The sequence below is a fragment of the Amphiura filiformis genome, chromosome 17 (assembly GCF_039555335.1).
Source record: "Amphiura filiformis chromosome 17, Afil_fr2py, whole genome shotgun sequence".
Classification (NCBI taxonomy): Eukaryota; Metazoa; Echinodermata; class Ophiuroidea; order Amphilepidida; family Amphiuridae; genus Amphiura; species Amphiura filiformis.
Window position 1 is genome coordinate 49,623,186 of NC_092644.1, and position 72,089 is coordinate 49,695,274.

The 72,089-nt window shown below is 37.7% G+C and overlaps 3 protein-coding genes across 3 annotated transcripts; all 3 read right to left on the reverse strand.

The window, feature by feature from the left end:
* Window positions 1-865: 865 nt before the first annotated feature.
* Window positions 866-7,813, reverse strand: LOC140137918 (uncharacterized). Its single transcript, XM_072159723.1, has 3 exons — window positions 6,037-7,813; window positions 5,517-5,692; window positions 866-4,885 (listed from the first exon to the last, which is right to left on the reverse strand). The coding sequence occupies exons 1-3, from the start codon at window positions 7,695-7,697 to the stop codon at window positions 2,775-2,777; spliced, it is 3,948 nt and encodes a 1,315-aa protein (XP_072015824.1). The 5' UTR covers window positions 7,698-7,813; the 3' UTR covers window positions 866-2,774.
* An 8,464-nt stretch (window positions 7,814-16,277) lies between these two features.
* Window positions 16,278-16,649, reverse strand: LOC140137261 (uncharacterized). The gene has a single exon (XM_072158908.1). The coding sequence runs from the start codon at window positions 16,647-16,649 to the stop codon at window positions 16,278-16,280; it is 372 nt and encodes a 123-aa protein (XP_072015009.1).
* Window positions 16,650-18,641: 1,992 nt separating this feature from the next.
* Window positions 18,642-19,637, reverse strand: LOC140137263 (craniofacial development protein 2-like). The gene has a single exon (XM_072158909.1). The coding sequence runs from the start codon at window positions 19,635-19,637 to the stop codon at window positions 18,642-18,644; it is 996 nt and encodes a 331-aa protein (XP_072015010.1).
* Window positions 19,638-72,089: the final 52,452 nt, after the last annotated feature.

Here is a 72,089-nt window from a genome sequence, read left to right on the forward strand (position 1 = left end):
ATTCTTCATCGCCGCTTCATCTCATGTTAAGAACCAGATGCCTGCTGTCACACTCCAAATTGGAAATGAGGCCATTGAACCATCTGAAACAGTCCGAAATCTTGGTGTTATCTTCGATAACTGCATGACTATGCGTAACCAAATTTGTTCACTCACACGCAGTGTTTCATTCCACCTTCGCAATATCTCTCGCATTAGACGATTCTTGGACTTTGATACTAGTAATGACATTATCCGCTCACTTATCTTATCCAGGCTTGATTATGGCAATGTTCTCCTCATGGGTGCCAACACTACTGATATCGCTCGCCTTCAGACCCTCCAAAACTGGGCTGCTAAAATCATCTTTTGTGCGAAGAAAACTGACCATGTATCGCCGCTTTTACATCAGCTCCATTGGTTGTCTGTAGAGGATAGAATAACATTCAAAGCCATGCTGTATGTTTTTAAATGCCTTGCCGGCATTGGACCAGAATACCTGTCATCATGTCTGGAACTTAAGAATCCTCGCGAGGGCCTTAGATCCGCCTCAGATCGCACTCGTTTGAATGTGCCGATCATACGCAGTTGGACTTTTAAATCCGCTGCCGACAAGGCATTTACCTACAATGCACCTCTGATCTGGAACAATTTACCGTCATCTGTGCGAAGTGCTGAAACAGTCTCTGCCTTTAAAAATGGCCTCAAAACCCACCTGTTTCCGCAAACATAATTTTGCTTGCTTCATTTTTCTTTTGTTTTTCAATTGTTTCTTGTATATATTTTGCATATGTTTTGGTTTTTCACGCTGTGATCTTTTGAAATGGCGTGTAACAAAAGCTCTCATGTATGTATGTATGTAAATTTTAAACTACATTCCATCACCCGTTTTACACCTTAATACATAATAATCGGATTAACTACACGCGGTATCTATGCATTGATGTACTTGCGAACAAAAGGACTATGTATGAATAGATGCGATGGGATTACCTGCGGAATTATCTCTATTATATATATTATTCTATTAACCCTCCTCGTCCTTGTATCTTCTCTATGTGTTAGGCGGCTTTTAATTGAACACTCAAAACACCAGGTTGGTGCTAGCGGCTACCCAAAGATGTCCGACCAAATCCTGACCATGACTTGGCTCGTTGGATTCGTCTATAATAAATAATTTGTATGCTTTGATAAATATCAGGAAAAACATTTTTTCTTTTGTGTGCACACGTGAGATTTATTTCATGCTGAAACTACTACAATTAAGACATACGAAGCTATCTAAGGAGGCAGAAAGAAGAAAAACAAAAACGTACTGACCGGAGTCAGGAAAGGGGAGGGGGTGACAAGTTTTTCCTGACTCGTAAAACCAGGACCAAATTGACCATAAATTATAATAAAAGTTGCAGCCTTGCCATCTAACCAGGTCAGTGGCCTGACAGTGTTTTAATTCAAGATATTTTTACTAAATGTCAAACTAAAATAAATACACTAACTCCAAGGCGCGTGCGATTGTCTTAACCAACGAATTATAATTAGAAACAGGTTTATAAAACTATATGCAGTCGATTCATATTACAAAGTTCTGCCCAATCCGTTAATCAATGTTTCCATTATATAATAGTAAAATGCTATGCTAAGTCCACGTCTCATGCAAATGTCAAAAACACTTTGCTTTTGATAAAGATCCTGCTAGGATCAAAAGCCCGGCCCCTAAACACTTGTGTAAAAAATACAGCTCCATGGAAACCAAGTTGAACCACACATATTATGATTATGATTTATGTATATTGCTTTGAACACCAGCCAAATAGGCGCGAAATGCCTAGCCCTTTATAATACGATGTGAAGGCCTTGTAGCATTCTCATGTGTATCCCCGGGGATACATCTACACTATTCAATTTTATGTTATGTGATGACGTATGCATTATGTCATATATCAAAAATATCATGTAAAAGGGAAATATCAGGCTCAATAGTCGAGATAATGTTCTGACCGCGATAATAATAACGTATTGTATATAACATCAATAATCATTCACATAAAAGAGGAAATATTGAAATATAATAAAATAAAACAAACAGTTGTGGGGAATTTTATCATTTCCCCTTTTAGTTAAAATACATTCTCTGAACTAATGTCTAAAATGATACATTTGTAACTCGCTTTATTCTAGTAAGGCTTCAATTTCTTTCTAGAATACGTGTCAAATGAAAAGATAAAATCTGTACTAATTAATATGATATAAATAATTTTCATTTTCTAGAAACATTGACTTTGGTCAATGACATATTCGTGACCCCTTCTGAAGAAAATGACAGCCCCTAACCGTAATCCAATACACATACGATTGACATCAAAGTGAGATACACGTGACTTGCTTATCTGGACTAATTAATTGAGTGTATGTACGTATAATATCGAAAATATGCTTGAGCAATTGGTAGGCATTAAGCCTCTGCAGAATGTTTGGTTCAGTGTTACATAATCACACAGGCAACCACCAAACTGCCATTCTCGCTGCAAGTTAGTTCATTGCTATTCTCCAGATGAATTATTGTGAGGGTCAATTTATCTTTTACCTTCAATTGCGTTTGAAAAACATGTAATGAGCTATTACCGAGGTTTGAGAGCCAGAAAGCCTCAACTCACAACCACCAGCTCCCACAAAAGAAGATACAGTCCATTAATCATGACAAAACTCAATAGAAAACAAAAGACATCGTGGAGGAAATATTGATTTTTGAAGGCCAAAGCAAGGAGCCAACTTTATGCTCATTTTGTGAGAGCTGGTCATAGTGAGTTATGGCTTTCTGGTTCTGAACCCTCATTATAATAGGTATCACCATCGTCATTGTCATCATATGGTAAGGCATCGTGAGGATCATCGTCATCCAACCGTAAGACCAATCGTAAGACATTGTTGCTGCCTTCAATTTGTTTAGCAGAAAGCAACAGATTTGTATCCTCCGTGTCTTTAAAGGTCACCTTCTGGTTGCCATTTGAGACCTCTAACCATTGGTTTGTCTTGGAATTCTCATTGCTGACGCGTAAAGGTTCAAGAGATTCTGTCGGTCGTATGTAAGGAAGACTTTGTACGTTTCTTGGTTGAGGCCGATATTGATGATAGCCTATTTGACATGAGTGAAACGGGTCACTAGATTGACGGAGGAAAACTGATGAAGGATGATTTCTCTCTGGATTTCTTTGCTGGTTCAGATTATGCACACTATTATTCGGTTGTTTCGTGATGGCATTCAAGATACCTGAAGTCTGATAAGTGTTGCTGTTGCATGTTCCAGAACGCGGCTCTCTTCTAAGATTGTGAGATTGGTGGACTATTGCTTGAGACTGGTTTCCACGGTAATTCAAGCTAGAGGCCCCGTTGTTTGGTGGTTGCTTAGTGACAATATTACCTGAACCAGTGAAAGATTGGAAAGCCTTGTCATATACGTTATCAGAAGGTCGGGCCACTGGCTGCAGAGACAGAGAATGGTACTGCGTCAGATAATTTGGAACCGCGTCTCTTGGCAAATTATTGTTAAGGGGTTTCTTTGTTATCTTTCTGACAGCGACAGGTACAAAGGCAGATTGTGGAGACACGTGCAGCGTTCGTGGACGATGAAGCTTTCGCTGACTTGGTTCCGTTTGATGAAGAGTCGATGACTTGATTTCGGCCAAAGGTTGTTGAACTTGGTTTGTAGGATTAATCTCACTTCTCATTTCAATACAAGTGGCAAAGTCCTTATCACTGCAGACTGTGGCTGAGGAAGAGCACACTGATATATAATCATCGTTGTTATCGTCAACGTTGTTGTATCCATACAAATCCTCCTCTTCATCGTTAACCATCTCCGACGCAGACCCTCGTCTATCCAATTTACGACCCTCATCATTTGTTTGCATTTCATCATGTGAGATATTGCCATGAGGTCGTGATGTTTGCACAGGTGTATCTTCAGGGCCATAAAGATCATCATCCGAGTTGATACCGTCATCATCAGCACCACCGGTTCCTTGGTCGGACTCACGGCATATTAGTGTAGACTTCAGAGTTCCTTGATCAACTGTAATTGCATCTGTAAGCTCCGATTGAGACTGGACATCTGATTTTGATACGTTCTCTTTGACATCATCAACGGTTTCGACCATGGTTCCTCTTACACCTTTGCTTTCTTGTAAGTATCCCAAATCAATATCCTTGATATCGTCTGCTTTCATGTCTTTCACAAGTGTCACAGGATCTGATACCAAGCTCTGCTGAATATCTCTTGATTTCTCCTGATCGCCAGTCTTCAAGTTCACCTCTGTAAACAATTTTGCCGTCTTGTCTAGATCGTCTCCAGTGTTTCCTTTGTTTTCTACTAGTTGCTTTTCAAGCACATCTCGTGCTTCTGCATATTGCCTCAAGTGGATTAAGATGTTTGCGAGACGATTGATTAATCGTATAGTTGTCAGATGTGTGTTTCCATTGATCTCACGTCTAAGAGCTACAGCTTTGTGATACCAGGAGAGTGCTTCCTCAAGCTGTCCCATTCGCTGGTAAACAAATGACATGCTTGTGTAGAGGGTTGCTGCGTCTGAAGTATCAAGACCAAACTGCTCTTGTAAGATCAATGCTTCTTCTAAGAGCTCTATGGCTTCTGTGTGATTACCTGAAACTAAACTACAATTAATGGCCACATTGTTGAGGGAATTCACCAGTTCTTTACTATTACCATGATATTGTCTTTTAATGGCGAGTCCCTTGCGTGAGCTCTCTAGAGCCTTCTCCTTGTCACCTAATCGCTGATGGCATAAACTGATGTTGTTGTATGTGTTACCTATGCTTGGGTGGTGTTCCCATAGGCCAAGACGAAGGTTCAGACTTTGTTGAAGGTATTGCAGTGCTTCTTGAGGATCGTCTGTAATAAGAATAAGAATAAAATAACGCTAACACTAATAATAATAATAATAGTAGTAGTAGTAGTAGTAGTAGTAGTAGTAGTAGTAATAATAATAATAATAATAATAATAATAATAATAATAGTTTTTCTTTGAATTATGCTGTGTTGTAAATAATCTTGTTTGATTTTATTTTGTCTTGCTCTTTGGGCTTTTAAATTTTGTAGTATACGAGCGTATCTTGTAGCTAAGATTTGTTCTGTTTGTAAAGCGCTCTATAAGTGTATATATTATTATTATTATTTATTATTAATACTAAGAATAACAATAATAATAACCAACAATAACAATAATAACATAAGAATCAAGATTCTTGATTCTTTATGAAACTAGTGGTCAGACTGAAGCTGACATATGGATTATAGGGTAACCGCATGCATCGAGCGAGGTTCCTGTTTTTGTGACTTCCTGTTTCCTTTGTATAATTTGGCTAAATATGAGGTTAATTTGGTCAGAAATCCTCATACAGGTGTCAATATGGGGGATAATTGTACCTACCCCCCGAGATCTACGCATGTGGGCGGTAGCACAAAAGACATTATGCCCCGGCAGCTAAGCCACTGAAATTTGTTCAATCTATAGGAAACTTACTCAAGTGAAGAAGCACAAGTCCAAGACTCGATGAAGTGGCAGCTAACCTCTGCTCAAGACATTTTTCTTCTTCTTCAAGCAAAGAATATCCCAATGAAAACAATGACGACTTGCGAAAGGTGTTGCTGGAGTAGTTCAAAAGATCTTGGAACATGGCAATCGCTTGAAAAAGGTATCTGAAAATTCAAAGAAATAAAGCGACGAAATGATGAATTCCTGTTCGTGTTGAACTACGTTGGCATGCGTCTCTTTAAGTTCAGACGTTAACTTATTATATAATAACATAGTTTGAAAACACTCCCCTTCAAATTGAGCGACGCCATATCTAATTCCGCTGTACAGGCTGCACAGGCTTGAGTAAAAGTCATGTTAATGTATGAGGAAAAATGATAATATTCTGCAATTTCTATTTTATTATTTTGTTTTACAGTACGCTCCTATCTTGTTAGACGACTTGAGAATCTGCACTCTACTCGTGGATACACTTTTGCTGTTTAGACCAGAATAAAATCTGACTTACTGTTTTCCGCAGATACCCAGACCTCTTGAAAATAAGTTCCATCCTGTCGCCGTCAACAACCAAGCCAATTCCTTACATTTGCCTCTTGGCTCCAGCAACACCAACGCTCGTCGAAACTGTCGATATGCTTCATCCAGATGCTCCTTGCTCTGCCCAAGTAACTGCCCATAGACGATCAGCATCCGAGCCTCCGCTATTTCGTCACCGATATCCTTGGCCAGCTGGATGCAGTGGTAATAGAACTGAAGTGCCTCGTTGCGTTGTAAGATGTAAGTGATGACAAATTCCGCTCGGAAGGCTGCTTTCAAAAACATTGCGTTGTCATTGACGTGAGAATACGATGCATCCAAGAGGAGAGATTGGAGGGATTCTAACTCTCCAAGTACTAATGGCAAGTATAAAAACCCAGAGGTTTCAAGAGACAGAAGGATTGCATTTTGACAAAACGCAAAGAACAGATCAAAGTGAAAGCTAGAGCTGAGATATTTGAATAAGGAAGTAAAAAACAGGTGTTCTATCAATATCCAGGTGAATACGTGGCTTGGAGGTTCTGCTATGACACCTATGCTGCCCAATTCATCGGAATCATAATTTTCTGACGATACTATACATCTGTCTCTTGCAATCGTTTCCAATGTAGTTGAAGGATTTGTTTTGAGAGTGCGCAAAGAGATACAGTGTCCAAATGATCCATTTACACATAGAGTGCCATTCTGAAAATATTCTTCTTCAAGCCAAACTTCATGGTCCATTGGCAGAGGTGGAATCCTGAAGTTACCAGAGGAAGAAGATGCTCCCTGGTGGTCGGTATAGTTTTCTGATGCGTCTGTACTTGCTGTGAAAATTGAAAGGCTTTTTACTGAAGTATTTCGTACTATATATTGAGATACAGGTGGCTCATCCACCACAATACCAACAATGGGCAGGGTAGTTTGTGATTCTTCGGATAGTGTATGAATTAGAAATCGACGCCGTCTTCTCATGTCAGAGATGGCAGGGTGTTCTTCACTTCTGTTTTCTGTCAACCATATATCTGTGACAGTTTCTCTTGAATTTGGATCTGATGTCAAGTTGCGTGAAATGTGCGAAAATATTTGAGACTGGTGATGTAAATCAAAGGGAGCGGTTGGCAAGAAATCATTAGGACATTGAGATATTTCATGTTCTGCACATGAAAGTGGTTCCTGAAACCTCGCGAAAGCGCCAGATGCAGTAAGATACAGTGCTTGATTAGATGATGAAGATTTTAAATGTACCTCATCAACATGTGTTTGAAGTGCCCGCCATGGGAATGAGCTCGAAAATGCAATGCTCTTTGGCCTTATCATTACCATAGTTATATGGTGTAACTGGTGATAGTCCACAGCATTGATGATCTTCGACAAAACAACATTAGTGACCTTGGACGAGATCATAAGTAATGGTGTCATGTCATTTGAGAGAATTATACAGGTTGAAGCCGGGAGAATATTTAGAATGTGGCTCATCAGAGAATCGGAAAGATTTGAGAGAACAGGATAAGAGCTACTGACACAATCTTCAACGTAATCTGGAATCATTTCAGAGCATGTGTCTACAACGACAACCATGTATATCAACCGTGGCATGTTCAATACAATCCTGTGACCTCGGACACATATTTCATTATGTCGATACTCCATGTTTTGCAGCCGCTTGATGTCTTTCGAAGTTTTGTCCTTTTGGCCCTCATGATCTATGTTAATGCTGATCTTCTTTTTGGAGTGTTTGTCGTCGTTTATGTCTGATGTATTTGCAGATGACATCTTGTTTCTGAAAGTAGAAATAAACTATGGTTTTACCGAGTAACAGGAAACATTTTAGGTATGTTCATAAATACTTTGGTGGAGGATGGGGTCAGACTGGGGCAAAGATTTTTAACCCAAAAGGACGTGTCACATTGTTTATGTTAATTTTCATTTCTTCACCCAAGTTTTTAAGCTATTTTCACTTGATAATGATGAGCTGTGAAATTTGACTTGTTTTTATTCATATTATTCGCTTCAAGCCAGACAAAACCCAATAGTGACTCAGGAGCCGTTAACTTAAAGAGAACCTAACTAATTACCATTTTCAAGGTCCATGTCACGCAGTTTGCTCTTTCACAAATTTGACTTCGAGTTTGGGGCAAACTAATCACAAAACTAGTTTTTGTGATTGTTGTTGTTATTGTTGTTGTTTTTCTTCTATAGCCAGTTTCGATTCAGCTAGACCATTGTTGCGGAAATGAAAGGAGTAATACCTAACCCATATTGTGTGAATGAAATAACGGTTAAGCAAATATTTCTTTATATTCATGCATTGAGCGGTGTTTCTATCAAAACATGAACCAAAAGATTCAAAATGAGACAATATTTTGATGAGTGCATTAATTCTTCCGATAATATACAATTTTAGTTACTAAATGGTCTTACCAAAGAGAGAACATTGCCATAAGTTTTACGTTTCGAGGAAAAATGCCAGCTCATTATGACAACACTAATATATACTCGTACTGCAGCTATTGCGATTTAGTATGCACTTTGCATTATTTATAATTGGATTTCTTCATCAAATGATGTGAAACTTTCGGTATGAAGTCATTATAAATATCACAAGTAGGACTGTAATTGTTAGTATTGTGAAACAACAAACATGTGTTTTCCGCGGATGGTTTTACAGCATTGCACCGTTGCAAAGAATAGGGTAAATACAAACAGTATTTTGTTTACATATCCGTAACTAGCCATGACAACATTAGCATAGAATAATCAGTAGGCATACTAGTACATTATCATAATTAGAGTGACCTTTGATTTAAGATAGTTAATGATTTAATAGAGATATTTATGGTCTAATTATTCTCTAAAAGTTCCCTTGATGTTTTCGTTCTCTTTTTTCTCATAGTCAAACAGTGTCCTTCCGGCCAACCCCGCAACCCAAAAAGATTTTCACTAGAAAAGTAGACTGATAGTGATAATTCATGTAAGAAGTGAGAATATTTTATTATTAAAAGGCCTAATTTTACAAACATTTAATAATAATAATAATAATAATAATAATAATAATAATAATAATAATAATAATAATAATAATAATAATAATAATAATAATAATAATAATAATAATAATAATAATAATAATAATAATAATAATAATAATAATAATAATACGTTCATGTAAACATAAGCAATCAAACAATCAAAAACAGGTATGCATGCACATTGCACAATAGGCATACACAAGTTATACTTTTTCGTCCAAGGTGCAGATTAGCGTTTTTGTTAGCAGAATTTCAGTAATTATAAAACATAAATGAGAAATACTTACATTTATGACGAACAGATTTATTAACATACAACATGTTTGCAGGCAAATGCACATATAAGAAACACATGACCATTCGGCTGATTCATCACGCTATATAAATTGATGTGGGAATTCCCCACATCAATGCATGGAAAGTCCCTTCTTTTTATTTATCTAGAATGCTCAATGACCTATAGCATTTCCAAATAAGGTTAGAAATGCGGAGTTTGTTCTCGAGTTTGTTTAAAGAATTTTCTTATTGAATTTAAGTTAAATACAAAAAAAACTGCATATGAAATGATATTGTCCTTCTTCCTGCACAATAATGCCCAACCCCATGTTTCGGTCTTGAAATGTCATTTACCTGTAGAGTAAACAAAGATATCATGTATGCAAAGTTTGGTAATGGCAGTAAAGTGGTTGATTTCTCTGAAACATGATAGGCTAAAAAACCCACATTTGTTTCCTGTAGTTGGCATGAAAACCTAAATATTTGTTATATTATTAGAGTCAGGATGTATGGTAACATTTAAAATATAAATGCTATAATACCACCCATTCACTGGGCTTCAAAAAATATTTGTTCTTTTTATGATACTGTGTAAATCTTATGTGCAATATTATAATTTTGTTTGTAATTTTGTGCCAGTGATCAAATGTAATAAATAAATAAAAATAACAGCATAATATTAGAGACTTTTTCCGAGTAGTAAACTAATACAATTTTAAAATAAATTGTATTACAGTCTACTCGGTCATGATGTGTTAACACTTCTAGAGTACCCATTTGCACTCAGTACGCCACTGACCAAACATGTATTGTTATGCATAGTCGCGAAAAGACGATCGATACATGTTGAAATTAGCACAAATCTGAGATTCACATTTTTGCTATGAAATTCATTTTCTCGGTCAAATATTAAGCAATATTTTTTTCTTCAGTAATGTCAGTTTTGATTTTTACCCGTGGGCTTTTTTCGGATTTTTTATTTAAAAAATTTTTTTTTTTGCGTTTCAAACTAATATAGTTCGTTAAAGAAAGATATTTTCCACCTCTGTAAGGCACATCGTGTGTGTCTATATATTATAGTTTTGTCAGAATAGCCGTTTTGATTCCACCTTTTTTCACCTGCGACTGCAAAAATGTCCAACCATTTCTTCGTTTCTAATATAACCAGCAGAAATAATCGATATTTCTATTGTGGCTTGCAATCAATTATCATCACAAAATCTAAAACAGTAAAATAAAATCTTTCAAAATGAGTTTTTCTGGAGAATTTTATTCTGAAATCTTCAAAATGGAAGTTTGTGCAGATAAATTGTCCACCTTTGGGCGGACAATTGTCTACCTCAACACATCATAGAGGAATTTTATCGATTATGTTATTTTGAAAAGCAAAAACGTTGACCCAAAAAAACCTCACGGGGCAGGTTGAAGCCATTGAAAATCTAAAATCTTACACTAGAAGCCTAAATTTTACTCCTAGGTTTAACATCAGGGTTTGACAAAAAATATAAAGTACCAAGCATTATAGTTTTCTTCTGACATTTACCGAAAAAATGGAAATTATTGCTTTTTATTTGACCGAGAAAACTAATTATTAAGTGAAAGGGGCGGCACGTAAACGAATCTGTAGTTCATATCTGCAACCATCAGATATCTGCAGTGTGTTAAATCTGCAGTGAGTCCCGTCCATATTTACAGTTTCATGTATCTAAGCATGCGATTTGATGGCAGCTCTCGTGCCTCAAATTTGCTCGTTTCAAGCGCCTAATTAAAGCCATAATGTGTGATTTGCTTCACAGCGACGCCCTCAATTTGACTCGGATTTCTACTCTTTGCATAATCATAATGCCCAGTGGTATACTAAAATACCACGTAAAAGACTAAGCCTGAAGTGCTTTAATAACAGTAAAATTTAACTTTTTGTATTAAAACCGGGTCGACCGGTTTTATTCAGAGTTCAACGATCGACTGCTTGCTAACATGTACCATGGATGTCAGCTTGCGATGCTCCGTGCAGTTACATGTAATACGATCGGCGAGCGTAGTACACGCATTGTAGGCGTTGGAATGAAATCGGAATTTTCTTCGTTATACATGATACCTCATTTGTTTTGGCTAGAAATTAAAAGGGGATAATGTGATCAGTGAAAACAAACATTTAAATAACAATCTATTCTTTATTCAAATCACACATTATTGCTTTAAGTGACTGAGAGGGCCTTGTTTAACAACAGCCATTCTTATTCAATGGGTGCGTCTTGTAAAGAATTCACGTAATTTGATTGGTTTTCTGGTGTATAATATCTCACAATAGTTGATAGTGATATTAGTCAGGGCGCGCGCCGCCACGCAACGGCGGCACGCTTGTTGCTCCTCAATGATCGCGATTCGGCGGCTTAGATGTTCGTGATGGTTTCGTTCATTTAAAACAACGGGGATGTCTTCACAAAAGTAACTTTATTTTTTTCTGAAAACAGGCAGTTTTTCTCGCAAAAATTACATTAAAACTGAATAAGAATGAGAATAACAGATAGGATATCGTAGTGGATACCGGCTGCGCCGGCATCCACTACTCAAAATATTGGCCAGCCCATCCATTATGACACGATATTTGATAGGCAAAAGACAAAATCCTATCTTTTATTCTCTAATTAACTGACTAGCGTTCTTTGTGTTTAGAACCGCGTGGTTAGTGAAATCAAAGAGGTAAACCATTAACCTAGTAAACACATCCAGTCAAAACCTTCACTTTTACTCAGTATTAAAAATCTTGTATTACTGCCAACATCATTCATGCTTCCCTGACTCCTCTGTATTTTTAAAAACTATTATTGGCATACATGTTTCTAATTTAAAATGGCAGACATTCGTGCTTGTCATTAAAGTTACTTACCTAACATGAATTGCCTATTCTAACATTACCACTTCAAACATAATTGAGATCACGTTGTTGACCACTTCAGATTTTTCATTTATTGGCCCCATTTCGTGGAAATTCGTGATCCACTTCATCATCCCCCAGATTTATTCCAAAATGTTGGTTTTTATATAGCGCCTTTTTACCAGATCTCGGAGAATTCAAAGCGCTGTAATTTCGCTGCCATGATGAATCATCACAATCAGATCGATCTATAGAAATGTGCTTTAATAATAATAATAATACGAATAACTAAGCACTGTGCAGCCGAACCCGACGCAAACCTATCCGCACTTAGATTGTAACATCCACCAATTATCTGTGCAGCTTCCCAAATTCCATTGTCTTCCATTTACAACCAAACAACTAGTATATTATGCCTAATCTTCCAGCAGTTTTCCATGAAATCCCGACTCTCATTTTTCAAATTTTAATTTCGTTCTGTTAACAACATGTAATTAGCTTCCGGGTTCTGCATCCAAGCAAATTTTCATTCCTCCCGGGTTGATAACCAATAAAAAAGGTTTTAATTAATGACGTGTTCTACATTACTACATTATGTTTTTATTTCCTTTCGGCATCATCAATTTCGATCAATCTTCTTTTCTATTTTCTATTCCACTTTAATGCGTCCGAAAGGTTAAAGTTAGGGTTTGGGACACCTTGGTCCTTGGTCTTCCCCCCTGCCTTAATGGCTATGCCAAAAAGTCATGTGCACTTGGTTTATCCCGATTCCATGCTCGCTCTCGCAGGTTTTCTCCGGGATCTCCGGTTTCCTCCTGTATCGCAAAAATCGGTGATTAGTTGTTTGGTTATCAAAAACTTCCTTCACCCAATGGAATTTGGGGAGCTACACAGATAATTGGTGGATGTTACAATCTAAATGCGGATAGGTGTGTGCCGTTCGGCTGCAACATAGTTGATGCGATCTGATTGTGATGATTCACCATTGCAGCGAAATTACAGCGCTTTGAGTCCTCTAAGATCTGCAGAAAGGCGCTTTATAAATCCAAAATTTATTTTATTTATTTATTATTTGCCCCCCTTGAAGTGCTAAAAGTCATCCCCCCCTTTAACGTGCAAAATAGCCCCCCCCCCCTTTACACATGGAAGATTTTTTGGAACCAAAATTTATAACCTTATATTGTCTTATCATAATTATAATGCGTGAAATTCCTGAAGGAGTGTAGCGCAGAACGTTCATGACCACTCAGCCTGTGTCTGTCATCCCTATTCACAAGAGTGATTCGAAGTCTAATCCATCTATATACCGCCCCATCTCTCTGCTCTGCATCATCAGCAAGGTCATGGAGGCTGTTGTACAGAGTAGTCCAACGCTCTGGACAGAGGCAACGAAGTGCGCCTGATTCCCCTGGACATCAAAGGAGCATTTGATAAGGTCTGGTGTAATGGCCTTTGCTCAAAACTCATGACAAAAGTAAATTTAGTATCCGGCGGCAAGCTGTTCACCTGGATTAGAAGCTACCTGACAGATCATTACATCAAAGTTATCTTATCTGGCCTGTCATCAAGTACTTCATCAATACATCCGTTCCCCATGGTTCAATATTTGGCCCACTTTTATTCTCATTCATTGATGACCTGGGTGATGAGTTTGAAACCCATCTCTACCTCTAAACAAATGATTCCACCTTGTTTTCACATCTAGTGACCTTCGAGGTATTGAAATGTAAGGCAATGACAATGTCAAGAAAGATGAATCCAACCAAGCTATATCTTCTGTTTGGTATCACCAGACTGGTTCAGAGGGAGGAGCTGGAGATCCTGGGAATCACAGTCGACAGCAAGCTGACCTGGACAAAGCATATTTCTAACGTCTCATCCAGAGCAGGACAGAAGCTGGGTGCTCTGAGGATAGTTGCAAATAAACTTGATGTCAGAGGCAGAGCAACGGGCTCAAGTTCACATTGTGATGGAAAACGCCTCACTGTCTTGGATGAGTGCCAGCGCCACCGCTCTAGGATAACTGGACTATATCCAGAGCAAAGCACTTCGAGTCAAAGGCTTCGAATCATATGTTTGAGCGAAGAGGAAGCAAGTACAGAGCTGAACATCACATCTCACCATCAAAGACGTTAAGTGGCTGCAACAACGGTCCCATACAAAATACACACTAACTTGTGTCCACCAGATCTGAAGGCACTGCTGCCAAAGCCATTATTAGTCAGAAGAGCTACTCACTCCAGCTTGTCCATGCCTTGTCATGCTCTCACAGTGCCAGTTTCTAGAACCATATATACTGGCAGGGTCTTCATCCACACTGCAGTTCATGTTTGTAATATCCTACCAGATGGAGTAGTCGAAGACAACAGCGCACCATCCTTCAAGAGCAGAGTCAATAAGCATCTTATTTCACTCGTCTGATGCTTTACTTCACCCCTTCACTCTTGTTGTTCCTAAGCTGCTGTGAACCACTGATTGGCAAATATGGTTGCACTATGCATTGATGCCTATAGTTCTTGACCTATGTCACTCCTCGTGTTCACGCTAGCACTTTGTAAAAACAAAATACATATTTAGCATGCCTAAGACTTGATAAATCCATCTGTGAAGTCAAAGAAAATATTTGGAAATTGCTTTGGAAAAACCTAAAAAAATGAATGATTTTTTTTATTTGGCCCTGAATAAAACAACTTTCACCTTTAACATCCACACACGTTTTTAATAAAGCATTAATGGCTAATGCATAGGTAAATAAAAACGCTAATTGACTACCCGATTTTATTATTGGAATAGGAAATTAAGGTGTGCATAATACTCACGTCATCCATGTGGCCTTTTCAAGCAGCTATAATCACTAATATTATTACCCGTGACATTGATTCTTTTGAATTAGGTGCTTTGGGCACACGTTTAAGTACTTATTTTGTATGTTTCAACGTTGTTCAGGCAGTGATCATTTTAGAGCTGCGGTTGATACTTGTGCGTCATCAAAGTATTTCTGCAAAATACTAAATAACGTAAAGTTATGAAATTGCATACGAACATGACCATGATGAGCTTGCAAATCTAACAAACCCAACATGGAAATATTGTGGCTATGCTTGGTTCTTTTACTTGGTTCTTATAGCAGTAAGTCTAGTATATATTTTTGAAAGTTTTCGGGAGGAATTAATAATTAACATGGCATTATTTTGTTTGTGCAGTGTGTTTGTTTGGGGTTGAGTGGGTGGTATCATCGGTATAACTTAACTTTGATGTATAGTTTCTTTAAAATATAAAAAAAATATTGGTATTTATTAAGCGCCTTTCACATGTGCACATGTATCAAAGCACTTTACATTTATTCCGCTGTCGTAAGAATATGTCAGCTGCCATACAATGCCTAAGGCGCTTAATGGACAATATTCATAATAGTTCCCCCCCCCCCCATTTCACCCCTGGGCAGAGAGAGGCAAGTAAGATAAACGCCTTGCCCAATAGCACAACACGATGGCACCGCCGGGGCTTGAACTCGCAAGACAGAGCCCGTACCGGTGCGCTACCGTCCCCCATAAAAAACTTCATTATTATTCGCACACTAGACACGAAGGCTGATACAGTGATTTGTTCCTTCGGAAGTTTGTTTCATGTTCTCTTACTCAAAATGCCTTCAGACATTTAAAATCGAATAACTAATTTTTAAATAAATAAAATTATATATCGTAAGTGCATTTTAGTTTTCAGTTTTGTTGAATGCAAGATCATTGTAAGAACAGCACTTACAATAGTCTTGCACTGAACACAAAAATGAATGTCTAGTACAAGAACTGACTTATCATTCACTTTATTTACAGCAATAGAAATAACTTTCAGGATATTGCCAAAAAAATTATTAAAACCATACAATCTTGGTTCAATGAAGCAGAAAAATAATGCTCGTGCAATAACATGCAATATGCACTTACGCTGGTCTTGCGCAATCTGCCTATTGCATTGTATTGTATTGTATTGTATTGTATTGTATTGTATTGTATTGTATTGTATTGTATTGTACTTTACTTTACTTTTTCAGCCATTATCAATCCACTGCAGGATGAAGGCCTCAGCATGATGTCTCCATGTGCCTCTGTTTTGTGCTTGTTGGTACCAGTTCACTTCTCCCCAGTAGTTTTGCAGCTCGTCCCTCCATCGCTTCCGTTGGCGTCCTCTATTTCGCTTCCTCCCATAAGGTGTCCAATGTGTGAGTGTTGAGCTCCAACGATTGTCTTTTCTGCGGCTAATATGGCCGGCCCAGGTCCATTTTCTGCTTTTGATAGCTTCCAAGATGTCTTGAACTTGGGTCTGCTCCCTGATCCATTTGTTTGTATTCCTGTCCTTGTAGGTAATGTTTAATATACTTCTCTCCATGTTGTGCTGGGCTGCTGCTAGTTTTCTTTCCATTTTTGATGTTAAGGTCCATGATTCTGCCCCATATTAAATAGCTGGGAGGATGCATTGGTTGTAGACCTTTCGTTTAAGGCATATTGGAAGATTGCCTTTCATGGTGGTGCTGTATCTTCCAAAAGCTTGCCACCCGGCTTTAATTCTCCTTCGAATTTCAGAGTCTTGGTTTTTGTCTCGAAGAGAGAAGCGTTGTCCAAGATATACATATTCCTCGACCTGCTCAATTTCAACCCCTTTTACTTTCACTGTCTTTGGGACTGTTTCTAATCCTTTCATGACCTTTGTTTTCTTCATATTCATTTTTAATCCTGTTACCCTGCTTGCCTCATCCAACTCTTGCAGCATTGTCTCAAGTTCATTTAAGTTGCTTGATATTGTGACAATGTCATCTGCAAAGCGTAAGTGGCTCATGTGCTCTCCGTTTATGTTGATTCCTTTCTTGCTCCAGTCGAGTGTTTTGAAAATTCCTTCTAGGGTGGCTGTAAAAAGCTTCGGTGAGATAGTGTCCCCCTGACGCACGCCCTTCTTTATCATAATTCTGTCACTGTCTTTGTGCATTTTGACTGTGTTGTAGCAATCTGAGTAGATGTCTTTGAAAATCTTCAGGTATGCATTGTTGATTCCTTGTTCTTTGAGTGCATTCAGGACTGAACTGGTTTCAACAGAATCAAATGCCTTCTCGTAATCTATAAAAGCTACGCAGAGCGGAATGTTATACTCCTGGCATTTCTCCTTTAGTTGGTTGATGGTGTGGATGTGATCCATGATTGAAAAGCCTTTCCTGAAGCCTGCCTGTTCCCTTGGTTGATTTCCGTCTAGGATGATTTCAAGTCGGTTTGTTAGTAACCTTGTGTACAGCTTGTACAAGTTTGAGAGGAGACTGATGGGTCTATAGTTCTTTAGGTCTCGCTTGTCCCCCTTCTTGTGCAAAATGATCATAGTGGCTTCTTTCCACTGATGTGGCACTCTCCCTTTTTGCATACAGCTTTGCTAGTTCTTTGGTTATGATGTCCTCTCCTTCTTTGATTGTGTCGATGAGCACATTGTCCGGTCCAGGAGACTTTCGTCTCTTCATTTGTGACCCGTTACAGCAAAAGGTACCTTAAGTCGGATGCTACATATGTCTTATTTTGCTTGTGCCAAATGCATTCTAAACCAATCATTAATCCTATTGTTGAAGAGGATAATAAGCTTGTACCTGTCTATAGAAATGTTTGAAATACAGCTCCAGTCTTTATTTGCTATGGCTAATCCCTATTCAAGTGGTGGTTACAAAGGCATTATATTGTATTTGTATAGGTATGTATTAGCCACCCGCTAACAATGAGAAAACATTCCTGAACCTCGTTGACTTGGGGATGATTTGAAATGACCGCCACTTCAGATTGTCATTATTGTTTGATATTTTCTGCCAACAATGTGGAAAAAGAGACACACATAGCAGCCGACATAAGGTACCTTTCGCTGTAACGGGTCACATTTGGTTTACAGCATGCTGTACCTCCCAATTTGTGACATTGGGTATTTCTTCTTGTGGTTCTCCTGGTTCATCTGTTTCTGTGTCACTGGCATATAGTTGTTCATAGAATTCTTCTATCCTTTTCAGAATTTCGTCTTGGTCTGTGATTTCTTGCCCATTACTATCGAGGAGGCTTGTAATTTTCTGTTTCCCCTGCGCTAGTTTCTTATATGTTTTCTTCAGACTTTTGTTTTCCTCAATTGTGGATTTGATCATCTTGGTGTTGTAGCTCCGTATAATCTTCCCGTAGCTTTTTCCTGATTGTCTTGCAGGTTTCTGTATATTCAACCCGCTGTATGTTTGTTCCCTCTGCTTTCATCGATCTTCTCTTCTCCATGAGTGTTCTGGTCGAATCTGATATCTTTGTTTCTCGAGTCTTTGGTTTCTTTCTTGCAATATCCATGGCCAGTTTTTGTGTTGTTTCCACTATCTGGTCATTCCATAATTCTAGAGTCCTCTCTTCTGGACATTCATCTGCCAAAAGTTGGAACTGGTTTTTGCAGCTGCAATTGGAATTCTATTCTCTTTTCCTGCAACTTCTCTAGGTTGATGCTGCTCTGCTTTGGTCTTAGTAATTTATGTCTCTGTAGTCTGGTGTTGATTTTTAACTTGCTCATTACCATCCTGTGGTCACTACCTACGTTCACTTTGTTGACTGTCTTTACGTCTTGAATGATGTGTGGACTGTCTGTGAGAATGAAGTCAATTTCATTCTTTGTGCTTCCATCTGGGCTTCTCCAGGTCCATTTCCTACTTGCTGGCTTTTTGAAAAAAGTGTTCATTATTTTCAGCTTGTTACTGATTGAGAATTCGATGAGTCGGTCACCCCTATCATTTCGTTCTCCACTCCCAAATTTACCAATTGTGCACTCTTCTCCATCCTCTCTTTTTCCAACTTTGGCATTAAAGTCACCCATTACTATTGTGAATTGAGTCTTGCTGTTCTTTAGTAGTTCAGTTATTTCCTCATAGAGTTTGTCCACCTCTTCATTATTGTGTGTTGAGGTTGGAGCGTAGACTTGAATAACTTTTATCTTGTATCTCTTGTTTATTTTTACTGTCAGCTGAGCTAGGCGTTCATTTACACCTTTGACCTCAGTCATATTTCCTGCGATGCTTTTGTGTATCAGGAAGCCGACCCCTGCTTCACTTTTGTCCTTGGTTCCAATGTGGTAGAAATGGTGGCCACTCTTTAACTCTGTGAAATCTTCTCCTCGTCTTCGGACTTCACCCAATCCGATGATGTCCCATTTTACCCCTTCTAGTTCTTCTTCCAACTCCACTAGTCTTTCTTCCTGCAACAGTGATCTCACATTATATGTTGCAATGGTCAAAGTCCATTGGTGGCCTGTTCTTACCCAGGGATTCTTAGCACCCCCTACTCCTTGCTTTGACGAACCACCACCTTGGTCCGGAGCAAATGAGCTGCTGGGGACTGGGGGCCTTTGCCTTCTTGTGTCTGTCATGCTGGTTAGTTGGGCCTACCCATCCACACTGGCCCAATGTGGGTTGGAAGGGGGACTTTATATCAGAGCTCCAACTCCTAGACTCCTAGTATTGTACAAGTTGAAGCAAAACTGAAAGATGCCGAACTGATAGTAATTGTTTACTTGTCCTCAACCTCTCTGTGGATTTTATTTACTTTTTTTTTTCATTTCCGAGAAACTATTTTTAAAGAAATAAAGTAATCTGTGAATAAACTATGTCTTGATATCTTGTCTCAGTTGCATTGGACTCTAACGAATATGACTATGGATCTATCCAGTGTGAGGTGGGATGGTTAGCGCGTAGACATCTGTGCTACAAGGTAAGATATTATGCCTGCTCATAGACATTCTCGTATGACGCCATACGGTCTAAATAATATAGGGTTCAGTAATATACGGGTGTGCTTTTATGTCGTATCAAAGTATTACTTTTATAATTTGGTATATGCTGTGCTTACAAAGCAAAACTATATTTAGAGAAGAAAAATACTGGGGAAGGAAAAACCCGCAAAATTAAGAAATTTTCATTTCAACTCTTTCTTCTTATTCGCCGTAGAAGTGGTGATGCAACAGAGTTTACTAGTAATAGGTTCAAACTAGTTTTGAATATATCGCCCAGGTTGCATTCATCACCTGTGTATGTATGCAATTGAATACATGAATCCAAAACCCACCCAAGTCCATGGGAAGTGATTTTGAGAAAAAAACCTGTGTATCATTTTAATTCCTTCAGTTAGATTTACCTGGTCAAAATGGTAAGTTGTACGTGCAAATGGGTGGGTTAAACTGTATTAGGTATGACGATTAGCATTTCAGGGACTTCGTGAGATTCAATTTAAATTCTGGACTTTTTTTAATCATATACAAAGACAATAATGTTGGAATGATATTACCACTAGTAAGATAATACAAAATAAAGCACACAGTTATGTATAATGTTGATAAGCATTCTGCCATGTAATATAAACCACACACTTTCCTTGATTAAACCCATTTTTTTTCAAAAGTCACTCTCCAGCAATGAAAATGTTACAAGTGGAATTTTATACATACTGAATTTCAATCAATGTGTTACAAGACTCAAATCATGGACACAGAGGATGAATTTGAGTTGTTCTTTCAAACATATGACAGGCCTATGTATAGCAACACTTTCCCATGCTTAACTCAATTTGGCCAAAGTATGGACTTGGGTGGCTTTTGTATTCATATATTCAATTATATATACCGCTCTTTTCAAAGATACATATCTTATAGGTGCAAGTGATCAGTATTATATGAATATTGTGATCCAGGTCTTTATCCCTGTTTTTGACACCTATGGCAGAGATGGTACATTCACACATGAATTGATGTTACTCAGTGTATAAGTTTTTATGTGGTATTTTTTATATGGGGTAAAAGGTCATTAAGGGGTCACTTCCGGTCTGAGACCTTCAAAATGGCCCTTCTGCCACAAATAACATGGCAAAGTGATGCCACGTGCACACATACAAGTGGACAAGTGATTTACATCAGAACAGTCACATCAGAACAGTACATCAGAACTGTCCAGAATAGTACAAGAACTCTATGATCACCTACAAGAAGACTGCTGGACTTCAAAGTACTGAGTAGTTAAAATATTATTATGATTGTGTGATTACACAGTTAGTCACATACGGTATCTTATAGGTGCAAATGATCAGTATTATATGAATATTCTATAGTGTGTGATCCAGGTCTTTATCCCTGTTTTTGACACCTATGGTTCAATGCAATGGTACCGCGTGAGCTGTGCGATTTAAACATATTGTTATGGTAGTTAATCCTGTTAAAATCGTAACTTTTACGGCGAATTGTGTTGTTTTTCGGTACACCAATGCAATGCAGTCAATAACCTTGTCTAATTTCAATGGAATATAGCAGACCCATGGAAGCTGTAATAAGAATTTGCATGTGACCCATTGTTATGTAAATAGCGATTCTTATTGAAATGTGTGCCCTGGTCTTATGGGTGGCGGTATTTATGTCATGCAGAGGCTGTTGGTTTGAATGCGTGCATCACCTTTCTGTGGGCAGTGGGGTAGATTTCTTTCATACTGCAGTTACTGTCCGTTTTCCTATACACAATACACAGTGCTCTCACCATTGACGCGTGACCTCTACAAATGATGTATGTTGGAAGAATGGGCACTTGCCTAGTTAACATCACTGTGTGAAAAATAACCAACCAATATTTAAGTTATTCTCCAAACTTCTAGCAAATATATTTTTCTAACATGCCTAAAATTACAGCTAGGTTAGATGTTCAGAAATAGTCGCACTTTTGTAAAATATGAGTGAGGGCAAGGCATAGCTAGCCAACTCCCGTGTTAATTGAATGGAGATTTGACCGAAAATATTGGTATCGGACCGCTAACTTCTGAAGGATGCCACAAAAAAAGCGTACAAGCTACATTTAAACTATTCTCTGGCAATCATCATAATGAGTTTCTTATATAGTATGCCGAAATTGGGTACTGTAGGTGATTGACAAAGGGTCGCACTTTTGTGTTTTAGGAAGGATATGTAAACGACAGATAACACCAAAAATATGAAGAAATTATTTCCAAACCGTGTTAAGTCAACAATCATTATGTTGCTCATTTTCAAGAATGCTGGTTTACAACAAGCAGGCCATTGTCTCATTTCGTGAACAAAGGTCTACATACCATTGTTTCCTTGCGTTTCCTTTATAATCGGTTACCCAACTGAAGCTGTATTATAGCACCTCATAGCGATACCGCACATATAAAACAGACACATGTGCACAACCAGAGAAGATCCGATTTAATCAGTTGAGCTGTTTCAATGAGTGTTATCTTGGTTTAATAGCTTTTAATGGGGTTTAAGTCCTGCAAAGGTCGAGATGAATTCTACTGTAGACATTACAGCATCATGTTTGACATTGAGTGTGATGGAGTTGGAATTTTTTTTCTTGAAGTATTGTGAATCCAGCACCTTTTGGCGTGAAGCGTGTGAACATATTGAAGCTAATTAGTGAAATATGGTATAAAGGTGAAATAAATGCGCGCGAAAAGCGGGTTAATACTACACAAAAATTGTGTTTTTAGGTTAAATGGCCAAATATGCATACTGCAGTTACTGTCCGTTTTCCTATACACAATACACAGTGCTCTTACCATTGACGCGTAACCTCTACAAATAGTGTATGAAAGAAGTATGGGTAATTGCCTAGTTAACGTCGCTGTGTGAAAAATAACCGGCCAATATTAAAATCACTCTTCTAAAATTCTAGAAAATATAGTTTTGTAACATGTCCTAAATTTTTAGCTAATTTAGATGTTTGGAAATATTCGCACTTTGGTGTTTTAGTGTATGTTATAGGTAATAGTACATTGCCTAGTTAACGTCACTGTGTGAAAAATAACCGGCCAATATTTAAAATACTCTTCTGAAATTCTAGAAAATATGGTTTTGTAACAGGTCCTAAATTTGTAGCTAATTTAGGTGTTTGGAATTATTCGCACTTTGGTGTTTTAGGAAGGATATGTAAGCGACAGATAACACCAAAAAATACGAAGACATTATTTCCAAACCGTGTTTAACGGCCCACAGCCATCATGTTTCTCATTTTCAAGAATGTGGTTAACAATATAAACAGTATTGTCTTATTTCGTGAACAAAGGCCACACAGTAATTGTTACCTTGCGTTTGCTTTATAATCGTTCACCCAACTGAAACTATAATACCAGCTCATTGCTCATTGCACAGGTAAAGCAGAAACATGTGTGTGTGTGTGTGGATTTAACCAGAGAAGATCTGATGTAAGATAGTTGAGCTGTTTTCAATGAGTGTTATCTTTGTTTAATAGATTTTAATGGTGTTTAAGTCCTGCAAAGGTCGTGGTGAATTCTACTGTAGACATGACTGCATCATGGATGTTAACTTGGTCAGAAACCTACATACAGGAGTCAACATGCGGGAGGGGGGAGATGATTGTATGGACCACCCCCGACAAAATATTGACCCCCCCCCCCATCCCCCGGGATCTACGCCTATGTCTGTAGGATAGGGCCTATATTTCATAATTTTAGTCAACTTGCTCGGTTGGATCATGAATGTATAAGTGAGCATCCTTGATTATATGTTACGTGTTTTCATGTTATGCGTCTTATTTATAAATCTACGGGATGCTCATAAAACATTGAGTCATTCGACCTTATAAACGATCGACCGACTGACACACGCATTGAGGATATATATATATATATGAAAAAGCGTATTCTTGTTCAACTCGAAAAATCAATTTATCATGAAATTGTTATAATATTGCTTTAATCGAGACAATTTTCTTGTTTTCAGGCGAGTAATGGAAGTGAAATTCTCACATGGGAAAGAGCACGTTATAGATGTCAAGATGAAGGCGCTGAATTAGTCAGCATTGAAAACCAAAATGAGATGGATTTTGTTTTACAAGAAGTATTGAGGTAAGAATGCAAGTTTGTTCTACGAGTTGTGTATGTGGTGGAAGAGGGAGGAATGTTTGGTGTCCCTGTGTTCTCGTCTGTAAGGGCCCCAAAGGAGTTTATGACGTTCAATATTGTAAACGTGGTATAGAATGGAAATCGTTGATATTTCATATCGTTACCCTCATAACCAAAGTGCCTAAGTCATTATTGCATGTTTCTTATTTGCAATTTTGATTTTCTGAGTAATAAACCAATAATTAATAAAATTTCCATCAGCATTCTTCATTAACTTGTGGAATTTATCTCTTTTGATGTATTCCACAAGTTAATGAAGAATGCGGCTGGAAATTTGATTAATTATGGGGTTATTACTCAGAAAATCAAAATTGCAAATGAGAAACATGTAATAATGACTTAGGCACTTTGGTTATGAGGGTGACGATATGTGGGATGGTGGTGGTGGTGAGGTGTGTGAGGGCGTTAGGATATCTGTCCACAAGCTAATCAGGCTTCATGATTTGTCTTCTCTCTACTTCGATGCTTTTCGCATATTCACCCAAGAAGTCCCCCGGAGAGTGTTCTCCCTGTTTGAAGGTATACGGGGATGTGCCACGGTTTTGGGGTACCTGTTCAGTGATTTTGGTATATCGATGGGTGGGTTTTCAGTGGCGACCAATTGGGCGCATTTTGGCAAAAGTACCCTTAAAAGCGCCCAAATAGGGCACATTTGGGTGATTTTGGGGTGCTTTTTGTTGAAAATTGGTATATTGATGGGTAGCAAAAATAGCAAAAAGTAGGTATAGAGAAAGTCAGCAACCGAAAGTCTGCGTGGCACATCCCCGTACAAAAGAAGACCCTCCCCCGAGAAGTCCTTCCTTACAAAACAATAGCACTTTTGCAGCAGATTGCAGCTGTGTCGATGATCGCTAATAGCCCAGCTGCGGCCTGCTGAACCCCAGGTCAAAACCAGGCCAAAATGCTGGTCAAAACTGACACAAAGGAGAAGTCACAGATGTTTTTTGCTTTATTGAAAAAGCTTTCCGATTGTTGAAACTAATATATCAACCTAGTCATCTCACTAAAATGATCGTATAAATCATTCTACAACTGGTCTTAAAACGATTGTGTCCATCATTAATTAATGCATTTTTAGTGCATTGATAGCGCCATCAGTTCCCCATAGTGAAGACTTACAACTACCCTTACAACTACCTGCCCTTTATCGCGGGTTTAAGCTTGATCACTATTGTTTTTGGATCAATATTGTTTCTTGGTAATCCTGAGGGCCAACCTTGAACAATAATGTGTTTGAGGACTTTTGTTTTTACGCCCGATACCTCCCCAACATTGAGGAATTTATCATTTTACTTTTATATTCTATGGATCAAAATACGTTTTATATACGGCATAAACTTAATAACAACATATGTCGCTATCACTGCATTAAAGTGATCGACACATGGTAATTTTAAGACCAGTTGTAGAATGATTCATATAATCATTTTAATAGGGATACTGGGTTGGATACATTCATTATGAACAAGTCTTGATGGTTCCTAGACAATTTGGTTAAAATCGGTCTATCGGAACAGGGTCAAAAGAGCAACATTGTAACTACGATTTTCTAGGTTTGTAAACAAACCGTGTGAACTTGGCACACGTACCAATTGAATACTTTGCTAGCTCTGCTTCATAAATCAGGATTTTGTTTGAATTTACCACTAAATTCTGGCAGGGATATATTTGAGACATCCCTGATTCTAGCATGTTTATTAATGCAAGGATGTTTTAAATGGATAAACCAAGCGCGACTGTGGTCTTTGGTCTTTATCTTCATGTGGTTTGCAATCGCCACACATATAGATCGTCACTTTTGTGTCCTTTGTGTTGGAGGTCAAAATTATCGGAAATGTGGAAAATTGCGTTGGGTATATCTCAAAGTTTGGAATCCAAATCCAGAAAAGAAATCCTACAATATTTCATTGAAAAGGGCTTTACCTGTATTCCAACAAGGGGAAATTATTGCCACAAAATCTTGAAAATTTACCTGTGATGTAAGCTTGAACGCAGCTTGAACGCAGATCTGGTTGCAGCTTGAACGCAGATCTTGAAAGCAGATCTTGAACACACACTGTGCTCATTGGGTAATAATAGATTTCACGATCGTTGTAAGGATTGATCTGAGTTTAGTGTGGAGACATATCAATTTGTAAGCGCTCTTTAGCAAAATCATAGTTCATTGGATTTACAACCGTATGACAATACAGGCGAAAATAGTAACACAAGATTTGCAATTTAAACAGAATTGGCCTTTGCTCATGAAATTGAGGCTAGTATATGGACAATATAGGTGTGCTCTTTCATTTAATGACATAAAATTTGACAAATATTGTAAAGAACACTTGAGGTTTTGACCTTTAAAACCTATATTTTTGTAAAAAAAAAGTGCTTGGATAGGTACTTTTCAACAGATATACCACAATTGCGTTATCTGTTGACCTAATGGGGAAAAGTGTTTTTAGGGGAACGTGTTCGCTTTCGTTTGATATTTAAAAAAAATTGATTGGATGAAGGGAACACTTGAGGTTTTGACAAAAAACAATCACAGAACCCTATTTTCCACTAGATCTCACACAGCTCTTATGATGCTATGCACTCAACCGTGCAGTATTACACAGACTGCGTACTAGGCTAGACTCGCTGTGCTGGAAATATATGTGTGTTCGGATGTATCGAAGTGGAATCTGTGCGCAGATGCATTTATAAGAGAATCGTTTTTGTAGTCAAACCTTTTCATGGGGATATTTATGGTATGTGCGCATTAAATCGGATTATCATGTTTTATAAAATTGCTGTCTTACCCTTTCAGTCATTCCTGTGGGCGGTTTTGGATTGGTTTGAGTAACCTTCTGCTCGTAAAGGTTAGTCCGTTAGTGTGAACTATTGATGCTTCTGTATTGGTTTATAACATAACTATAGGGGGCGTGGCAACAAGGGCAACTTCCAAGGAGGAAAGAAAGGAGGTCGAGGTTTATTCAATTGAATGATTTTTGGGGAGAACTTTGATGTACAAATACCATTATGATAAATAAATATCAGAATTAATAATGGGACAGGAATATATGAAGATTTTAGGATACAAGAAGAAAACCTGGGGAAAGCCTGCATGCCCGGATGGTCATGGCTACCATGATCCCGGCACTGCGGGTAGCTCCTTTGTTTCATACTACCAAGGTATAGGACATTTTTTGTTTTAGCTATAGCCCCACCCCCTCCAGAAGTATTTAATCATATTTGAACTTGTTCAAGTAGCATTCGATGCGGTTCTTTTTCATGCGCATTTCAGTGCCTAAAACATCGAATAGTGTAATAAAATTTGCATAAAATGCTAATTGGCCAAGTACATATACAATGCACTCGTTTTCGAGAGGGGGCAGCTATACGAAATATTATTTATGTATCGTATGTCACTGGTATGTATGGTCTTTTCACAAATAAAATGTCCATCTGAGGCATAAGTGATAGTCGAACCCCTGTCTCATATAGACTGGGAGCAAGCACTACCGCCTTTGCATACCTTAATACTAAACCAAGCTCTTTTAGGTTCATTAGATGGTCGCAAACACATTCAAAATGTTCCCAAAAATAAAAAGTGGCCATAAGCGTGCAATGCTCAGTCAAAGGCCATTACAGGAGTCAAATTTCTTGGAAAAGGTATAGTTTGACTATCTATGACATACCGTTCTTGAGTTATTAGCAAAATGGCCAAGTCCAGTGGGTAGCCACAGATGGGTTAGAAAATTTAAGTGCTCCGATTTCAACAAAAATGGTCTCAAATTGTTCGTCATGTAAAAGCAAGTCAAATAAGGCAGCTCTTAGTTTCATGGGTTGACCTTTATTGTTGGATTTCGGTGCAAAATATGTATCTATATTAATCTACATGACGAACAATTTGAGACTGTGTTTTTTGGCAATCGCCTTGAGCTGAGAGGATTATTTTGGTATGGTGCTTTAACAAATTTAAGCAAATTTAAAATTTGACCCCTGTGTTGACCTTTGATTGACTCCTACATCTAATACGTGTTATCTTTAATATGTGCCCGGTGCAACTCCTCTCATTAGCCCTGTGTGTGATATGTGTGGTTTCAAAACTTTTCACAAGACAATCACACTTCTTCAGAGTTCATCGATATACTGATATAAGTGTTGTGTAAACTTAATTTTATTAAATCACGTTAATACAATTTGCCTAACTATTTGCAGCGTAACCATTTCCTAATAAAAAATACAATGTAGGTGGAACCGCAACATATTGGAGCGACCGAACAACTTTCAACTACACATTATATGACCCATTTCATTTTGCTGGGGCGATAGGTCTATACAACGAAATATGTTTCTATATTGCTGTGTACCAAGGATATAGCTGGGAGCCTTCTAAGTGCTATCAACAGAACAACTGGATTTGCAAAAAATATCAAGGTAAATCATTGCCTTTTAGCTTCATATTGTTCTTGCAATTTAGAAAACATGGTGCTAAATGCAAAATTTATACTGAAAAGATTTAACAAACTTGGAGGGTGAGATGGCAGAGCGGTTAAGACGTTGCGCTGTCGGTCGGGAGAAGACGATAGGCGATAGTTCGAGCCTTGAGCTTGCCATAGATGAGAATTCTGACATTTTTAATCAAAGAATTGAAACTTGTCGTCTGTAGTCGACATTCGCGTGGAGTAGGACGAGAGTCATACTAAATAGTTCTCGTCTCGTGGAACTTTAGATATGTGGCGTGGTCTATAATCACTGTTTTGTTTAATTTACCATGTTTACAGATGAAGAAAACAATGCTTTCTGCACAGAAAGACACTCTGAATTTCAGCTCAATATCACTGACTCATCGCCTGTTTATATCACGTCACCAAACTTTCCTTTCACCTACCCTGTCGATCTCGAATGTACTTGGTTTATTCGCAGCATTTCAGGCATTAAAGTTTCTTTTTACACTCTTACTTTATTGGGATATTTGGACTCAATAATCATCAGTGAAGGAATCAACCCATTTATGCCATTAACAAGAAATATCACTATAAACAGAGATCGGCGTATTGAATCGGTGACATTTTCTGCTAATACGATATCTGTTCGTACGCAGTTTTATGCGTCCTGGCGCGATGACGATATAGATACAGCTGCACCTACGTTTACTTCCGGAGTTGGTTTTCGGTTAATGCTTGAACAACAATCCTTATCGGGTAAGTAATAAGTCTATGTGGCAGCATTATAGACGAACTGCAAAAACAGTCCAAGAAGTCAAGAAGTAAAGGAGGAAGAAGGAGACTATGAAGAAGAACAAAAGCGTAAGATAAAAAAATGGAGAAGAATGAGGAAGACGAAGAACTAAAACTATAGAAGAACTAAAAATAGTGACGTAACAGATGAAACAGTCAAAGAGAATCAAATAAAAAGAATACGGTAATGAGAGAGCAAGAGGTAGAATAATATGCAAGATTTAAACGAGTATACTACTTATATGGAAAGTGTTGCAGATTTTTTCCGATTTATTTATTTTTTTCTTATTTTGATTTAGGTCGTCGATGTGCGAACCACAGTTTTAATTGTAGAAACGGAATTTGTGCTTCAAGATATGCCATATGTAATGGTATAAATGATTGCGGCAATTTGGCTGACGAAGTATCATGTAGTAAGTACAATGTAAAGGCGTTGTATATGCAATAATCATACAGACAAAGCTCAAAATGCAATGTAATCGTATAATTTTATTAAGTTAGATTTCGGCAGCTTAATTAATCATAAAAGTAATTAAGTAAGTTACGGTGGTAATTTTACATTTTTCTCAAAAAATAATTACACACTGGTTATGTATTTTATAGGGGCAACAAATCCAATTACTTCTCTAATAAAGAACTTTGGGAATAGGACTCGCTAAATATTTTAACCGGCGAGGTAGGTACCAGGGAATAATCACACGGCTTGGTAGATGCGTCTTGGTTCACTCGTCTCGGCTAGTCCCTCAGATTGGTATTTGGTTCATCGTCTCTTCATCATAGATTTGGTCTGAGTAGGGGCGCTAAAATAAAGTTCTTCATAGAACCAGAGGTTCAACCAGGGACTTATTTAGGCTTTTAGAATCAGCCAAGCACGAGTATTATCACACAAACATGAAGACAATCAAAACCCAATTTACTGTTAATTAAGTTATATTTATTACTTACTACATCTTCTTCATTCGGTATGAAACTTTATATTAAAACTAACACGTGAACTAGGAGTAGAACAAACTCCATTATCAAGTAATAATTAGCAAGAATTGTTCTCGCTCTAAAATAAGAAGTTGTGTTCAAATCTTGACGCACACGGAGAGTTTATGGAGAGATGTTAACCATCTGAGTGAATGCCACAGACTACAATTAAACATCCGTTTGCGTCGTCCACAAAACCTTCGTTTACAAAAAGACCATTGTGACGTTTAACGATAGTCTAATCGAAATGATACGAGAGAGTGATCTCACTCGAGGTGAATGACACCATAGTTTTGAATAAATAAATAAATTAAAATAGAAGGCACGGGCTATAAAATAATATATCGCCACAACATACGCCCTCCCTAAAAGTTTTGGCGCCTGACAAAAGTAAATTTATTGAACACCAAATTTGTTCTACTTTCCAGTTCATAATTAAATTGCAAATCTCATTTATGATTTATGTTTATACAATCATTGACTGTCTCTGATACAATTCAGGACATTTTTATAATAATCATTGATTATTAAACACAATTTTATGAAGGTAAATCCATGCGATATCGCGATATAAATCCTCTTATCCTCGATAGTGTATCCTCGTTGTGTGATGATTTCAATATGCGAAGATAATATAAAGTTCTTTATAAAAAGCAGCGTACAGCTTAGTTTTGCTGTTTGAAATACAATGTTTAAATGTTCAACATAATGATAGTTATCGTAGTTCATCAAATTAGCGTAGAAAATCGTTCTTCATCATAATTGTAAGTTCTTCTTCGCTTAAATTGTTTCCTTGTTACGAAATGTAATTCATCAATGCCTTGTCGTATCAGCATCTGTGGAACTCCTGATACCGAATTGACCCGAAAATTTAATTTTAAAGGCCTAATTTTCAAGTAATTTCGGTTTCACGGAAAAAGTCAAGACTACATTGTATTTACATTACACAAACATATCCCTTACATATTCTCACATTCTTAGGCAAAACTCTTCTCCGGGGTTCCAAAATGATTACATCGAGATGGGAATGTTTCTTTTGAGGATTTTCTCTGACTGATTTCCTTCAATATCGTAATACATTGTAACACGCTGTAGTACATATCGCGAAATACAATACTATACCTTACTTTAATTTAATCAAAATAAAATGATGGTGGCATCAACATTACAATTCTACATTTCTTAATTTCTTAATTGTTTCATTACTTAATTACCTACAAACAATTTGTTCCAATATTGTACAAATCCACAACATACGCGCCAACCAAATATACATTCGGGTTCATTGTCATTATAAATCAAAATACATTATTTTGTGATAATCCAATTCCACACAATTACAAATAGTACAATTGTGACCAACTTTCAAATTACAATTCAAAATCAATTCAACATATAACTTTCTACATTTATCAAATGCCAAATATATTTGTTTTCATTTTGACGTCCTTGACTTTTATATTAGTCATTCATAAATTTGTAAATGCACACAAATCTTTAGAAGTATTCTTTGATAATTACAAATCACATAATAATTATAATATTATGCCTAATTTCACATTTTTTTAAAGACATTATATTTTTCATACAGCCTTTTGATCGAGTTGCTTACAACTGATCTAACAATGATACTGATTCCATAGTCTGGCCTTCACAGTTTACCAGTAATTTTGACAGGGTTGGTCTTCAGAGACTCAAGAGCAGCTGCGTTCAAGTTTGTCTCTGGTTCCCAAGTGTTTCTTGATTTTGGAAAATCTCGCCACTTTATGAGATATTCTAGACGCCCATTTCTATAGCGTCCTCTGATAATATGCTCAATCACATATTCAGGAGTTTTATCCTGAACTGGTGGCAGACCTGGAATGATTGGAACCTTTGTTTTCTCAGATTCTTGTGTGGCCAAAAGAGGAAGAAAAGAGTCCTCAGGACAATCGTCCGGAACAAGTCCTGGAATTGGATCTCTTTGTTCTAAATCGGTTGGTTCAGTATCATTGCTTATTCGAACATACCTATCATATGCAAATTTCATACGATTGACGTGAATTGGTGTAGTAATCAATTTGTTGTTTTCTAGATTACATACACGGACATTGACTGGACCTGTTTGTTCAACAAGCAGGTATGGACCCGACCAGAATTTCTGAAGTTTGCGTGAAAGTCCTTGCTGCAATGCAGGAATATATACCCATACTGAGTCTCCAACTTGATAAGGAACTTCCGTTGCACTCTCATCGAAACGTTCTTTCATCTTGTTTTGATTTTGCTCTGCGTGACGTTGTGAGATCTTCCTCGCAATTTCTAATTGAGAGATTAGATGATGAATGTGCTCTCTGAGATTCTGTTCTGCATAATTGCAGTCTGACGTGAGCGTTACATCTAAAGGAAGTCTCGCTTCTCTACCATACAAGAGAAAGAACGGACTGAATCCAACGGAGTTTTCAGCAGGAGTTGTACGGTATGCAAACTGTATGGCTGTGATATATTGATCCCAATCAGTATGGAATTCATTTACATAGTGTGAAATGGTGTCTAAAATTACAGCATTGTACCGCTCTTGTATCGCGTTGCATTGTGGGTGATAACTTGAGGTATTCAATTTCTGTGTTCGCATGATTCGACACACTTCCAAAACGATCTTGCTCAGAAAATTTGTTCCTCTATCGCTTAATAACGTTTCTGGACAACCGTGGACACATATGACATTATCGAAAAATGCTCTTGCTATTGTGGAAGCATTTGTTACTTTCAAAGGTACCAAATGGGCCACCTGGTGCAGTGATCCGTAAAGCAAAGAACATAACGATTGCCAGAGGTTTTAATTGGTAAAGGTCCTAAAATATCAACACTAACGCGTTGGAAAGCACCTGGTACTTTCATGATTTGCATTGGGGCGATAACTTTGTGCCTATGCGTTTTGCGTTGAGAACAGGATATGCAAGATCTAACCCAGTTATCTACATCACGATACATCCGGTTCCAGAAGTACCGCTGACGAATTTTGCTGTAAGTTCTTTGAAATCCAAAATGTGCAGCTAACACGTGATCATGGCAGTTGTTCAGAACTGTATCAACAAAAGTGATTGGAATATACAACTGATAAGTATTCCTTTCTGGCATGTGCCTCTTTGCTGGAGTATGCCAAATGTGATATAATAATCCTTCATGGACATAATATTGATCAGCCTGCAACAACAGATTTCTAGCTTTGAGAGCATCATCTGGCAATTTGTCGTGCTCTAGAAAATTCAACATAGAACTAGCAAAAGTATCGGTCAGCAGTGCATCTTTAAACCCTTGTAAATTGATTTCAGCTGGAAGAGTCGGTACATCTTTGTTTTCCACCTTTTTGTCATTCCCAACACGTTTACCATATTGATAACGTATATTTTTGACAACATTCACTTCAGGTTTTGTGTCACTTCTAACATCACTATCTACATTGTCATCAGGCAGCTCAGACAAGACGTCTTCCGAAATCTTGTCTAAGTCTGAACCTATCCATACATCGTTTAATTCTTCAGAATTTTGTGAATCAGTCTTACAATGGTTACAATCGACACAAGTGTTTAGAGAGTCATAGTTTAACCTACTAAGTGCATCAGTGTTACCATTATTGCGTCCCCTGACATGTACTACATCAAATGTATATGCTTGAAGTTTAATTGCCCACCTAGCTAAATGACCAATTGTTTGTTTCTTGCTGAAAAGCCATTTCAGTGCACAATGATCTGTGACTACTGTAAATTTTACACCATGTTGTAGATATGGGGCATATTTTTGACTCCTTCAACAACTGCCAAGGCCTCTAATTCTGTGGTCGTGTAATTCTTCTCACCTTTGTGCAAAGCTCTACCACCATAAGATATGACTCGTTCTTTTCCATCTTGATTCTGAGCCAAAATGAATCCTAACCCTACGCCACTGGCATCGGTTTGTAAAATGAATTCCGTGCCATCAAATCTAGGATAGGCCAAAAAATTGGTGGTTCTTGCAACTTTTGTTTGAGTGTTTCAAAAGCATTTTTGCACTTTTCATCCCAAACGAAGTGCACTTCTTTTCTTTTTAAATTGGTGAGAGGTTCTGCAATCTTACAAAAATCTTTGATGTATTTTCTGTAGTACCCTACAAAACCCAAAAATGACCTGACCTCAGAGACCTTGGTAGGTGGGGGATACTCCTTTACAATTTTGACTTTGTCAGGATCTGTCGCAACACCATTTTCACTCACTATATGACCCAAGTATTTCACTTCTTTCTGACCAAATGAACATTTCTTTGGCTGTAGTTTTAGACCAGCTTGACGAAAACGGTCAAACACTTGTTTTAGATGACATAAATGCTCAGAAAATGAATTACTGAAAATGATGACGTCATCCAGATAACATAGAACAAACTGCCAGTTAAGACCTCTCAAAACTTCTTGCATAGCGCGTTGAAATGTCGCAGGAGCATTATGAAGGCCAAATGGCATTCTCTGGAATTCAAATAGACCATCTTGTGTCACAAAAGCGGTGAGAGGTTTTGAACTCTCTTCTAAGCCTATTTGCCAATAACCTGAAGCAAGGTCTAAAGTTGAGAAGTATTTGGGTTTGGCAGCGCCTAAGCTATCTAGTGCGTCGTTAATGTTTGGCAAAGGAAAATTGTCACGTGGACAAATATCATTCAATTTCTTGAAATTTATCGCAAATCTATAAGAACCTGGAGAACCAGCCTTGGGTACCATACACACAGGAAAACACCATGGACTAGTTGACTCTTTAATAATTCCTTGATCTAACATTTCATTGACTTGTTTCTTGATTTCCGCTTGAATATGTGGAGTATATCTATATGGTCGAGATCTAATTGGTGGATGTCCATTTGTTTTTATTTCATGTTTTACACCAGAATAATCTCCATGCGGACCTCCTTCCACTTTAAATATATCAATGTATTCGTTGAACAAATTAGTAATTTCTGACATTTCTGAAGATGACAAATGTTCAGTGTTTACAGATACTTTAGAAAGTACTTCTTGAAGCCTAGGATCCTCATCCTTACTATCTATTGGTGATGAGTGAATTTCATTGACAAATTCTTCCTTCAAGTTAGGAAATGGAACTATTTTCTCAGATTCAATCAGTGTAAAAGTGCCTAATTTAGTCCTAGGATACAAAATGATTGGTTCATCAGTTGTATTCATTACAACTAAATGAGCACATTGATCAATTACACTTGACACCGTATTGGCAACTAAAATTCCCAGGGCAGTAACACGCCTACCACCTTGACAGAGACCAATGGTTTGTACTGGTAGCCTATTGTTTATCTTTGCACAAACTACAGACTAAGTGTGAGCTGGAATATCTTGTTTCTCTAGCACTCTAATCTGACTACGCTTTTTGAGCTTCAACTTACTATCACCACAATCAATAATGGCACAATGTTTCTTCAAAAACGTCTTGCCTAAAATGATGCAAGAACTAAGATTGCGTGGAATATTCAAAGGCACCGGAAAAAGTACACCATTGACAGATATGACCAAAACAATAAATCCTGTTACCTCTAAATCACTACCATTTGCTACTCGAGCAGATTTAATACGAGGTTTTTGTATCATATGATGAACAGAATGCAGGTTTGAATACAACCAATCATGGTTTATTAAATTAATTGAAGCACCTGTGTCAACCAAACATTCAACTGGATTGCAATTTATGGAAGCCGAAATGGTATTTGAATCAGACAAATTAATTTCAACAAATAAATCGGAATTGTTCATATCACTCTGTCCATAAGGTGGTAAAGGGCTATGTCCTCCCTTTTTGTCACAATTGGCAAATACATGTTCATTCTTACGACTATACTCACTCCCACCTGCATGTTTTTGAACATGCTTGTTTCTCTTACGATCCCTCGCAGATGGGTACATTAGTTTAAAGGTTTACCGTCAATTCCCTGTTTTGCATAACATTTTCTCCACCCATGGCCTATACGTCCACATCTATAACATGTTATGTTTCGTTTGGTAGACCTATTGATGGGCACATGATCTTGATATGAGTTTGCAAAGGAAACCTTTTTACTATCTTTGTCACTTTCTAACTTCCCCAGTCTAGTACTTATATTAGAAACCATGTTTGCTACAGAATCCAATGTTACATTTACTTCATCCACTGAATTACTAGAGCTTTCTACAGTTTTAGTACTAGATGTGTCACTTTCAGCGGTTTGCTGCACTGCGATACCTAATCGTGCCGCGTCTAAGGCATTACGGAATGTCTTAGGTTCTTTGGAAAACACAAATCCCCGCAAAGAAGGCAATAGACCTCTGACAAAAATTGACATTTGCTCGGAATCTGTTTTACCAACTTGTCTGCACCAGCGCATAACATCTGATGCGTACACATCCAAAGTTTCATTGGTGAGTTGTTTACGCGACAGCAATTTTGATTCAATTCCCCAACGCCACGAATCACCCTCAAAATTCTCCTTAAGAAGAGCATTAATCTTATCAACCGTATCCTTATCGCTTTCGGGTATTGACTCAAGAAAGACGCTAGCATTGCCCTCAATTTTAATTGTCAGAGCCAATGCTGCTTTTGGCGCAGTATAATCTCGAAGTGCAGCATAATTTGAAAATTTGGTAATAAAATAATCTAAATCATCTTCAGGATCTCCTGAATATTTGATTTTTAAATCGTACATGTCGTATTTAGTAGCCATGTTTAAATCAGAATCTAATATTTCATCATCAGAACTACTATCAGATGTATTAGAAATTTCTTCATAAGAACTATCATTCAACTTTTCTTCTAATTTAATTTCATCATCACCAGAAGCCATGGATGCTTACAAAAATAAAATTCATCACAATATTTGCAATCCAAATAAGTTTATAAATTGACTCGCTTTAATAAAGCAAAATAATTTGGAATATTTTCAAAGTCAACTTATTAATTCACATCAACAAAGTTTTGCAAATAACTTACATACAAGTTTCCATTATCTATTTACATACCATTAATTCACTGACCAAATAATTCATTTTAGCAATCATAGTAAACTACAAACATGATGACCATCAATGAACCCGGTTGACTGACAAAGAAAGCAAATTCAATTGAATGAGTCAACGCGCGCAAATTTTAAATACATGCCACGCCACAGTTTATGACGGCTGAATGAACAATCAGACACAATACAAAGCCAAGCTTATAACTGACTAAAGAAGCAAGCTTCAATTCAATGAATACAATTGTACACTCCATTGATTACACATTAAAGCAAACCCGTCACACACACAGCTGGTATCGATTGGCAGCCAACGCCCATGTTTAGCGCAAAATTACTCAACTCGCCAAATTTTGAAATGAAATAGGCCTACCTACTACGTGCCTAGACTATAGATAAAACACACAATATATGTTGATGCCACCAAAATAAAACTTACCACCATCATATTAACTTAACAAAAAATGGTAAGGGTAGCCCGTAGCATCACTCAGAAATTCCGCTGACGTCTTCGGCCGTCGATGAACGAGATGTATTAATATATTGGGTAAAATTTGTCTCTTGTAAGTGTGCTCTTTAAAATAACATTGATATAAAAATATCAAAACGCCTTGGCTTTCTCCACCATTTCTAATAAAGAACTTTGGGAATAGGACTCGCTAAATATTTTAACCGGCGAGGTAGGTACCAGGGAATAATCACACGGCGAGGTAGATGCGTCTTGGTTCACTCGTCTCGGCTAGTCCCTCAGATTGGTATTTGGTTCATCGTCTCTTCATCATAGATTTGGTCTGAGTAGGGGCGCTAAAATAAAGTTCTTCATAGAACCAGAGGTTCAACCAGGGACTTATTTAGGCTTTTAGAATCAGCCAAGCACGAGTATTATCACACAAACATGAAGACAATCAAAACCCAATTTACTGTTAATTAAGTTATATTTATTACTTACTACATCTTCTTCATTCGGTATGAAACTTTATATTAAAACTAACACGTGAACTAGGAGTAGAACAAACTCCATTATCAAGTAATAATTAGCAAGAATTGTTCTCGCTCTAAAATACGAAGTTTTGTTCAAATCTTGACGCACACGGAGAGTTTATGGAGAGATGTTAACCATCTGAGTGAATGCCACAGACTACAATTAAACATCCGTTTGCGTCGTCCACAAAACCTTCGTTTACAAAAAAGACCATTGTGACGTTTAACGATAGTCTAATCGAAATGATACGAGAGAGTGATCTCACTCGAGGTGAATGACACCATAGTTTTGAATAAATAAATAAATTAAAATAGAAGGCACGGGCTATAAAATAATATATCGCCACAACACTTCACTGAAATTTCAGTGATTCAAGACAAGTGGTTCATTATATATGTTAAGAAATGAGGTACACTCTAGCGGTACCTCTTTTCTTATCATAAATAACGTACTACTTGTCTTGAGTCACTGAAATACCAGTGTAGTAACTGGATTCCTTGCCCCTATGTACATAACTTTTGTTACCAGTGTGTTATTATTTTTTGAGAAAAATGCAAAAATGGTCACAAATTTATCAAGGGGTGTAGTACCACCATAAATACCTTAATTTGGTACCAATTTAAATACCTTAATTTGGTATAAACTTAACGAGGGACAACCAAGCTGTCCATTAAGTCCAAAATAACTTGTAAACCTAGTCATCATCTTAAACAAAACGGAACCTTTAATTTTCTCAAGTAAATGTCACCACTCCAATCTATTGGGTTACCCAACTTCAGTCGCATGACCATAGTCAGTTACCGTACCGCACTGCAACTATTTATAACGAAATCCACCATTAGGGACTTTCAACAACCGTTCAGATTGAAATTTAAACAACCTTTGGGATCAAATAACGTTTTGTTTAAAGGGTTTTTAATGCACATAAACTACACATTTGTCACCTTTAACATGTTTAACCAGCGTAATCTTAACTTTAACACTGGTAGTGTAACATAGATTATGAAGTCCGCATGTCAGGTAATAATGTGTGTACATTATTTCGAGTCGTTTTATTGTGACGTCTTATAATTTGATTTCCTTTTCTTTTTTCTTTTTTTAGATTTTAATTTCGGGCAATATTCTACAGTGAAACTACCAACCTGCATACACTGGGACAGCTCGCATGATATTTTCTTGTCCGACTCTCAAACCTATACTCTTACATCGCCCCATTATCCGCTGAGGTATCCAAACCATCTGGAATGCACATGGTTCTTGAATACACCCATTGATTCTATCATCCAAATTGTCGTTATCAGGTTGGAATTACGGGGAACAAATGATCGATTGGAAATAGGTAAAGGCGTTGTCACGGGAGAACAACCTTTATTAACTCTAAATGCTTCAGTGGGAAAAACGTTGAGGATCAACTCGAAGACAAACCGCGTATGGTTGGAATTCATTAGTGATTATAGTATTGTTAGTGATGGGTTCTTACTCACTGTTCAGCGAATTGGAGTTACAGGTATATAAATTTACTTGTTATTATATCGGCCAATCTGTTCTACTGTGACATTGTCTATTTTAATTTTTGAATCGACATCCTAGGGCACAACATCTGTTTTGGTCCTATAGCGCTATCGGTGCCCGAAGAGGTACCGATGGCCCTTTTTATCGTACCCTAAACATTTGTACAGTATTCGTTTTTATTTAAATGAAAAACAATAACACTATGTAACTGTTAACTATTAATGCTTGATACAATTTATTACATCACCAGGGAGTGATGTTAAGAGTCATCGGTACCTAACCGGGCACCGATAGTTCTATAGGACCAAATTCAATGTGGTGCCTAGAACAATAATAATGTTCATTATCAAAACAGGAAACATAATCGTACACACTGGGCCTAGTATGGGCCTAGTGGTATCAGACTGCCCATTATTTAGGAATTTTGATTTCGTTTCGTTTATTAGATGAACTACTGGGCTGTCACACCTCTGAATTTGCATGTTTGGATGGAGCTTGTGTAGGACTTGATGGTGTGTGTGATGATAATGCTGATTGTTCAGATGGTACAGACCAATATCAATGTGGTAAGATGCGTATAACCTAAATCAAAAACATTTCGTTTTACTATAACATGATTACATGGGGAAATTTGGGAACGAACAAATAAAGGAGTTGACTTCAATTGGGCCGACCCGAACACAAGATCTTATTATGTCCCCTTTTTAATATTGACCCAAGCAGGTAAGGCATAACAGAGAAACTCGCTTCGCTATCATATACGTCATACATACGTACAGCATTAGGAACATCGTGGACACGAATATTTAGTTCGTAATAATTACTCGTCCTGTCATTTTATGTAATACAAACTACGAGATAAACGTCATATATTTTTGGTACACTCTAAATTTCAAGGATTTAAAATAAATCCTATTCCTAAAGGATTGTGATTAGGGACAAATCAAGTATTAGATTTAAAATTAAATCTTACAGATTTAAAACTAAATCTTTCAAATTTAAAATTAAGTCTTTAAAATTTAAAAATTCAAATCTGTAAGATTAACTTTAAATCTAAAATTGATTGGTCCCTAATTACAATCCTTAGGAATTTATTTTTAAATCCTTGTAATTTAGAGTGTACCAATGTATAGCTATCATCAGGCGCGTAGCAAGCGGGGGGACAGGGTGGACTAAGTCCATGGGCCCCGAGGGTTCAGGGGCCCCGAGCACAAAGGCGAGAATTAAATAAGGGCTGATAATCGAGAGCAGGGCCGGATTTTTATACCATTGGGCCCGATGGGCCCGGGTCCAGGGCCCCCAAAATTACCCTATGCAACCTCAATAACAACATGTTTTTGGGTCAAAATAGGGCAAAATTGTAAATTCATTTTGATCTGGGGCCAAAATAGTCTGAAATTGAATTGAACAAAATAGGTTAGTCTCCCTAAGTCCCCCTTTAGTTAAGAGGAGAGCGTGGCCTAGCGGTTAAGGACTGTGAATCCAAGTGTCGAGGGTTCGAATCCCAGGTCCGCCTGAGCTCGGCTGGCTCTTTGTGTCCTTGAGCAAGGCACTTCACTCTACTTGCTTAGTGCTTCGGAGGGCACTTTAAGCTATCGGTCCGGTGTACATCCATATTTTCTCACATCAATGTAGTGTGCACGTTAAAGAACGTCACAGGCTATTCGTAAAGAGCAGGGGATCATCCCGGTACTGTTGACTGTACTTCAAAAATACACTTATCTACTCTAGGTTCCAGAGTAAAAATAAGTTCAGCTTGTCTGTACGCAGTGCGATAATACTCATACAATGAGGGAGGCACTTATAAGGAAGAAGAAGAAGTTAAACCAAAACTTGCCCACTGACATGACTGCACATGCCTTCCTCGGCACGCGTGTTCGGGGCCTCCACATTTTGGCCTGGCCCAGGGCCCCCATAAGGTAGGCTAAATCCCGTCCTGGTTAAAAGAGCCCGTACTGCTCCTTGTCCATGGGCCCCTGATGCTCTTGCTACGCCCCTGGCTATCATAACGGGTCTCCTCTATTCAGTGATACCAAAATAAGTTCAACATTTCCCACATGTTTCTGATGTCATAATGTGAGCGCGCCCTCGCAAAATAGAGACATTCTGGCCATATACAAAAATATAGGCCCGTACTGCTCCTTGTCCATGGGCCCCTGATGCTCTTGCTACGCCCCTGGCTATCATAACGGGTCTCCTCTATTCAGTGATACCAAAATAAATTCAACATTTCCCACATGTTTCTGACGTCATAATGTGAGCGCGCCCTCGCAAAATAGAGACATTCTGGCCATATACAAAAATATAGGCAATTTTTGGTTAAAATTCTACGAACATGCAATTTTCATCACGTAAAAAGTAATTTTACAAGAAGGAAATGAAAATCTGTGATGCCTCCACCGTTAGTGGTTACGCGCCTTCCACGGGTAAGGTGCTGGGGTAATAATGTTATCACTTGATTATCTCAATGGATGGATCTACGATAAGCTTAAGTCGTGTGGACGTAAACTCGCGCGCATTTGTTAATATATGAGGAGCTTAACAATTAGTGGGTTTTTAGCGGGTTCGCCGTCGGACAAGTTTAGAACTGTCAAGCTTTCGTCAGGAGTAGCTCTGACTTCTTCAGGACAGTCTACATGTTCTCAGTTGACAAGGGGCAGTCTTCATTGAACAGCTCTTTTTCAGAGCCAACAAACCTTTAAATTTAGCAGATAGGCGAGGTCTGCTTGTTTTCTGTTTTCTGTTGACAAAGGGCAGTCTTCAGTGAACGGCTTTTTCAGAGCCACCAAACCTTTAAATTTAGCAGATAGGCGAAGTCTGCTTGTTTCTGTAGACAAGGGGCAGTCTTCAGTCAACGGCTCTTTTCAGCCACCAAAACCTTTATATTATTATTTCTTTTATATAGCGCCTTTTGTAGATGCAAGGCCTTTTGCAACTGAATCAATTAACCCCTTTTCTAGAAACCACCTTTGCAATCAAATTTGAGTTCATTTTTGCACTACTTTATGTAACTTGACTAATGCTTCAAAAAGAAAAATTGAAATCTCATTTACTGATTTTCATGAATCTTTAAATTAAATTCGGCAAAATGCTATTTTTGAGTATTTTTGAAGCTACAACTATTGTGCACTAAAATGATTTTTTCAAGCATAGTGACCCAAAAAAAAAGTATTAACCCTATACTTAATACTTTGTACATTCGTGAGAAGAGTTCATTTTAGTGTAGGAATAGAATCCGATTCTAATTTGCATGTTTATATTTTCTTTTGACATTATCTTGTTTTTGCAGAATGTCTTGGTATACAACGAAAGCAATCAGATGGTAAGAGACCATAATTTGTAGACAAACTATTTATTTTGTATAATACGTTGGCTCAAAAAGATGTAGATTAACACTAAAATAAATAGCCCACATTACGTATATCTATCATGTTTTGTGCAATAACCAAAACTGGACAAATAAAGTTCCAGCTATATTATAAAAGATTACAGTGCTGACAAGAACTCAATACCCCTGCTACTTTTAAGTGATTTTAATGTTATTCAACGTAATCGGTATTTAATCATTGTTTCGCTATTACAACTGTCGTGAATAGTAATTGGTGATTATTGATCAACAATGAAATTTAACACGTCTACGGCTTTCGGTCAGGAATTATGGTGATATTGCCTGTGGGTAAGATAACTTTACTCGTGTTCACATTGTCGGACGTACGCCCGGCGGAACTTGATCGGCGTAAGTTGCTAGGAGTAGCGGTAGGCGCTGCCAGGAGTAGGTGCAGTGTGAACGATGGTCAGCGTAAGTTCCGCCAGGCGTACGTCCGACGATTTACTCCTGACAAAAGTCAGGAGTAGCGAGCTGGGTGTAACCTCCGCCAGGCGTATGTTGCAATGTGAACGCTGCTACTCCTGGCACCCGGTGTAAGTATGACCTTTTGTTAGTCGGAACTAAGAAATTACATATCGCGCGGTTGATAAAGGTCACAGAAACACCGGAAGTGGTAGCCAATGTTTACGCCGACCAGAAGTGAATGCTTGGTAGAACTAATTGGCGTAGTGCTAGGAGTAGGCTAGGTGTGGACACACGGTAGGAGTAGGGAAAATATTTGTGGAATGTTGATCAATGTTAGCGTAAGTTTACGCCAGGTGTAACTCAAAATGTGAACACGACGACACATAATATACGTGTACGTTTTGACATTTTATACATAATAGCATATTATTGCTCAATGCCTCTGGGCATGGAAGACGGTTTGATCGAAGACAGCCAGATATCAGCATCGAGCTCATTGAATGATAGTTACCTACCATGGGGTGGTAGACTTAATCATGATTCATTTTGGGCACCAGCACCAGATGACACTGAATCGTGGCTGCAGGTAAGATGTTCCTATTCCGATCTTGTGTTTACCTAATAATTGTCAATCCCATAATAGTTGTTATATTTTTGTCATTTATATATAACAAAGGAATGATTTTGCTCCATTATTGCTGTACTATAAGATTACTGAAGGAAATATATGACAATCATTTGTAAATCTCTCTAAAAAAGATAAGGGTGTTGGTCAAGCATGTTTGGTTCTGTGTCATTTTCATTGGACTAGTATACAAATACCTACTGCCATGAGAGGTTCTGGTTAAAACTATGGGCCCGAGGTGAAATCCATAATGGAAAATAGTATTAATTGATCTCAACGAGGGACCGTAATTTTAACCAGAACTTCGAATAAAGGCAATATATATATGTTTTATATATTTCATTAATGTTCTTTGTTCATTGATTTGTTACAAATATCAGATCCTGAGTGAGCAGCACGACCAATTTAAGCACAACCTATATTTTGCCCTTCAAAAAATCGAATAGGCTAAAATCGGGCTAACCAATTACACCAGCGCGAAATCACGCTATGGCAGTTTCGCATGCGTGAACTGTTCCGTCGCATCGAATGCTCGCACGCGGAAGGCATGGTCAAAAGTACGATTTACGGCTTGGAGGTACTATTTACGGCTCATCCGGGACATTGAAAATACTATTTACGGCTTAGAGGTACTATTTACGGATAGGAGTACTAATGGTAGAACTATTTTTGGTCATGTGATCCACTTTTATCCAATCAATGAACAGGAATATAATAATGAAGTATTATAAGTTGTGGTATTTCCCAATATTTAACAATTGTGTAAAATGGAATTGGCACATGTATGTTGAGTTATTTAACCATCATATTAAAATGTTACACGAAAATGGAATTTACAGGTTTCGTTTCCACATCAAATGATAATATCTGCCATTGCCATACAACAAAGTGGGTCGTCTAATATAGAAAAATTTCAACTAAGCTACTTGTTCTACAACTACGATGATTTAGTCTGGATCATGGCGACTACAAGGGGGGTGGAAGATGTAAGTGTGATATGAGTACCTCAAGCCGGTGTAAGTTCCTCTCGTGCCGATGTGAGTTCCTATCAGGGGCGTAGCAAGAGCCTCGGGGGCCCATGGACAAGGAGCACTGCAGGGCGTTTTAAGATATGCTGTATCAGCCCTTATTTCATTTTCGCTTTTGCTTAAGGCCCCTGAACCCTCGGGGCCCCTGGACTTCGTCCACCTTTCCACCTGCTTGCTACACTCCTGCCTATCATGCCGATGTAAGTTCGTCTCATGTCGATATGAGTTCATCTTACGCCGATTTGAGCTTCAAAACAATATTGTTCAAGGTCGCCCCGTAAGTGGCAGCGCTAGGGGGGGGGGGCAAGGGCATATATTTCTCTTGCCCCCCAGTTTGCCCCCCCCACTTTTGAGGCAAAACCCAAAAAATCACGTCACAATTTCTACTTTTTGCGGCAATTTTGCGCAAAATTTGCCAATTTTGCTCCCCTGAAATTCACTTTGCCCCCCCCCATGCCCCCCGAAAAAAATTCCTGGCACCGCTACTGCGCCCCGCACGGCTACAAAGGAACAAAAAACTCTCATAAACAATAATGATCAAGCTGAAACTATAAATTAGCCCCCATAGAGGATAGGGCCTGAAGAATGAAGGAAAAAAACGGCTGTCAATAATTAAGGTTACGCATTGCTTTTTTGCCGTGCGGGGCCATTATATGTTGGAACACTATTAGTTGCAAGTCATCACTATGGGAGTTTCCGGCCTCAGACCTGCCGCGGGCTTGATGTCTTGATGGTTTTTCTTTTCTTTTGAAAAGATAAGATGCTGTCTTCCAGAGGAAGAGAGAATACCCAAAATGGGTGGTTTAATAACCGCTCCGACATTGGACCGATACCAGGAACGATAAACATAATAAACATTGAGACCAAATTTGAGCCTTTGTAGGATTATGTAAGCATTCGTTTTAATTCAACATGATTAGAAAAATAAATTCTATTATCTTTCAGATCCCAGCTGCAAGTGGTGGAAGTTTATGTCCACAAATAACATCCATAGAACCAAGTATTCAAACCACTGCTATCAAAATAATACCAATAGTAGCGACAAATCAGACAGCTGTGAATGGTATACGAATAGAGTACTACGGTTGTTTGGACAACGGTAATTCGCCGTAGAAATTGTGATGTAACAGGATTAATTACTATGTCGATATACCTACACTATTCGCGAACGTATTTGAATGTAATATCAAATGTATTACCCTGCCCTTGACGTTTATACGTCATCATAACACATGTTCCTCTGTTACCAAAGAATATGGTTAAAGATGTGGAGCGTATTAAAGTCTTCGTAAAATATATTATGCCATGTATGTTTCGTTCGCACCTGTTGGATAAGTGGGCACAGGTTAGGATTTCGACGTTGAATGAACGTTTATATACCGTCGAAGTTATATCAACCTGATTTCAACCTAGATAGAGGTTAGTTGAAATTGAAATTGAAACGTTGATACAACGTTGAAATTGAAATTGAAACGTTGATACAACGTTGAAATTTCAACTTGATTTCAACCAACTTTCAATGCAACATTTAAGGAGGCTGAAATCAGGTTGAAGTCCATTTGCAAATACAGCGTGATTTCAACCTGATTTCGACGTCCGGACGTCGAAATTTCAACCTGATTTCAACGTCAGTTGTACCCACTGGGATGTGGAGATTGCGGTCTGTTAATGGGCGAAAAAAACAGACTATGAGACTAAGGTATATGTAGACACATGGTAATTAATAATATTACATCACTACGTCTACGGCAAATTAAACTGTAATGTAACAGAAAAATAAAATAGTATAGTTGAGTCACATAAGTCAGTTTATAAAATCACGGATGTGTTCTTGTCTTTAATTCACTTGCAAACACGTAATTAGTGTTAACAAATACATTTTATTCTTTGACGGATCATTAGTTTCGATCGAATGTAAAACGACCAAATGATAATTATTATAAACTTATATTTTCAACCTGACGCCAAGCAGAATGTAGACAATTTAATTATCTTTAGAATGAAAGAACAATTGAATTACATTAAGTCAGAGTAAAACCATATATTGATATAATCTTGTTGCTGCAGAATGTAGCTATAAACCAAAAAATGGAAGTTACATAATGAGAAACTCCAGCCACTATGGCCCACAAAACACCATCGCTTCATCCAGCATAGAAATATGGCACCCACCCTACAATGCAACCGGATGGCTTCCCCATCCTGAAGATTTCCAACCATGGCTGCAAATTGAGTACTTGCTTGGAGAATTTCAAGTTGGCGCTATTGTCACACAAGGGTGCGGGAATGTTGACTATTGGGTCACCAAGTATAACGTATCATATGAATCGAAACTTCACAATTATCTTGCTGATGATACAAAAGATATGCAGGTATTAAGTGCTGATTTTTATGTTTAGTTGACAAAAAGGCAGTTTGCTAAACATATCATACAGGAAACAAGCAGTTCGGTCAATTAATCAAAAATCATCACGTATTTCACGATCCTAGGATCCTCTTTTTATGACATTTTAAATAAATATCCACGAAAATGATTTTGCTAAACGAATGAGTGTGCAGGAAATTTTTTGAACATAAACAGTATGTAGCAGGATGTTTCCAGTGATATTAAAAAAATCTAAACTTCTTTTGAGAAACGTGTAGGGGGATGAGGCTGTGGATCAGGAAATGACCTTTTGAGTACAAGCAACAGGAAATAAGATGTAAAAATTGCCAAAGTTGACAATCAAATATTGTAGAAATCTGTATTGAAACCTTATTTTGTGGGTGTAAATATGCAATATTCATAAAATATTTCCCACTTATTTTCTTCGTTTTGTCGATAATGTTAGATTTCGGTATACAATTATAATTCCGTTTTTATTTTGTGCAATAATTGTTTATAATTTATCTACAGGTATTTACAGGTAACTTTGACCGCACCACGAGAGTTTGGAACTATCCTAAAGCGAATATGGTGGTGTCAATCCTTCGTATTACGCCAATCGATTGGCACATTATGCCATGTATCAGATTAGAAATACTCGGCTGTTATATAACTGGTAAGACTATCCTTGTTTCGTTATCCACGTTAGTTTATCCAAACGTAATCATCAATCATTAAATTTAACATTCATTCAGATATTTTCAACACATTTCAGTCACATTGAACTAAAATCGGGGAGGAGGGGTCCCACCATTTATTTTATTTTCGATTGCACCGTCCAACTAAGCATATTTGTTTCCGTGTTTTGGCAGATTTTTTCCACCTTTTTTCCATATTGTGGCGGAATTGTGTTTAAAGAATAAGCGCTCAATTAACAGCGCTATCAACCTCTAGCTCCAGTTTTCTGCGGCTGTCGAGGAAAATATAGTGAGCATGTATGAGGAACACAAACATCCCCCAGCTCAAATGAGATTTCCCCATCCTAGACATCAGTGGGCATGGATGCATTCAGCAGGATCACTAGTGACTCGACTTTCTAAGGAACAGCAGAGCTTATAATTTCCGGGAATTAAATTCAGATATCCGGATGGTTAGCATCTTCGTTGTCTGCACCCTAAGGACTGCCAAAAGGAGAACAGTTCCTAATTGAATAATATTGGCTTGCAAGCAAATTTGAAACACCAAGAACTCAGAGGTATCAACAGTTTGAAAATGCTGTCACAGAGGTAGCAAGTAGTTGGTAAATACAGACCAAATGTGGTATGTCGTACTGGGTGACTGGCACATCTATCCAGCTAAAGACAGAGAGCGATGATGCCAAATCAGAAGAAGATGGCTGTGGCTCAATTCCAGCCTGAACGGGTCAGATGAAGCTGGCATGTTAAATAAGCAAATGGAGGATCTCAGACATGTAGACTCAAAGGGTGACTATATCCCACATTCAAAATTAGCTATGCACTGGTAAAAACAACAAGTTGAGCGTCAAGGTCAAGAAAAATGGGTCTCCACCAACAAGTGACAAGGATTACTTGCAGATCCCATCTCAACAACAGGTCGACCACCACTGGCTGCCTCAGAACCTGCAATACAATCCAAGTCAACCTACCAACACGTAAAGATACACTGCACCAAATAAAGAACAACAATGCTGCAGGTTTTGACTTGGTCTAAAGTATATAAAACCATCCTTCTTACAATTGTCGGCGCCAGATTGTTTTTTTTTTTTATCAACTATTCGTCAAAGTAGGTAATGGTGCCTCCAACGCACGAGGTACAAAACACACCAAGGATCAAAGAAGACACCTAGAATATATACAAATAGAAAGATTCGAAGCAGGTATACCAACTTGGTGTGGGGAACAAGACAAAGACAAGATACAACGTAGAATGTAATCCATGATGGTGTACACTGTTGCTGCACTAGTAAAAATCCAAAACCACAGAGATAGTATACAAACTTAAACAAAAAATACAGCCGACGTTTCGAGCAGATAAACTGCCCTTATGGGAAAACAACAAAAAATATATACAGCCAAGAGGATGATGGGATACCAATCACTCTGAGGAAGTATGTCGTCAAAAGACATACGAAACTGTCAGGTCAGTGTCAAAAATTTGGTTTTGTAATAAGAAACTCCAAATTATAATTATCTACAAACCTGATGAATATCTTCACAAACCAGAGATGGCTTGCTTACTTTACTTTTATTTTTATCATACACTTTTGCCTTTCATTGCGCCGTGGTGAAATGTAGCTTTCTTTCCTGAGAGAGTCGGGTAGCCTCATTCATGGTAATCCCATGTCTTGTGAGCACTTCCTTTACTCCATCTGCCCACCTCTTCCTCGGTCTTCCTCTAGCCGTAGTTCCTGTTGTTTTGCTGTTATATGTTCTTGCTGCAGGTTGGCTAGGGGCCATTCGCATAAGGTGACCGAACCATCTAACTTATTCTGTGATTGGTGTGGTGCCCACCATCTTTCTGATATCCTCATTCCTGATGTTATCCCTCCTTGACTTATTAGCTGCTCTTCTTAGGCATCTCATTTCACAGGTGATGAGCTTTTGGGTAGTTCTTGTTGAGAGTCCATGTTCGGCACTGGTAGCAGAGAGTTGGGAAAAAATATGGCATTTGTGAGTTTTACTTTTGTATCCATCGGTGTTGCGGGATGTGTAAGAAGCGGGCCTAGTTGGTAGATGATATCATTGGCCTTTTGACATCGTGTCTCTATTTCTCTGGTGATACTTCCATCCTCAGAAAAGACACTTCCCACCAACTCCTTTGTCTGTTTTAGCTTGCTGTTGTTAATGGCGATGTCAATATCCTTGGGTAGTCGGCTAACCACCATAGTCTCTGTTTTGGCTATGCTGACTTTCATGCCATATTTCTCACATGCTGCATTTAGCTTGTTGGTATGAGTTTGAAGTCCTGCAGAGTCCTTGTGGATGAAGCTCTGGTTATCTATAAAGAGAAGCTCATTTATTTCTCCACTAGTTGGATTTGCTTCCTTGGCGATCTTATCCATATAAATAAATATAAAAGCAGTGGCGACAGCATAGGCCTACAGCGTTGGCGTACCCCAGATGTTACTGGGAACCACTTTGACTGCCCACTTCTGGTTCTCACCATGCATTTGCTGTCTGTATATAGAGCTCTGACATTATCTAGCAGTTGATCTCTTATATATAGCCCTCCATTACAGCCCTCAACTGTTCTCTATCCACCCGATCGAAAGCCTTTTCTTGGTCTACGAACACCATGCTTGCTACTGAAGCAAAAACAAGAAGTGTACTAACAAAAGAACAACAATTACCTGAATATCAGCAAAGTTCAATTGTTATTACACCTCAAGTGGGCATGAATAATCAAGAGAATTAATAATGTATGTTTATATAATGTGTGGTGTGTGTATGTCCGGCATTCCCGAGACCGGAGACTCCCATACGACAACTAAATACTCCAAGTGGACCCAAATATAAGGGACCCGCAGGGCAAGAAAGCAAAAGTAACCTTAATGTAACATTGACCAACAGTAACCTTATTGTCTTTATTAGCTCAAAGACAATATCATATTATTGCTCAAAGGCAATATTTTTCAAGGTTGCGCCACAGGCTTATTGAGAAACAATGTTGCTCCAAAAACAATAGCAAACAAGATTTCAACTTTATTGCTTATTTCTTGTCTTAAAATTACCTATCATATTTGGTGTAAGGGTCGTGAGCAAATGCTTACTAGCCATTATGGGACCCTCGTCGGGCAATAACGAAGTTATAAAGTAGCTTGCATGGTCTTAATCATAAAGAATTTAAAAAGTGCACCTATTTGGTTTTATTTCACCAGATTCTCCGACATGTGGGATATTTAATCCAGCTAATACTTATGCACGGACGTGTACAATGCCGGAAGCTATAATACAATCTCCTAATTTTCCACTTGAAGTTCCCAAATACACAACCTGGAAATGGGACATTACTGTAGCTTCTGATGAGCATATAATGCTGACATTTATAACTTTTGATATTCCTGGTCGAGATGGTGAGCAGTGCCATGATAATTATTTGGAATTACATGTATACGGCTTTTCTAATGAGGACGATGTCCTTGTATGCAATGATAATATACAGCAGCATGAGAAAGGCATCAGCAGTAATTTTAATAGGATGGACATTAAGTTTCAAGTCGGTGGTCAAAATCAGTTTCGAGGGTTTAGTGCTCAATATACAGCAGCCAAATTTCATACCGAAGTTGGAAGAGAAGAACATTTGAATGGTATGAATATTTTCATAAAGCATCGTACTTTTTCTTTGTAAGAATATATGAAAATATAAAAAAGATAGAAAGCTGCATCATCATCATAATCATCATCATCATCATGATCATCATCATCATCATCGTCATCATCATCATCATCATCATCATCATCATCATCATCATCATCATCATCATCATCATCATCGACAACATCAGTGATCATCGTCATCGTCGTCTGCTTCATCTTTATTGTCATCATCATCATCATAATCGTCATAATCATAATCATATCATCATCATCGTCGTCAGGGCCATTCCACGGTTTTTGGACAGAGGTAGTGGCTCCTCGAATAGCCAGGACTTTTCCCTCTCTATCTCTCTACATCAAGCAAGTCAAAAGAATTCTAATATCACGCCAAGAACAATCATCATCATCATCTACATCATCACCATCTACATACAATTTCCTCATAATACTTATAATTTATAAAGGTCAATGTCCAGTTGATTGGATACTATTTCGATCATTCTGCTACCAATTTGTGAAGGGATCGCCCCTAACTTGGACTGAAGCACAAAGATTATGCACTCAAAGAGATGCAAATCTAGTCAGCATGCGCGATCAAGATGACAGTGATTTGATCCACCAACTACTTATCAAGGAGCGCGTTGAGGAATGGTCACTCTCATATATTGGTAAGTGATTTATAAAATTATCATTGCTTACAAAATATCTACTAAATTTCCAACTGTGAACCCAATACTTCCCAAATTGCAACCTCACTCCAGTTATAAGCGATCTGATCACGACCATGTTGGTACGTTTGTGTAGGTAAAAGTTAGAGCCTATTTTTGAACACTGTAAGACTTCAATTTTCCTCCCAGGAATTAGTGTTTACTCAATGATTTTAACTGACAGCAGAAGGTATACAAAAAGGAAGGTATTCGCAGCTCCGCGAGGTAAGGTAAAGCCGTCATACTGCAGTTACTGTCCGTTTTCCTATACACAACACACAGTGCTCTTACCATTGACGCGCGACCTTTACAAATAGTGTATGTTAGAAGTATATTGCATTTGCCTAGTTAACATCACTGTGTGAAAAATAACCGGCCAATATTTAAAGTATTCTCCAAACTTCTAGCAAATATATTTCTCTAACATGACCTAAAATTACAGCTAGGTTAGATGTTCAGAAATAGTCGCACTTTCGTAGAATATGAGTGAGGGCAAGGCATAGCTAGCTCATAGCTAGCCAACTCCCCGTGTTAATTGAATGGAGATTTGACCGAAAATATTGAGCTATATTGGTAACGGACCGCTCCGTTCTGAAGGATGCCACAAAAAACGGTACAAGCTACATTTAAAGTATTCTATGAAATTCTAGAAAATATAGTTTTGTAACATGTCCTAAATTTTTAGCTAATTTAGGTGTTTCAAAATAGTCGCACTTTTGTATTTTAGGAAGGATATGTAAACGACAGATAACACCAAAAATATGAAGAAATTATTTCCAAACCGTGTTAAGTCAACAATCATTATGTTGCTCATTTTTAAGAATGCTGGTTAACAAAAAGCAGGCCATTGTCTCATTTCGTGAACAAAGGTCCACATACCATTGTTTCCTTGCGTTTCCTTTATAATCGGTTACCCAACTGAAGCTGTATTATAGCAGCTCATTGCGATACCGCACATATAAAACAGACACATGTGCACAACCAGAGAAGATCCGATTTAATCAGTTGAGCTGTTTTCAATGAGTGTTATCTTGGTTTAACAGCTTTTAATGGGGTTTAAGTCCTGCAAAGGTCGAGGTGAATTGTACTGTAGACATGACTGCATCATGTAATGTACAACATTTTGTTACGAGTCGTACTTGACTCAAGGCCAAAATCACCTTTTACTCACTGCTTTAATATTTCTCAAGGGTATGGCTTCAGGAACGCGTGTTGACGCGCACATAATTGTCAGAAGGTATTGATTACCTGAATTAGTCTTTGGTAGGGGGCCTACACAATCAATAATAACCCTACTAAATGGTTCATCAAAGGCTGGAATTGGCTTTAATGGAGCAGGAGGTATTTTCTGATTTGGCTTCCCTACTACTTGGCATATGTGACATGTTTTGCAAGATTCAGAAACATCTTTTCTGAGAGTGGGCCACCAGAAATGTCTCAGAATTCTTTCATGACTTTTCTTAACACCCAAATGCCCTGCCATTGGACTGTCATGTGCTTTGTTAATTACTTCAGTGTGGTATACTTTTGGTACCACAATTTGGTGCACTACCTTCCACTCTTCATCGGCAGGTGCATCAGGGGGCCGCCATTTTCTCATTAGCACATCATCTTGTTTATAAAAACAGACAGAATTTTGTTCTGCTTCTTCTAGGGTCAATGCCCTTTGATTGATCTCTTTGAGTTTTGGGTCATTTTGTTGCTCCAGAATCAGCTTGTCATGACTTAATGGGTCTCTCAATGTTTCCCCAATTTGTTCTTGCTCAGAGGCTGTGTCATTTTTAGGGGTATTTTTATCCCCAGGAGAAGGAAGTTTATCTTCTTTCTCATTCAACTTTGACACAAATGTGTCTTCCAAATTGTAGCCTAAGTCATCAATCAAGGTTGTCCTCAATTGTTTCTACGGAGGCCCTCTTACTCATTGCCCGTGTAACTACACATGCAGGAAATATAACAGAGCCTATTGGGTTAGGAAAACCCTTCCCCCCCCCCCCCCCGCCAAATCATTTCCTAGCAACATAAACTCCTATGGTTACAGGACCAGAAACCAAGTCAGATGTCAAGTTAATTTTGTGGAGAGTAAAAGTATTTCCATCCCAATACCCTGGATCAAAGCATTACCAGCTGAACTATCCTCATTAAAGGGCAAAGTTCCCTCCAGAATCATAGACCGTGCACAACATGTGTCTCGCACAATCTTAATGGGCTTTGGACTACCATTATCACCTAGTGATACTACTCCATCTAACACAAATGGTTCAAATTCCTCACACACCTAGTCTGTGTCACCTCCCTTTTGTGGGAATTCTTGTTTCTTGATTTGACTGACTTGTTTCCTTGACTCAAGTGACACTGCACATCCTACAGTATTACTAGCAGTTTGCTGCTGTTTTTGTGCATCTTGTTTGGCTTTTAAGGTCCGACACGTGGTCACTTTATGTCCTGGTTTCTTACAGAAATTCCAAAATAATGGGGATTTAAATTCAGACCCACCTGTTGGTCTGGTACCTGAACTCCATGGGGTCCCTCTACCACCAGCACTATGCTGTGAATTAGACCAGGATCTGTGATTAGACTGAGATCTCCTTCTGTGTACCACCCTGATTTGCTCTAGGTTGGTTATGGCTGAACCTGTTTGAATAACTTCTGTTATGACTAAATCTACTCGCATTCAATTTGTGAGTTAAGCCATAGTCGTCCGCCATTGTCGCCGCCTCGTTTAGGGTCTTAATTTTGCTAGCGCTTTCATCCAAATGGGTTTTAATGCCAATGGACACATTTCTTGAACTCTTCTATAAGAACCAATTGAATATATGAATACAAAACCCACCCAAGTCCATACTGTGTCCAAATTGAGTTAAACATGGGAATTTGTTGCTATGCATAGGCCTGTCATATGTATGAAAAAACAACTCAAATTCATCCACTGTGTCTATTGAGCATGTGAAAAATAGCATGTATGAAAGAATAACCCAAGTCCATGATTTGAGTCTTGTAGCACATTGATTGAAATCCAGTATGTATAAAAGTCCGCTTGTAACACATTCATTGCTAGAGTGACTTTTGAAAAAAAAAATGGGTTTAATAAAGGAAAGTGTGTGGTTTATATTACATGGCAGAATGCTTACCAACATTATACATACCTGTGTGCTTTTTTTTGTATTATCTTACTAGTGGTAATCTCATTCAAACATTGTTGTCTTTGTATATGATTCAAAAAACCACCCAAGTCCAAAATTTAAAATGAACCCCACGAAGTTCCTGAAATGCTAATCGTCATACTTAATACAGTTTAACCCACTCATTTGCACGTAAAACTTACCATATTGACCAGGTAAATATAACTGAAGGAATTAAAATGATACACAGGTTTTTCTCTCAAAATCACTTCCCATGGACTTGGGTGGGTTTTGTATTCATGTATTCAATTGCTTAAGTTGGTCGAAATCATCTTTGACTTCTTTTGAACCAAGCCACCTGTCGAACATTTGTTCTTTTACTCTAGCAAATTCTACATGGGTTTGAACTGCTTGCTTTCTTGAATCTCTGAACTTTTGTCTGTATGCTTCAGGCACCAGCTCATAGGCCTTAAGGACTGCCTGTTTGACTTCTTCATAATTATTACACTTCTCTATTGGTAGAGCTGTTAAAGTCTCCCTGGCCTTCCCCACAAAACTACTTTGTAAAAGTAGGGTCCAATGCTCTTTAGGCCATTTCAAATTTGTAGCTACCTTTTCAAAATGTTGAAAATACTCATCAACTTCTTTCTCTTTGAATGTAGGCACAAGTTTTACATACTTTGTAACGTCAAACCCTGACTTTGACTTTGAGGAGAAACTTGATGAGTATTTGTCAGCTAGTTTTGCTAACTTTGCTTGTTCAAGCTCAATTTCTTTTTCTTTCAAATGTGCTTCCATTTGTTTTTCCTTTTCTTCCATTTCCAATTTTTGGTGTTCAAGCGCCATCTTTTCGTGGCGTGCTTTGTCTTCCATTTCTAGTTTCTGTTGTTTTTCTTTATTTTCATTCTCTAACTTGATAATTTCCAGTTTTTCTTTTTGGTCCATTTCTATTTCCATTTTCTTTAGGTCCATTTCCATTTTCTTCATTTCTAATTGAATTTCCAGCTCCTTCAATTTAAATGCCGAATCCCCCCCCCCCCAATTTCAGTTTCTACTTCAAGTTTCTCTTCCAAATAGGATTCATCAAAAACATCTTCCCCGACCAAAACATCAATCAAGGCATTTTTGATTATTTGCTTCCTGGTAGCTTGCTTTACTTTCAAGTCATAATATTTGGCAAATGCTAATAAATCAGGCTTCTTCAACTCATCAAACTTCTCTCAATTTATAGTTTCAAGAAACTCTTCTGCTTTGAACTCTGCCATACTGCACTTTCACTTTCAAGACTCAATAAATTAATGCCATTTTTTACAGTGTATCTCCCGAACGACGAACCCCCAATTTTGTTACGAGTCGTACTTGACTCAAGGCCAAAATCACCTTTTATCCAAATTCACACGAATGCACAACACAAATACACTGTTTGATTAAGCTAACAAAATCTAAGTCTTTAATTGAAAGCACGTTATGATTGGTACAATATATGACAACAAATGCACATACACAATAATCAAATATAATCACTCTTTAACAATTTAGTACTTAGCCAGCATTCTTCTTCTTGGTGATCATAAAGGTTAAATACCACTAATTATGTATTACACGTGTTTCAATGGGAAAATGCCTAATTTCGGGTGGAATTTTCTCATATTCAGAACTCTCACAGTTCAATGCCACCAATATCAGGTGAAACTATATGATTTAGATGCCAAATGATCAAAAATTCAACATAGGTTGACCTGAGACTTTTCTTGTTTTAACGCACTGAACCGTAAACACCTTAAAATGACAGTGCGCCCTCGAAGCTGAAAGTTACAATATGATAAGGCAACTATTTACTAAAAACCGAAGCCGTGCGTATGAATTTTGGTACTATTACATCAAAAATGTCATATAATGAGAGAAAATGTACCATTTTGAAGCATCAAACTCTAAAAAGTACTTTTTGGCTATATAACTTGATCAATTTCAGCGATTTTAATGCAGTCTTTTCGAATGCCATGAAAACAAATAGTTCCTCATCGTATTTCAATGTATCGCCCAGGCCTATTAGTGGTCTTTAACCTATATAAGCACAAAGGTGCTCCAATCTCAGGTAAAATGACATGAATGTAAACATTGACATTTGCAATACATGTTTTAACAAGAACATTTCTGGAAAACAGCATGACGAGTAAAATATCAATGATTTTCGGACACCCTGTATGATGACTGTTTCGCTGTTTTTGCTTCAACCTAGGACTATATCTGGAGATTCGTATCTGTAGCCTGTCCTAGCACGATCAGATCAGATTAAGATTGATTTAGGGTTAGTGTTCCGATATAGGCTTGCTGTTAATAGTGTTAGAATTGTTGATTAGGGTCAGGTTCGCATTAGGAATAGGGTTTTTATAGGGCTAGGCTCATGGATAGGGATAGAGATACGGCTAGGTCAGAGGATTAGATATGTGTTTAAAATAGAGTTATAGATCAATTTAGGGTTCCGGCTTGAGTTAGGATAGAGTGAGGCCACACAGGATGCTGTAGAGGCCCATAGACAACGTGTACACAAAGACTAGGTTTTATTTTACACGTGACTATAGGCCTTACATGCGCCTTAAAGCTTAAGCAAAATGCCTAGCCTAGGCCTATACTGTATTTACACGTATAGGCCTATGTACGTTATTTAGGGCAAGGAAATCACCAACAAAATGTGCATGTGGGTCTAATTAACAAAGTGGCATGTCTATATGATCATCAACATTGATTTTTCATCATCATTAAGCTTTCTATATGTATACGCAGGGAAGCGAAGGTTGTTGAATTTAGAAGCCCTGAAATCAAAGAAACCAGCGGTAAACCCAATACTAATGCCACAAGTCCCCCCCCCCCTCAACCCGTTACTACCTCAACGGGTTCTAAAAACATACCTTAGTAGTCGAAGAAGATGCACGTTTTCTTGCCAGGGCAAATACAGTTAAATATTGAGAAATGTAAGCAAAAAATAGCCAGAAAAGTCTCTATGACGAATATCAGATCCATAGAATTCAGTGTTTCTATAGGTTAAATACCACTAATTATGTATTACACGTGTTTCAATGGGAAAATGCCTAATTTCGGGTGGAATTTTCTCATATTCAGAACTCTCACAGTTCAATGCCACCAATATCAGGTGAAACTATATGATTTAGATGCCAAATGATCAAAAATTCAACATAGGTTGACCTGAGACATTAATTGTTTTAACGCACTGAACCGTAAACACCTTAAAATGACAGTGCGCCCACGAAGCTGAAAGTTACAATATGATAAGGCAACTATTTACTAAAAACCGAAGCCGTGCGTATGAATTTTGGTACTATTACATCAAAAATGTCATATAATGAGAGAAAATGTACCATTTTGAAGCATCAAACTCTAAAAAGTACTTTTTGGCTATATAACTTGATCAATTTCAGCGATTTTAATGCAGTCTTTTCGAATGCCATGAAAACAAATAGATCCTCATCGTATTTCAATGTATCGCCCAGGCCTATTAGTGGTCTTTAACCTAAAGTTCTTGCAATGTTCTGGACGACTGATGTAATATATCCTTATTCACTTGTCCTGCGAAAATCAGCGAAGTCCAGTGTACACTTGCATTGATAAATATCCTTATATAAATATCATATAAAATCCTCACACAAATCTCCTTGCGCTACTTTCTCCAAAATTAACTCCTTGCGCTGCTTTCTCCAAACTTGGTGCTATTTCCACCTTTCACACAATATCTTCAGGAAGCAGGACTGCGATGCAGTTGTCCCCACTTATTTTGACAGCTGTGTTGTATCAAAAACCATAGATCATCATATTTGGATAATCTATGCATGAACCAGACTTCAGCGAGTCAACAGAAGAATTTATATTCTTTTCTTGGATGAAGTACATTCTTTGACGTATTCTAGATCTTCTCCGACAACACTGGCAGGTATTGACAACACTGGCATTGACTACTTAAATTAATTCTGGTTCGCAATTTCCTTTCTTTGAAGGAATTGGACTGTAAGCATATTAGCTAGCTAGCCCAGATCAACACTACAAACTATTAATAGCCAAATGTGATCTTGGAAATTCCCAAGCCTTAATCATAACATTAACCTTTCACATGACATCATTTCCTGAGGGGAATCTCGTGATGTCATCTTCACTTTACATCCTCAGGGGGGTTTCCAAATATTCCAAATTTGATATGATTCAATTTGCTTTGCTCAATTTGAGAGGGGAATTCCCCCAAAATGTCATCACTCATGTAATTTTGTAAACAAAGATAAATCATCAAATTAAATTACTCAGGGCACATCACAGTTATAATATAGGCTATATATGTATATATTTTTCAAGCCTGATTTTTGCTATAATTTTTACACATGATCCAACTTGCACCAAAATGGAATCAGTCAAATTAGTTGGGTTTATAAGTCAATAGAGCAATGTCGACATTAAGTCATATAAAAAAAGCGCAGTGCTTTATAGTGCGCTACGCACAGGCACAACGCCTAGATGTTGATCCACAAGCCTCAGAACACTTTACAGGTTGTCGCTGACCATTACGGCCCCAAATCATTCCACAAACCATTAAACAACAATTCAGGGACTTTGCTGCTTCAAGAGCGCACACTCTAGACATTCCAAAATAACCATCGCAACCAGGATCAGCTCCCCGAGTTTCGTACGGGTTACAACGAGACAAATTAGCAGTAAGTTCCTTGTGCAGGGGAATTTCAAAACTCAATTTTTCCACGAGAGCGTACTAGGCACCGCCAGGGTTCGAACCCGCAACCTCTCGCACCATAGTCGAACGACTTATCGATTGAGCTAATTTGACTGCTACATAGAACTGCACGTTAAACGGCCAAAATAGCCAGTGGGGTTTTTTCACTTTACCTCGTTATTTCGGCTCAGCATTTTAGGTAGAGAGGAACAAAATTAAAATTGGATAGATATCACACGGCTTTAACCCTTCAAGGCGGCAGGCAACTCTATCGGGTTCGCCACGCAATGAATGTGGACCGAAGTTTCGACAAAAACCTTTTTTCAACAGATTTCTACATAATACACTGGCATATTGTACAATTCTTTTTTTTTTCGCTGTTTTTTTCTCTCTTTTTCCCGTACTTTACATAGGTCTGTATTTTAATGGGTCAACGAGGGTTCGACGTTGGTCGGATGGTAGACCATTGAGCTTTACGGATTGGACAATCAGGTATGTTATTAGCAATGTCAAGAAGAACAATTTCTTTGACATTATATGTTTAGGGACTTTTACAACTTGACCCTTTACCATTGAAATGCTTGTAACCTTCATCAACAAGATCGCAGAGCAACAAATGAGGTGTCAAAATTCAAGTTTTCAAGTGTAACGATACTATATATTAACTATGCTAAGTCGTGTGGCATCTTTAACTCTTACTAATGCATATATATTCATATCTATCTACATTTCAAACAAGTTTGTCAAGATGAGGAATGTGTAATGCTTTCAATGTTTTTTGTTTGTATTTTTAGGCCGCTTCAACCCGATGATAGTCATACAAGCAGTTGTTCGGCTGTACGTTTTGAATCCATCTATTCAACACAAATGTGGCATGATATACCTTGTGCGTTTAATACCATCAGCCAGTTCATATGTATGAAACCCGCAGAATTAAGAAAAAGTAGGATTTTAAAGCTAATTTACAAACGTTTTGAACCGTATTGATTATAAATTATATAGTAAATCACAATAATTTGAGTCAAAAGAAGACATACAGGGTGTCCAAAACAGAACCCTTATTGCCCCCTCATTTTTGCCTATTTCAGAAAGGTTGATCACATACAGTAAACCAAAGAATTAAGGTACCAGTTGTGTTTACCCCTATATATCCTAAACAAAAACAAATGTGTCATAATTAACACAAGCAGCCAATACCTGTACTCTTTAACTCTGATTTAAATTGCTTGAGCATTAAAGAAACGGGATCTAAAACCTAATGAAGAAACGAAATCAGAAGTTGCACTTTTGTGTTCTAATCTATGAAAGCACGACGCTAGTATTAACGTGCTAATAAATGGAAGCACGGCCCTAGTTCTCTTGTTCGCGAACGCTTTGTGTAGGGGCATGCAATGAAGGAAACGGCAACTTTTGGCATCCTCCTTGGGTTCTTGGATCGTAGTGTCTTTATTTTTTGCACAATTTCAACGAATGAGGTCTTAAATTCGAGCTAAAAGATGCTGCTATTGGCTGCTGGTTCCAATTATGACATATCTGTCTTTGTTGAGGATATAAAGGGTGCACATAACTGGTACCTTAATTCGTTGGCTTACTGTATATTAATAAACCGAAAAATATTTCAATCGGATCACAATTTTTGAAGATATACACTTTTTAACAAATATACCAGTTTTTCACGTACCATGCATGAATATCAATCATTCCTCAATGCTAACTTTATAAAATAAGAACTTTATTTAGGGAATGGGCTTTACCGGTGTGCTTATTGGCTATGGATTTGGTTAAGTATCAATAATTTTTGGGCAAAGCGGATGTGAGATGGGACATCTTTTGCTATACTCGCAATATTTTTTTCTTGGTGATTTATGCCTTTTTGTTTTATTATGTGTCTTACTTTCTTACTTTGCTGTTTCTTGCTTTCTTTTTATTTACAAAAAGTCATTTCTCTTTTTGAGATAAAAGAGAAAGGAGCTGTTTGGTTTGTCTTTGGTTCTTCTGAAGTGAGTTTACTGTGCTGCTCTGCCCTCTACCTGGTTACCTCCTTGACGAATACATGTTTCAGCCCTGGTCTTCATTGCTTCAATTGCGTTGCGTACCATCCTTGTGCGCCGGATACTTGTGAATGCATAATGCGTTCCGAAGCCTTATTTTATTATCTTTCCATGTCATTAACCGTTTGTTTCATTTTAATCTTTGATTTAGCCAAACCTCATCCGTGGACAGAGTGAAAACGGGTACATTTCTTAAAAAGGGCAAGTTGTGATCCGATTGAAATAATTGTTTTGCTCTATTGAAGCTAACAATTGACGGTTTCCTTGCATACAAAAATACGTTAGATCAACTTTTCAAAAATTGGACAAAAAGAGGGCGCAACGAGGGCTCTGTTTTTTTTTTTTTTTTTTTTTTTTGACACACTGTAAAAAAATAAAGTAAAAATAATATATTTATACTTCTACAATTAAAATAACCATTGCTTTGTTTTTCAGACAACGTATCCAGTCATGATTCTGAAATACCGGTGTCGCTAGGTAATACTATGTTGTCATGCTACCTACATCCATATCTATCAATCTACCGAAATTCATTCATCTACTTACCTATAGGGCCCAGGTTGTGGAATGAGCTACCTAAAAATGTTGTCTCTTGTTCAGGGGGTGGCACTAAATTCACGGTTTTTGTATTAGGCACGCAAACCTATGGCGAATTTTACTCTCAACAAAGTGAGGCAAGGTATCGATCGGTTATGAATAATTCACACCAACTCTTACTCGGCCCATGTGATTGAGGTCACCACATAAAGGTGTCGTTTAGCGAATCGTAGGGGAGAGTGGAGTAATCACGAACACATTTTCAATTAAGTCAATTACTACACATTAAAACAAGGTAAGATAAAATAAACCTTACCAATATTAAGAGTGGGTAATACTTTAATTAAAACCACGTTCTCATTAGCTCAACCTTAATTAGTTAGGAGATATGATGAAACAAAGAAAATAGCGTCGTTTGGGATTACCCTGCGATCTGGGCCAATGTGTGTCACGCCGTCGGTCATGCTACGGTATGGTCCTTTGATGTGTGTATGACAGTCCAGCACGCCATTGATGTATTGTGTTATGAACATCGCGTGCGCGTTCGACTAACATTTCCATTGAAAAACATTAATTGATGGTGAAATGTTTGGTCAATGCATTACATAAATATTAAACGTTATCACAATTGATAATTGGCTCCATTGCCTAAGACAACATTACCTATCTTTTATATACTATAATAGATATATCAAACAGGACTTGCCCAAAATCGTTTTTTACCTGTCACAGTGGGGAATGCATTCATCAGGTCTATGTATGCGATGAAAACAAGGATTGCTTCGATGGAAGTGATGAGATCTGTGAAAGTGGTAAGATTATATTAAAGGAGTATTTCGTGATCCTAACATCAAAAGTACATATCCACGAAAAAAGCATATTCCCAAAATTTCAGTTGATTCCGATATTGCGTTTGCGAGTTATGCATAATTATGTGTATTACACTGCTCCATAGACAATACGTTGTAATTTCGTTCTGGTGCACCAGAACGAAATTCAAATTTCACGATATCTTGGCTAAACGAATTAATCTGCAAGAAATATTTTGTACATAAACATTATGTAGCCAGAGGTTCCCAGTGATATAAAAATCTCAACTTTTTTTGAGAAAAGTGGGGGGATGAGGGTGTGGATCACGAAATGCCCTTTTAACATTGAGGTGTACAGTAACGAATGGCGGTTTTCCTGGTGAATTATGTACAAGTGTGAGACCCTAAAATAACATTATGTTGGAATGTTTTGCATACCGTTTTCAAAAATGTTTTGGAACGTTATTAAAACGTTTTATATTCTTTATATAACCCAACAATAAAACGTTTTCTGTAAAATTGAAGGAATGAGAACAAGTAAAAGATAGGAAGCTGACGTGTTTCTCTGGCTGGTTATTTTCCAAATAACATGGATCCTAACCCTTGTCATTTCCTCTTACAGAGACCAATATTGAAGGTCCTCTGCTGACATGCGCGGTTGGAAAATGGTTATGCAACGTGACCGACAGATGTTTGCCAATATCTCTGTTTTGTGACTTTATTCCACATTGCATATATGGAAGTGACGAACATTGTGGTGAGAATAATTATTTGTCAAACAAGAAAATTAGGAAAACAAAGCGTGTGTGCGTATGTGTTTCCCCATCATGCAGTTATTGTTGCCTACATGTATGCACACAACACAGGGCACTCACAATAGGCAATTGACCCCTACTAGTAGCGCTGTGTTGTAGATATAGGAGATGAACTAGTTAGCGTTATATATCGAAAAGTATAAAAGCTATGATTATTGTACTTGCTGTATATTTCAATTACTTATTCTTTTCAAAATATCTGAATTTTCAACCCGGTACAATCTTTAATAACGGGGGATCATACATTTGTATGAGAAAGAAATCCTACCATCTATCCAAACTCTCGTGTTATTCCAATGCACATTTTGCTTCACCGGACAGTCCTAGCTTGATCGAATTTGGAAGATTGGTGTTACGAAACCGTAATAGGTACAAATTTAGTACTTTCTGTCACTCAAGTATGGTTTATTCTTTATATGTCAATCTTTAAATCATTAGCATAGTCCTTATAATAACGGGGGACCGCCTTGATGAGTAAATGACAGCAAACCAGTGAAAATACCCCCCAATACTCGGTCAGTAGAGCTCCGACCGTACATGTCAATAGCGTCATTATCGATTGGATTAGTCGACCGTAGCGGACAATTCGATCGCTCATTGGATTAATATTATCACGTGGTAATAAATTTGCATTGGACAATAGATTACTATAATGGTTTAGTACTGCATATATCGGTTTAATCTTCACTAAGCGGGTTTATGGCTAGAAAGGTCACGGTGAATTTGCCGTGGACATAACTGCACTATGCGTCAAACGTGGATGTTTTTAAGATATTTGACGTTTCATTGCAAATATCTCTCTACTATAGACTCTTTACTCTCGGATTTTGGTTACCCACTACATGTATCTACGAATAAGGTGGTGGGTGCTGGTGAGGTTGAAAAGGGCCAAGAATGATTTCACTGTTATCTTTTTACATAATGTAGGCTATACTTCTAATTAGATAAAAGTAATATTATATCTGATTTTCATTTTTACTTAAATGAAAATATCGTGTGTTATAACAATATGGTTTAAGCCTACCTTGGCCGGCCAAACCTTTCCATGCCCATAATACGCTTTGGCATGATGATGCAATCGGATCACGTTGCGCTCACAGTTGCAGTTGCTGGGTGCTCTTTATTGTAGCCTTGTGGTAAGTAAGGGTTGAATTTACACGTCATATCCATGTCAAACATGGCGTTTGGACATAATCTAAAACGCTAGCCAGTAAGCCTTTAGGTCAGAATTACTCGCAAAAAAAGGACTTGGGACTCAACGCCTGCTGATAGTATCCTTCGTAGCCCTATTTAATTCATTTTCACAACGAAATTAAATTTAGAAAGAGAAAACTTGGGATATGTGGTGTGGTTTGTGGAAGGCGTAAATGGGTTGAATTGATGATTCAAAAGGGACTACGAAGGAGGCTGTACCAGCAACCCACTGGTAGATCTCTGTATTTTATATATTTTACACATTTACATACTCTCTCCATATAAGGCTATCCCAATTGTTCGATTGACCAATTCCAGTGCAACAATGGACAGTGTATTAACATTACCAAGCAGTGTGATTTGGTTAGCGATTGTATAGATCAAAGTGACGAATATCGATGTGGTAGGTTGACACAGTTGTTTGATGCATGTAGAGCTATAATTGAAGACCGAATTAAAAAAGACTAGTTTGTGTATGACGTCCTGTCAACTAGACCAATAATGCTGTACTGTGCAGGTAAGCAACCAACCAATAACCAATCTGCTAACCCATCCCCGGTAATTTGACATTTTGTTTTCCTGGATCCGCCCCTGAAGAAAGAAGCTGTACGATATGAAGTCTCGCGGATTCTCTCTACTGAGAGTAAAACGTTCTGTTCACAACTAATTCGACAACTAATGTTATCTTTTCAGATACCAACTCAAACGGATTCCAGTGTTTCAGCGGTTTTTGGATTCCGTCAGAAGCGAAATGTAATCACCAAATAGACTGTGGTGGACAAGATCACGAGGACGAGGCTGATTGTTCTTACCTTTCTCCTGGTATATTGATTACACTTGATTGATTTCAATCGACAAAGAGGAAGAGTGACTTCAAAAAGAGCCGTTCAGGATACACTGTTACTTAATAGTCATTATATTGGTTTCTGATATCTTGATAACGAATGTTACTTTTAATTACAAAAATGGAGATTTCACACTAAACTGAATACTAATACTTCCAGAGAACATGTAGTTAACAAATTGAGAAAACAAACAGTGTTAATAAATCCCCTCTGCTAAAATTAGGTATGAAATTGACTCATTTATGTAATAATAATAATAATAATAATAATAATAATAATAATAATAAGAATAATAATAATAATAATAATAATAATAATAATAATAGTACCAGAATTATGCATTGCAGACGAATTGGAAAATCGATGTGATAACAATGATGTGATTCAGTGCAAAAACGGTGCCATAGTGGACAATAACTACCAATGTATGTATGGCGTAAACAAATATGGTTATCCCCTCGGATGCCCAGATGCTACTCATTTGGAAAACTGTAGTAAGTGAATTCTTAAACAGATGAATAAATATATGTGCCAGGCAAATGGGCAAATGTCAATGGTTTATGAATAGCGAACGAGGCAATACATTGCTACGCACACTCTTCGTCTTTCATTGAGTTTTTCCACAGAAAACGCACGGGCTTAAAACGCCGTGCGTAATGTGTTGGATGCGAGCAACAACTTTTTAATTTTGATTTAATCGCACTATTTTACAGGTAACTTTACATGTGATTCGACGACATTCAAATGTCCGCAGTCATATTGTATTCCTCTCAAGAATCGTTGTGATGCCGCATGGGACTGTCCAAATGGAGAGGATGAGAAGAATTGCGGTAGGTTTCAAGATAATAAAAAAAAGATGGTTATTTGGTCTTCCGAATACGAATATGCTGATAATGTACACGGTCTTGTAAAAATGTAACGGTTTTTATTAATAAAGACACATTCTCCTATTCCAATAACATTTGTATAGCCACAAAGCCTCTTTTCTTACATAACCTGGGTGAATCATACAATGTTTAGCACTGTCCTCCGATGATGCCCAGTACAGACACCAAGGTGTTACACTGTTTGTCGTTCCCCGCCCACAATTCAATACAGTAATTGAGAGAAGGGATAATAATTTACTTACTTATCTCTTTGTAGCATCGTATGTATGTAAAGGAATGTACCGTTGTCATTACTCCTTAAATTGCATAGTCCACTCAGAAGTTTGCAACGGCATCAGAGACTGCCCAAATGGTGATGACGAAATGTTTTGCGGTATGTTTAACTTATATACGTTTGCACAAATTTTAACTTTCCTGTATTTTTGCAGTTCATTTAAAAGTATAGATCTGCACCCATAGGAAAAACAAATAAACTGTCCTCCTTGCAGAATGACACAATAATTCTACAGTTGGTAAAGCGAGCGCCACAAGAGTATAAGAGACTTGTATTTAAAAAATGCAAACAAAGTTCAGGCACATGCTGATAAATTAATGAGCTACTGTGTAAGCATTCTTCGTAAGTTTGCATTTTTGTAAATTTTCTTTTAACCTTATAATATTCTCGACCTCAGATATTGAATGTCCACTTGGCTGTGTATGTAACGGGTTGTCATATGAGTGTCACACTACAACCTGGAATGAAGAAAAGCTCAACTTGTTCCAAAAATATCAAAAGCTTGTGAGTATCCCCGGTCGTAAAAAGGACTAACTTGCACATGTCAAGGCAGTTAAGCTAGAACCCTGGTGCCCTGTCTCATTACCGCTCATGCACTGCCCAACCACAATTGGGAAGCAATCAAGAAAAATCGGGAAGCGAGTGGTGACAAGAAAGTTTCGCACCATGTACGTCGAAGTTCACTTTTCAAAGGGCGAACTGTTGTTAAGAAAACAAAACGACTGGTAAACAAGTCTACTAAATGACCTCAAAAGGTCAAGTCGTCTGTGAAAAATAAAATGACGAAATTGCAACAAGAATTGTCAGTGACTGTCACCCTTACGAGTGAAAATACAGCTTACTTAGCCAGTGTCAACATGGTGTCACGGTTTGAATATTTTCCTATATATTGGACATATCTCCACAGCTATATGGTTTTTCACAATATAACGGTATCTAGGGTTATATCTATATCACTGATAGGCCTGAGCGATGCATGAAAATGTGACGAGGAACTATTTGTTTGTGGGTCATCTGAAAAAGCTGATTTAAAATAAGTAAAATTGACCAGGTTATTAGCAAAAAATGTACAATTTGGGTTCCATATGCTTCAAAATGGTATATTTTCTCTCATTATGTGACATGTTTGTTAAAATATTACCAAAATTAATCCGCACGGCATCGATTTTTAGTAAATATTCTCCGTACCTAATTGTGACTTTCAGCTTCGAGGGCGCACTGCCATTTTAAGCCATTTACGGTTCAGTGCGTTAAAACGATAAAGTCTCAGGTCAACCTATGTTGACTTTTTGATCATTTGGCATCAAAATCATCTAGTTTCATCTGATATTATTGGCGTTTAACATTGAGATTCTGAATATGAAAAAATTACGCCTGAAATTAGCCATTTTTCCATTGATAACTTGGTAATAGGCAATAGTGGTATTGAACCATTATAGAGATACCTACACCTGCATATACGCCCCGTATTCAATTAGGCTACCGGTCGGTGATCTTGTGCTTGGCACGCGATCGGGGTCTAAGGTTCGTATTTCGGGGTTACGGGTACCAAGTGACTTCTTTCTTCTTCTCTCCTTTTTCGTTCCTTCTTTATAGCAGGGTTAAAGCCAATCACTTATTAGTCAATTTTGAAGCGAAATTGAGTATAACAACTTGTTTCAAATGCCTTTCTTTTATAGAAACGTGACGGGAGTAAGAAGTCCATATACCAATCCGGGCAATGCCTCCATTTTAGAAAAAATTGCACTTGAACCCCAGTCATTACAAACTGCTTATATTCCTGTAAGTAATATTTACATTACTCCTGTCAATTGCAACTAAATGATACTAAAGTTTACACCCAAATAGAATACATGATCCAGTAGACGTCATCTTATGGAACAACCGGGCTGAACTTCATCAATTAAGGTAGAAGTTGCGTCCGCATTATCCACTTTCTGATAAGGATCATGGATGGTTTCCAAGATTACCAGCCTCCTTTTACAGTCACATTCATAGACTTCTAGAAGGTCTTTTATCCCATTAGCAGAAGCAGTAGTCAACGCCATTAGTGCGCGTTATAGAGTATCGAAGTGTGACGTCATGAAATTTTCTTTTTTGCATTTCAGCATTTTCATGACCATATTTCAGTAGAACATGATGAAAAACATCCGCAGTTGAAATTTGGTGGGATTGGCCTGGTTCCAAATGGCCAGTTGCGAACCAGGCCAATTTACACTGATTTGAATGGGCTGATTAGTTATTCATGCGGCCATATCTCGGCCCTCATGATCCGATTCCCACCAAATTTGACTGTGGATGTTTTTCATCATGTTCTACTGAAATATGGTCATGAAAATGCTGAAATGCAAAAAAGAAAATTTCATGACGTCACACTTCGATACTCTATACAACAACTCAAAAAGTGTAGTAAAGATAGAATGGTAACATCTCCGATCCTTTCAGTGTCTACGTACGCAGGAGTTCTGCGGTTGTGATGTTATTGCTCCATTCCTATTTATGGCGTTGATCGTTGCATTCTCTCCAACAAAAAGCAGTTAAGCTCATATTCTATGGCACCAGACTTGATCGCCCCACACCATTGATGCATAACCTTTATAGTAGATTACAGTAAGAGATCGGATCAATTTCAAACTCTGAATGACTTCAAATGCTGGCATGAATCTGCCCCTTCATACCTCACTGAATTAATATTATACAGAATACGCTTATCTGGACCCATCACAAGATCCTCTATAGATACCAGTCTTCTGAACACACACACACACATCGGTAAAAATCGCAGTGGGGACAAGTCTTTTCATTATGCTGGTCCAGCATTGTGGAACTGCCTCCCACATTCCACCAGGGAGGCAACCTCGGTGGTAGCATAAAAAAAATTTCTTAGTGCTCATTATTATCCTTTTTGACATTTTGCTTTAGTTCATTCTCTTTTTTTATGTTGCAGTTTTTCACTTAGCGCATTGATCTATATATTTGTAATAGTGCACTGATGTATGAAGTAAACTTTTTCTTCACGGCCGTGAGACATTTTCGAGAAAATAAAATCATTACTTCGCCGGCAGATCCGCTATGAGGTGTTGTGGCGTGTGGTCGTGAGTGCGCGCTGGTTCGAATCCGAATGGTTCTGATTTTGTTTTTCCTTAGTGCCAGTTTGCCTGAGCTCTATTTCTTCATAATTAAAATACACAGTTCTTGTTTGGAGAATCTTATATGTTTCAAGAATATTCACTGTAGATGATGAATATTATGGTTTTAGATAATGAATATTATGTTTTTGAAAAAATCCATGTTGATGGCTAACCTAAAATATTTAGGCAAAGGTGACAATTCTGAAAGTTCTTAACATTATATTGTGCAATATAGTTTATACGCTTCCAGACGCAACTTGGCAAAAGGTAAGTTCCAGTATTAGATTTATTTTCATATATTTATAATCAGTGTGCTTATACTGGTATTATTTTATAAATATTCATCTTTTTTCTTTTCAGTGATCTTTCTTCCGATGGAATTTCCTTCATAGGACAAGGAGTTTTTCTGGAAAATATCAATCTGAAATATTTGTATGTTTACGTTTAATATTTATAAGTTAAAACTGTAGTAAAACAGCATAAATGAAATTACCTGAATAGAAATTAAGTAAACACTATGACAAGTGGCTCAATACTTAAAGGTCCATTCAGTGTTTTGCTCATCCGGACGATTGTAAAAATCATAAAACTTCAGATTTTGGTACCTTTGTCATTGTCATAGTAAACATAGCCTGCTAGTGATTCAGTGAGACAAAATAAGACATTTTACACGGATCTGTAAATTAGATACTGACAGTATGTAAATTAGCGACATGTATTTGAATGGGGCAGAAACTTCGTCAGTACTGCTGTTTTCTTTGTGTTTTGCCAAATTTGTCATTGCAAAAATACCAAATGACAATTTGAATGACTTATCCTTCACTTTTAAGCAATTTATAAACAATTTTAATTGACTGAATGGGTCTTTAATCAGAGAAGTAAGCTTTAGATCTAATTTTCAATGACGACACTTTTTGAAATGATAAAATCAGCATCCATGCTACAACTATGGCAGAATATATTAAAAAAGACTAGCTTTTTGTTTTT

Bases quoted from the DNA above. Each gene is read 5' to 3' on its own strand.
- LOC140137263 (XM_072158909.1), bottom strand. From the start codon at position 19,637: ATGACAGACACAAGAAGGCAAAGGCCCCCAGTCCCCAGCAGCTCATTT.
- LOC140137918 (XM_072159723.1), bottom strand. From the start codon at position 7,697: ATGGAGTATCGACATAATGAAATATGTGTCCGAGGTCACAGGATTGTA. The intron at 5,693-6,036 runs GTAAGTCAGATT...TTGAATTTTCAG, and splicing joins CTGGGTATCTGCGGAAAACA to ATACCTTTTTCAAGCGATTG. The intron at 4,886-5,516 runs GTAAGTTTCCTA...TTCTTATTACAG, and splicing joins ACTTGTGCTTCTTCACTTGA to ACGATCCTCAAGAAGCACTG.
- LOC140137261 (XM_072158908.1), bottom strand. From the start codon at position 16,649: ATGGAAAGAAAACTAGCAGCAGCCCAGCACAACATGGAGAGAAGTATA.